The 72,089-nt window shown below is 36.0% G+C and overlaps 1 protein-coding gene across 1 annotated transcript; it reads right to left on the minus strand.

Annotated features, from left to right (window-relative positions):
- Window positions 1-24,812: 24,812 nt before the first annotated feature.
- LOC111895775 (uncharacterized) lies at window positions 24,813-25,403 on the minus strand. The gene is made up of 2 exons (XM_023891840.1): window positions 25,175-25,403; window positions 24,813-25,105 (listed from the first exon to the last, which is right to left on the minus strand). Exons 1-2 carry the CDS (start codon window positions 25,401-25,403, stop codon window positions 24,813-24,815), a joined length of 522 nt encoding a protein of 173 aa, XP_023747608.1.
- Between the last annotated feature and the right edge of the window lie 46,686 nt (window positions 25,404-72,089).

Below are 72,089 nucleotides of genomic sequence, written 5' to 3' on the forward strand. Positions count from 1 at the left end.
GGGGAGAATGTTGGGGTTCAAAGCTCTCCATTGGATGGTGTCTTCGGCTTACCCTTTGTGATATGGGTTTTTTGGTAGGTCTTGCCTATATATACTTGTATAGTTTTCATGTATAGGTTTGAGAGAGCCCTCATTGTATAGATTTATAGTATAGTTATAGAGAGAGAGGGGGGGGGGGGAGAGAGAGAGAGAGAGAGAGAGAGAGAGAGAGAGAGAAATAGTAGTGTAGTAACCAAGTATATGCTTCTACATTTTTTGTGTTTTCCTCAATATCTATATAAATTGCGCTTAAACATAAAACTGGATCTTATCGATTATGCATTGATTCTTCAATTCCGCATTTGTCATCTTTATTGGGATCCTATAGTTGATTTAATCTTTCCATGATAGAAAAATACGCATTAGTGGGTTTAAATGGTTTTAAGTTTATTCAAATCTTAAAAATGCTTTCGTTGCTAATCACGTGGTTTTGACTCTATAATTAGAATATTTTTTGAAAAAAATCTAATATTTGGTATTTTGTAAAAATTGTCACCTACTAGTTGAAACTGAATACAAGGTATATTGGGCTTTAAAATCTTGTAATTTTGAAATTTCATAATTCCGTACTAACTGTTTTATGCAGATGAATGACATACTAACTCTTTGATATATTCAGAGAAAGCAAAGAAATGACATGAAGAAAGGTTAAGGGGATTGAGTGGGTCAAAAAGTTTTAATTTTCAATTCTTGGATGAAACTTTTTCTTGGAAAATTGAAGACCCGTTGGTATGGACCATTCATAATGAAAGAAGCATCCCCACATGGAGTTGTTGAGTTTATATAGGAAGATGACATGTGTTTTAAAGTAAATGGGCATGGAATGGAGCATTATGAAGATGGAGTGACGGAAAAAGAAGACGAAGGGGAGGATGTGATCTGTGAGACAACTGCCACAATATAGAGTGGAAATGAGTCGAACTCATGACTTTAACTAAAAAAGAAGCACTTCTAGGAAGCAATCCATGGTCTGGTTTATCGTTTTCCTTTAAATAGTTTTAGTCTTATTAATAGTTTTTTTTGGTTTTTCTATTTTTCTAATTATTTCACCCGTTGTATTTTTTTTTTTTTTTTGACATGTTTCATGTGAGGGCAAGGCTACACCAAGTGTAGATTATGGTTAAATATGTTTTCTTGATGAAATATTTTGGGGACTAAAAAACATCGGGGCTGCGACACGGTCGACTTATATCGGTGGTCTGGTTCAAATTCGAAAACGATGGAGTCTTGGTTAAAAATCCAAACATGGTGCGGTTACACATGAACCCGTGTATAGTTACTGAACCCTGATTCATTTTTAACTTTTTACTCTCATATCTCACAACCACAACATTGAAACTTGTTTCTTTGAGAAATATTTTCTTGGAGCTTCGATTTTCCCTTCACTTCTTGTCTTATCAACCCCAATTGCTAAATGGGATGCAGGAATCAACCTGAACAACAACCACATGAGAATCCCAATGAACCTCCACTTCATGCAATTTTGAGGTTTCTTAATTCTCTCTCGGTTGCCCAGTTAAATTGTTACAATAATAGGTTATGATGGATGCGAGGAATGGAGGTAGAAGTAGCACTCAAGATAGATTGGGAATTTATAGTTGGGGTTGGAATGACTGAGAGAACTGGACCATACTTAGAGAAAACTTATGTTAGGGACAAGTTCCTATTTCGATGTTGGGGTGGTGAAATGTATTCCATATTTCTGAACTGGTTTATAAAGAGCTTTTTTCTAATTCTTTGCCAAAGTGAATTTCCATGAAAACACTTCTTACATTGACACGTCATTATGTGCATAATCTTTAGTTTGTGCAACTAGAGACAATGAATACTATGGAGCTTGCCTTCGGGCACATGTTATTCCGGCTGACAATCTAATTGAGGCACCGATGGGAGTTGAGGAGGAGCCACTTCCGCATAGGAACGAAGAAGGATGAATGAACCACCCCAAGAGCCGCTTAGAAATTTCCCCAACATCTATAGTTCTTCCCAAGTCAAGCATCTATACCCAAGGGTAGAAGGGCTTGGCTTATATTTAGACGAAACTTGGGGTGGTAGCTAAACAAGTTGGTACCAACTATAATTGATATAGTAATAACAGCTAAATTTTTATACCGACTAGAATTGGTACGATAGGCTGTTTGGAGAAATAATGTTCGATACCATACCAAGTCCACTGTACTATAATGGATAACAAATAAAACATGTTATTATTGTTGATTAAAATGAAAATATGTTTCAATAATAAATTTACTATTGTGAATTAAACATACAATATTTTTCTATATAAAAATAAACAACATTGATATTATGGTTTAAAAATAAAAATATTTATTAACTATATATGGTTGTCTTATTATTGCTTAGATACATAAGTTTCAAGAAGTTCAAATCTTGAAAAGAAATCATCTAACAAACTCAACTCGAAATGGAAAATAATAGTGACGAAGATGTGACATCCCCAATTTTCATGGTCTGGGAAGACCTTTTTATTTATGCTTATTTTAAATCGGAGTGATATTCATAAATGCGGAATTTGTCTCATAAAAAGTATTTCCGAAGAAAATGTTTTTATTGATTATTAAAAACTTGGGATGTCATAACTAATATAGAACTTTAGCATAAACGTAATTATTACAGGCCTTATATTAACTTATTTTACTAATGCCCTAAACTCCTTTTGGTGACGCCACGTGTCTCATTCTCTTTGTTGGCCATGTGTCCCCTTTTTGCTCCATATACCTCATTCTCGTGGTGCCACGTCACTTTCTTTCGAGGGAGAGCCTGACTGCCTAACGAGCCACATGGCGCACTCTGGTTCTGCCACGTCACTACCCCAGTCTTTTTATCGTAGATCATCAGACAAACATAACTTCTGCATATGAGCTCTATTTTCGACATTCTTTATATCCCCAAAATCCTCTCGACAAGATCCAAAACTTTCATTAAGAAGTGCTAATTCTCACTCTAACTAAAGTTCATATTTAAACCGGTTTAGACTGTTAAAGTCTGTGCAAAATTCATAACTCCTTGACTATCTTTATATCGACAGGTTCATATTTACGAGATCTTCAACTCACATTTAGATTGTTTCGGCTAACAATCGACCGATTTTAATTTTGATTTATGTGTCCATATTGATGTGCCGAAACATCGAAAAATCATAACTTTCTCTCTTGAAGTCGGATTTGGACGCCCCTATATGCTGACTCTCGGTTTTACAAGTTTTATTTAGATTACTTAGGCTAATGAGAAATCTATTAAAAGTTCACTTTTTACAATACGCGGAGCCTTGTCGTTTAATCGCAAAACTTTGAAGAAGCATAACTTCTTCATAAAGAAGCCGGATTTCAGAGTTCTTTATATGTACGTAATCCTTGTCACATATACTATAACTTTGGTTAAGAGTATTTGTGCTAAATAATCTTCTACAAAAATTTTGTTTTTATAGTTTATTTTATTTTAATTGTCTAGCCAGGATATGCAGGCGTTACTATTATCTCCCCCGTAGGAAGATTACGTCCTGAAATTATTAGAAAACAGGGTTGGATGATGATCCTGCGAGTAAGTTTTTCATCCTAAGCAATAATTGTAACTCCTTAAGTCTTTCCAAACTAATATCAAACTCTTGGATAACATAGTCGTTGGTGGTGCTCTCCCTTGCACCCATTCTTCATTCTCTTTGTTAGACCTCCATTCCTAACCTTTCAATTTCATGCTTGATCTTTATCGAAGACTTATGTTCAAGCTCAAATGGACTAAATCCATGAATAGGTGTTTACTTCGACTATTCATACTTATCCCAAGAATTTTCTTGTAGTTATTAAGTTACCTCACATAAAATCACATAATACTTAACACATATGAATGTGTCCATTCAAGCACGTAAAGCAAAATTTATCTAGATTCTACTAGGATTTTCTATTCTCATGATTATCTTCACAATGATTTCACTTCAAAACCCATGGTACAAGTCTTCCTCTTTTAGTGTCTTGCCTACAAGGCACACTGTACCATAATTTATTCATAAGAAACACATTATGTTGAAATCATAATTTCTCATTGTCATACAGAAACTAATGTAACATAACTAGAAATTTTATAACTTCTGAAAATGATTACAACATTTATTGATTCTCGATGCCTCTTACATTAGGCTACAAATGTTTTTACTATCTATATATGATGACTACTTTGTGTCTTGAACTTTATAGAAGCGCCTTCCTTCTCCTGTCTTTCTTAGGCGTCATCTGCTTCTGCATCTAAGATCATGTGGAATGCCCTCGCTTTGGCGCATTCGGCTTTACAACTAATTTCTTCTTCTGGAAGTCATCCTTGAAATTCCCAAATTCTCTCACTCGAAACATAATGTATGGTCAAATGTAAATTTGCTAACATAGTGGCTAGTCTTTAGGGCTGATCCATCGATTTTAAAGACTTTATGTGATGAGTTAAAATGGGCCCCTAATAAGAATTTTTCTTTTGTTAAATTTTAGAAATTATATATATTTAACCCCATAATAATTATAAATTTGCATCATAAATAACACAATAACTTGAGTTAATGTTTCTACATACTGAAATATATTATGCTCAAAGTAACATCTTATCCTCTTATTTATGATTCAAGTTCTCTAGATTCTACTAGGATTTTATATTCCCATGATTATCTTCACAATGATTCCACTTCAAAATCACTTGTAAAATTCTTCCTTGTGTAGTGTCCTGCCTACAAGGCACACTATACCATATTTTATTCATAACCAACCCATTATGTTGAAATCATAATTTCATATTGTCATACAGCGGACAAAGTAACATAACTAGAAATGTTATAACTTCTAAAAATGATTACAACATTTATTCATATTTCATGCATCTAACATTAGGCTACCCTTCATGTTACTATCTATATAGGATGACTACTTTGTGTCTTGAACCTTGGAGAGTAGGCATCCTTCTCCTATATTCCATAGGCATTAACTTCTTCTATATCCAAGATCATGTGGAATTCCCTTGCCTTGGCGCATTCGGCATTGCAACTACTTTCTTCTTTTGGCAGTCATCCTTGGAATGTGTGGTTTTTCCACACTCGAAGCATAACGTATGGTCAACTATACATTTTCTAGCATAGTGGCCACTCTTCAGGGTCGGTCCATTGATTTTGAAGACCTTGTGCAATGAGTAAAAATAGGCACCCGATAATATATTTCTTTTGGAAAACTTGACTCATAACTAAGCAGATAGGATGTTACTTTGAGCATAATACATTTAAATACGTAGCGACATTAAATCAAGTTACTATGTTATTTATGATGAAAATTTATAAACATTAAGGGGTTAAATATATAATTTTTAAAATTTAATAAAATCAATTTGAAGATTTGGTAGATTATAAAGTACAAAGCATAAATAAGGGGATAAAATTGTAATAAGGAGTATAATCCGTTTAAATTAGTATAGTTTTAAATGAAGTATCTATTTAATTAAGAGGCATATTTATTTGTGAAGGATTTAATTAAATAAGAAGCAATCCTTATTATTAAAGGGGTAATTAAATAAGAAGCAACGTTACTAATGATGGGGTTATAAAAATGATTGGCATTGAGAGGGTTCGAAACAGGGTATCCTTTAAAACAATGGGCCCTTCAGCCAACTGCACTAAATGGTTTTTATATATAGAATCCAATTGAATTTTATATATGAAGTTCTTAACTAGTTAATTTGGCTAAAATTTGGGCCCATCTTTAACAAGGCTCTGTGCGGCCACACACTTTGCTCTCCTTTAGGGTCGACCTTACCAGTCTTACCACATCTGTAGCAAGTCACAACTTCTATGCATTGTCCTGTATGCTTCACTTTACAATTTTCACACCACCTTATTTCACTTCTTTCCCCAAATTTTCTATTAATGGGGTCAGATTTTGAGAATTTACCCTTCTTGTGGGAGTTTTGGAGTCCTTCATTCTTCCACTTCTTGCCAACTTCAGTCTTGTTTGCGGTTCTTTTCTTGATCATGTCTTCCACATACCTTGCAGTCCAGATGACTGCTTCGAATGTGTGTGCTTGTTTAACATGCACAGGGTAATCCCATTAAAGTCCCTTGGAATACCTATCGATCTCTGCTAGTTCGTCTAGACCAACACCTAGGACGAATTCAATTGTTTTAGAGAAAGCATTTCTATACTCATCAACATACATTCTTCCCCTCTTCAATGATATGAGTTGATTGTCTAACTCCAACATATTTTCTGCTAAGCAGAACTTGCACTTGTAGTGGGTAACGAATTCTTCCCATGTCAACTGCAGAGGCTTGTTAAGACTTAAAGTTTTTCCCAATTTCTTCCACTAATGGATTAATGCATCCTTGAATTGAATCACAACATAGGTGGTCTACAACTTTCCCATACAACCATAGGTTATGAAGGCTAGCTCCATTTCTGAAATCTAGTCCATGACTCCTACTAGATCATTTTTCCTACTAAACGATGACGGCTTGCAAGTTGTGAAATCCTACTTGCAGTAGCCTCTAGGCTCATTATTCCTATGGATCCTTGAGTCTTTCGAACAAGGGAGTGGTCCTTCATGACTTTCCAAGTCATCGTTCCCTTCCAAACCGTTGTTGGACAAAAGGGAACTAATCCATTATTGATTCGTTGAACGACTATCGGTTCATTGGTCACTGGCATTTCGCCTCTAGCATTCTCTATCCCCTGAGTTAGTAGATCTATAAACACATGCCTTTATTGATCTAGCATGTTCTGCATCATCTATCAAACTTCATTCATCAGGAAGTAAGCAGCTCGTGCTCTGACGTTTTGGGGTGTTGTACCTATTTCGTTATTGACGACTCTACCACTTCTTGTGACTGTCATAACGTTCTAAACCTATAGGTTTGAGTATCTTAATATAATAATACTTTACTTACTATATATTCATTTAACACATATTAGAAATTAAGGCATTTTCCCTATAGTATGCTAGTGATCATGACTATAGTAATTTAAGCATCTATCCTAAAGCATTATATTATATAAATTATTTAGCACATAATAACAATTAAGGCATATTCCCTAAAGTATTCTAGTGTTGTTGTCAATTAAGGTATACTACGTAAAATAAAATAGCCACTCACCTCACAATCATTTTTTAGCATTCTAAGTTTAAGTATATAAATCCTCAAAATTCCAAGTTCGCTTAAACTAAGGTTTTGATACCAACTGTGACATCCTTAATATGCATGGTTCGAAAAAGACCTTTTTATTTATGCTTATTTTAAATCAGAGTGATCTTTATAAATGCAGAATTTGTCCTATAAAAAGTATTTTCGAAGGCTTTATAAATATAAGTAACACTTAAAAATAATAAGTGTATTTTAACTTATATAGATTTAAGCAAACAATGAGAAATTGTATCAGAACCTCTGACGCACTAGAGCCTCGCTACTGACCAATGAAAACCCTATAATTTGGCCTAATGAAATATAGAGGTTTGAGAGTGTTTTGGATGATTTTGGATGAGAAATGAAGTTAAATCAAAAGGGTTTATATAACCTGCCAAGAGGCGCGTCACACATAGACAAGAAGCGTGCCGCGTCCTCTTGTCGTGCTGACCTCTCTCACAGATGCCACGTGTCGTGCCCAGATTTGCCTATGTCATCTCTTGTAAAAGGTGGATACGTGTCCCCATTTTGTGGCACCACGCGTCTCATTCTCATGGTGCAACGTCACCTTATCTGGAGGGAGAGCCCGCTGTCTAACGTGCCATGTGGCGCACTCAAGTGTTGCTACATCATCAGCCCAATGTTTTTCTCATAGATCTTTAGACGACCATAACTTCCGCATACATGCTCTGTTTTTGACGTTCTTTATATCTCTGGAATCATCTCAACGAGCTTTACAACTTTCATTAATGTCTTAACCGCTAATTCTCAATCTAACTAAAATTCATATTTAGACCGGTTTAAAATGTTAAAGTATATGCGAAATTCATAACTCTTTCATACGAACTTCATTCTTAACTGCCGTTATATCGACGAGTTCATATTTATGAGATCTTCAACTCTCATTTAGATTTTCTCGAATAAAAAATAACCAATTTGAATTTCGATTTTATGTCCACACTGTTGCGTTGAAACTTCAAAAAATCTTAACATCTTCTTCTAAAGTTAGATTTGGACGTCTCTATATGCGCGCTCTCGGTTTTACAATTACTGCAATGTTCGCTTAGATTACTTATACTAATGAACAATTTATCAAAAATTCACTTTTTACGATACGCAAAGTGGTGTTGATTTAATCACAAAACTTCAAAGAAGCATAACTTCTTCATACGAAATCGGATTTCAAAGTTCTTTATATGTAAGAAATCTTTGTCACGTATACTATTACTTTTGTTAAGATTATTTATCCTAAATAAATTTTTTATAAAAATGTTGTTTTTGCGACTTGTTATATTTTAATTGTTTAGTCTGGATATACGGGCGTTATAGAAAACAAATTCAACACAATGTGCAAATGCATCAAAGGTAACCTAGATATACGTCAGATTCAAATTGAAGAATAATTGACACGTTTTATTAGAAAATTCAACACATCTGATAATCTACCAACTAATACGTAGATTTCTGTTTTTACACACTTACTTAAGTATTTGTAACTACATTTGATACTTGTAATGTATTATCTTTTTTTTATTTTAATGGTTATTAGTTTGTGGTTGAATATGAATAGTACTATATGTTTAATATATCGGCATTTTTTTCGGAGTTTTGAATAGAAAATTATGATTTTTACTTTCTAAAGTTTTGCAATTCATTTTAGAAAAAAATCAATTAGTGACAGAAATCTCCATCACTAAAAACCAAAAAAATCAAAAATGGTCGACCTCGATTTCGATTTCGACAGAACAAGTCACATGTGGTCAAACCATATATGTCAGAAGTGGTCAAAGGTTCTCAAACCTAACCACTCGGAAAGCAGTCAAAGGGGGTCAATCTTGATGCAGAAATGATTAAAAATGTGGTCAAATCGGATTCGTCTGGAATGGTCAATCTGAATTCGTACATAATGTGTCAGTAATGGAACTACGGAAGTATATCAATAAAATTTCCTATTGTCTGTTGGATTGCTCTTATGAGTTTTTGAATTTTTCTTAGGGCTTGGCTAAAAAGATATATCTCATTTTATCAGTTAGACATCCTATATAACGTTAAAATATTTTATTCATAGAAATTGTATTGTTTTCTGAAAAAAAAAAAAAAAAGTTATAAATAGTTACTTATAAATACATTTCCATAAAAATATCTATTAGGATAATCGATTTCCATAAAAATATCTATAAGGATGTTTAACTGTTTTAATAGGAGGACCTCCTTATTATCCATTGGAATCTCCTCGTGAATGGTGACGCCCCATTTAAGGGCGGATGCTTTTAAGGAAGAGAAATTAAATTGATTCCTACCTTTTATGCCTACAGATATTCTTATTCCTAACATTATTACAAGTGTTAACATTCCATATTTTTTTAATCATCTCATTAAGAGTATATTAGGAATATATCAAATCAAATTAAATTGAATGGTGAAATAATGACACATGTTATCATATTAGTAGGTAGAAATATTTCTAGGCATAAAAAATATGAGGCAATTTAATTTCTCTTTAAGGAATCATTGTTTTTTTTTTTTTTTTTTTTTTTTTTTTTTTTTTTTTTTTTTTTTTTTTTTTTTTTTTCCTTTTTTTTGACAGAATAGGGAGAGTTTTTGGGGTGTGCATTTTCATTATATTTCAACGCGTTGTAGTTTTTATCTTTCTATTTCATCCATTTAAACGCCACATGCCCGTGATCGTCATAAACTTTTATGTGAGTTGGTGGAAATTTACATAGTGTGTTCCACTTGTCCTCATATCTAGTTTTTTTATGATAAAAAAGTTTCTCCTCGATTATATCAGTTTATCTAAATTTTATGGGAGTTGTGCTAGTGTTTTAAATGATCCAACATTTCTTTAGTGGTCAATAAAACCAAGATATTAAAGACATCAAAGATGATTTGTCCTAGTAGAGTTTGAAAATTGCCTCGACAAGCATGCCTAAATTTTTTTATTTTTTTTATTTTTTATTTTTTATTTTATTTAAGAGCCTCTATTAAAACTGTATTCAGTAGAAGACTCGTGATATTAGTTTGATATCATTCTATCTAGGTTTAATTACGATGGTTTGGTAACTTCCATTAAATCGATAAATTTGACTTAAAGACACTATTTTAAATCAAAAAACGCAGTTTATAAAGTGAATAGAGGTTTTGTGAAATATTTAAAAGGAAAATATCTTGTGTATTTGAAGGGTTTTATCAAAGTTTCTAAAATCCCTTGTTACAAAAAAAAAAAAAAAAAAAAAAAAAAAAAGCATTTCTTACAAAAAAAACACATATCTAAAAGCATCAAAAATTGAACAATCAGCTTAAGGTTTACTAGACCGTCATTTGGGTAAAAAAATTGGTTTGTGCCAAAGTCGGACATCCGACTTTAATTTCGGATTTGTAGAAAAGGGCTAGCTTAGTTACTTTTTTTTTTTCAAACTTATTTTTAGATAAAATTGCAAAAATGGTTCGTATGTATTTTTTGGGTTGTGGTCAAAATGCCAATTTTTTTGGCTTTGTGATATGTTTGTATGTAGATTTGGTCCTTCGTAAAATTGAAATAACTAAATTGCCTCATTAGATTTATTTTTCATTTTTTTATAAGTATTTTTATATGTTAAATAAAGATTCTCTCTCTCTCTCTCTCTCTCTATATATATATATATATATATATATATATATATATATATATATATATATATATATATATATATATATATATATATATATATATATATATATATATATATATATATATATATATATATATATATATATCAAATAAATAAATAAATAAACGGGTTAGGCCCTTAACCACCCAAAGCTTTATCATCTCCGTCACTCTCTTGAGAGTCACTACCATCATCATCCTTATGCTTTACTTCAACCTGCAAATCAAAAATCAAGGCAGAGAGAAACCCTATGATAGCACAAAAGTCCTTATAATCCAAGCTCCATTGTTATGACGGAGTACAAATGATGGGAAAATGACTTACGAACCCAACAAAGTTTTCAAACCGTTCAAAAAACCCCAATCATTTTTTGTCTTTTCAAAAAAACCCAACAAACTTAATATTTTATCTAAAAAGTCAAACTAAGTTACATTTTCCTAAAAGTCAAATAAGAGAAACAGATGACGTGACTTATTACTGTATCGGAAAAATGACTTGTTAGAACAACGAAGTTTCCAAAACGTTTAAAAAACTCCATTCATGTTTTGACTGTTCAAAAAAAACCAACTAACTTAAACAAAACAAAATTGGGATTTTTTGAACGGTTTGGAACTTTGTTGGACTTTTTAGACAAAATGTTAAGTTCGTTGGGTTTTTTTGAACAGACAAAACATGATTGGGGTTTTTTGAATGGTTTGGAAACTTCATTGGGCTTTTAAGTCATTTTCCCTACAAATGATCTGTAAAAATGTAGAAATGTAGAGGCGTTGATGATATTGTTATTGATCCAAAATTTCCGATTGTAGCACCTTTTACTATGTGTTTTACAAGAAAACCCACTGGACGAAATTGAAATTGGTTTACGACCATTAGAATCTATTAAATTAAGCACCATTGGAATCGCATCAGCATCTTAACCATCATCCTCGTTTGATAGATTAAGAGCACAGAGACCAGATATGAACGAAATATTTGGTGGGATAGGTCAAAAAAAAGTTGTATTCTCGAAACATATCCCACTGGCTAACCAGCAACAGAAATCTCATAATTCATCTGCTCTATTTTCTACCCAACCTCATTCCTTGATTTTATTGTTGATTTGACTTATCTATGTATTGCATTTGAGATCCTTTGAACCCATGGCTTACTTTGGCAATATATCGAACACTTGATAGGCATGTTTGAGGTAAGAAGCGGAAGATCCATCAGATCACGATGAGAAAGAAGAATCACAAAGCTATTTTTTTCTTTGTGTTTTGTCAAATTCGGAATGGATTAAAATAAAGAACAAAGGAAAACGGTGATGTACCGGTTGACTAACTTGCACCAGGTGCAGAAATGGAAAGATAATAGAAATTAGGTATCGTGATGAAACACATACATCAATAAAGAATTAAAGGAACACAGATTGAGGGATAAGATGTCGTTTCTAAAACGAGTCTTGGATGAGAAGAGGAAGAAGATATCACTTTCAGTTGCTGAGGAGAAGCCGAGCGACCACGTCCTTGGATGCCAATGACACTACTGATGAGTGAATTATCAGCAAACATTTGTTGAATCTGTTGTTTGTCGATAACAAAACATGAGAATCGTCGAAAAAGACGTGAATTTTCCTTTTTGATTTTGAGATGTAGGTGCTTTGAGTGGAAGAAAGTAATATATATATATATATATATATATATATATATATATATATATATATATATATATATATATATATATATATATATATATAGAGAGAGAGAGAGAGAGAGAGAGAGAGGTCCCATAATTTTTATTAATAAAACTTTATATTAAATTGAGAGAAATAGAAAATGTATCAAAAGGGTATTTTTTTTCTTTTTAATTTCACGAGGGACCAAAACTATAAACAAGTAGCTTAAAAGGACCACAAAGCCAAAAAAGTCAATGTTTGGAACAAAACTCCAAAAAATGCATACCACCGGGACCATTTTTTGTACTTTTGTCTTTTTTTATATACATTTTCAACCTAAAGTTTATATTATGCTTTTCGGGTCTCTCATGTCTTAGAATCAAATGTGGACAATGGCTTTCCATAGAAAAAAAATTAAAACACACTTCATAATCCTCCTGAATTTCATTGTCTTAATCTTGTTATTAGATTACTTGGAAGGTAATCATGCAAATGTATAGTGAAGAGTAAGTATTTACTTTTTTAAAACCGATGGGTGTGGTACCACACCTTATCATACTTTTGATCTGCCACGTCAATCACGTCAGGGCCACATCATTTTCCCCTCACCCTCCTTCACTCCACAAAACTAATAGGAATGGTATCACACCTCACTACACGTACATACACAAAAAAAGTTTGCTACTCTTTCCTCGTGTGGTAGCCTTAGCGTAGTTCAAAACACCAGACGATGTCGTATTTGCCACAACACCGAAGCGACACATTACTACAACTGGGTGTTGTACTCTCCCACTCCGACTGGTCTAAGTGTTTCGAGATCCATACAATGTGTCTTACAATAGAGTTAAGTGTACCTTTTTATAGTATTTACTATTTTGTAGTACTGCTTCAGTCTCACCTTTAATAATAGTCGGTTTTAGTTAGTCAAATTTGGAAAGGGATTCCAACTAGATAAAGTACTTATGTCGATAGAGTATCCTCTTAGTTGGAGTGTGAACTACTCAAATAACATGTTCTTTATTTTTGATTTTCATTATAAAATGATGTGTAGGAGATCAGATTGAAAAAAAAGGTACAACCAACAAGAACACAAAGAATGAAGATAACTCAAAAACTGGATTCTTCATTAACAATAAAAAAAAAGTTGTCTAACAAGCAATGAAAATGGATACTTATAAAGTGGAGAATATAGATCTCATTCCTTAACCTTAGGAGATCATAAATGATTTGTAAAAGATCATCAACAAATTATCTAAATCAAAACTCACAATAAAAAGTTGCTAAAAAACAGAAAAAGTGCATTTGAAGGCCCTAAATGATCCCGAATCGGCCAATTTTACATGTTGTTTTCTAATTTCGTCAAATTCCGAGTTGTTGGATCACTTTGGTAGATTTGCCATTGATGTAATCACACTTGCATTCCTACTAGTGTTGATATCATCAAGTTGTGCATCATCACTTGTACCACCTGCATCTTCCCCCCCCCCCCCCTTGAAAAGGACTCGACCTCGAGTCTGCTTCATCATCAAAATCCCTATCGGAAGGTGACAAATTCATAACGTTGAATATAACGAATAGATATAATTACCTAGTAACTCGATCTTATATGCATTATCATTGATTTTCTTCAAAATACAAAAAGGACCATCAACTCTTTACTGGAGCTTGCTAAAACACATGTTCGGAAACCTCTCTTTCCTTAAATGTATTCTCACAAGCTCACCCTCACGATAAACAACTCGCTTCCGATGTTTATTAATACGATCATCGTACTATTTATTATGCTTCTCAATCTACATACTAACATTGTTGGTGAATATCTTTAATCTGACTTGACTGCTCATCACCTTCAACACTAAACTGATAAAAAATAGCTAGAGGAGCTAAGTCAAGTCGAGTGGTTGGATTTCTACCATATACAATCCCAAAAGGACTCTTGCCCATAGTACAGTTAATTGATCTATTATAAGCAAATTTTGCTTGCGGAAGAGTAAGATCCCCTTGTTTCGGACTATCAATCAAACTTCTCAATAAGTATCCTAAGCTTCGATTTGCAACTTTAGTTTGTCCAATAGTTTGTGGATGGTGAGAACTACAAACTGAAACTTTGACCTCAACTATGTCCATAAAGTATGCCAAAAAAGGCTCACAATTTTGACATCTCGATTAGAAGAAAGCGTCTTTAGAATGCCATGCAACTTCACTATCTCATAAAAGCATAGATGAGCTACGTGACTTACATCGAACATCCTGAAGTAGGGAAAAAATGAGCAATTTTGGAAAATCGGTCAACCACCACCATAACTGAATCCTTCTGTCGCTAAGTACGAGGTAAACCTAGTGCAAAATCCAAACTCACATCTTCTAATGGAGTAATAAGGACAGGAAGAGGGGTATATAAATCAGCATTGCTTCCATGCATTTTGGCCAAATGACAAATCGGACACTTGGCAATTATCCTATTAGCATCCTTCTCCAAAGGAGGACCATAAAATAGGGCACATATCAATGCCAAAGTTCATCATATAAAAAATGTACAATGAGTACACCTACATGACTCTTAACAATAATGGCCTCGTAAAATGAGCTCATTGGAATACAAAGGCGATTCCATTTAAAAAAATACCCCTCATTGGTAGATAAGTCTTTATAGGAACCTGAAACACAATTTCTACACATGTCACAAAAATCAAGATTATCAGGATATTAACTACAAAATGCCTTGAATCCTTGTACATGTATCTTATTGGTTGTAACTACTAAATGACGTCGAATCAAGGCATTAGCAACCCAATTTTTTGAACCTGCTTATTACTTTATCATGAAGGGAAAAGGTTTGTAAGTATTCGACCGACTTAGCATGTCTTGCACTCAACTTGTGTTTCCCATTAATATAGTTCAATGCTTCATGATCATAAAACAATACAAACTCGTTTGGTAGTAAATAATGGCACCAAGTATCCAAACTTCAAACAATAACATAAAACTCTTTGTTATATATAGAATGCTTCTTCTTTGCACCAATCATTTTTTAAATAAATAAGGCTATTGGTCATTAATTTTGTCTATTAACTTCACTAAGTCCAACACCATATGCGTCACATTAAATCTGAAAAATGTCAGTAAAATTTAGTAATCCTAAAACGGGAGCTTGGGTTACCGTGGTATTCAAAACAAAAAAACACCATTTTAGCTTTGGGAGTCCACAAGAATTGACAAACCTTTAGATACTCGGTGATCAGGGAAATAAAACTGCTAAAGTTTCAATTGAAAGGATGATATAGCAATGCTAAACCATGGAAGCATTGAATGTCATGGAAAGTCTTTGGAGTAGGCCAATTAACGATAACCACAATCTTTTACTTGTCCATCTTCCTTACCCTGATATTCTAAGGAAGTAACTTCATGAACAGAAAATGACATTTCTTCCATTGGCATATAACTTTTGCTCACATAAAACTGAGAAAACCTATCAAATGTGAGAGAGATGCTCTTCAAAATTTTTACTAAAAATCAAAATATCATCAAAGTAAACTATTAAAATCACATAATAAATTATTTAAAAAACTAGTTTATGAGGTGCATAAATTTTCTTGGGGAAATTGATAATCCAAATACCATGACCATCCACTCGTATAACCTATCACGAGTCTTAAAAAGTTGTATTCCATTCGTCACATGGTCTCATTCAAATCTAGTGGTATCGACTTATTAAATCGATCATTGAGAACACTGGCGCAACATGTAATTGGTCTAACAGATCATCTAACTGAGGAGTAGGAAAACGATATTCGATCGTTTTCTTATTAACAACTTGAAAATCGATACACATATGAAACGCCCCGCTATGCTTTGGAACCAATAAAGTTGGAACAACACAGAGACTCATAATTTTCGGAATCAAGCCATTCTCTAATCATTATGAAACTTGTCGTTGAAGTTCTAGATACTCTTTTGAGTTAATTCGATAGGTTGCCTTGTTTAAAATGGGAGACCCTGAGATAATGCCAATATAATGTTGGATATCTCTTAAGAGTGGTAATCCAGGTGGGATCCCTTCTTGCAAAATATCCGTAAATTTATCGACCAAAGGTTGGACTGCAGCCAGATTTCGCCTGCCCAATTCCTTCTCTTCTGCCACCACCAAAACAACATAAATGAACTATTAGTCGCTACCACCTTAAAATCAGCGTGCTTCAGAAACAACATAGTCTCTTTTTCTTGAACCCCACGTGTTTCCAGTGGAACCCACGTGATGTTCACCCTATCCTTTCGAAACCCTTCATGTATTGTACGCCTATTAAACTGTCATGGTCTTCATTACAAAATGTGGCATGCATCCATAGGAATAACTTCATTGTAACGTCCCAAATTTAAAAAAAAAAATCATTTTTAATAATAAGAAGATCATCCAAATTTAAATCAAGATAGATAAAAATCGAAAGTAAAAGTTAGACAATTCCAAAATCCGAATATCAGAGTAACAAAGATATAAAGTTATAAGGTAAGGAAATCTTCAATGGATGTTGTAACATCATTGAATTTGCAAGGTATTTTCGAATCCTCCCATTTATTTTTAATTTTCATTTTAGCCCTTGGGTTTGGAAGGATAGAGCCATGAGTTTCCCTAATGGATAACATTGCAATTTTGGACCAAGATAGAGTACGTTGTGCGTACATAAGCGTACACTGAGCATACTAGGCGTGCCCTAGTATGCTGGGTGTACTTGTGTCAGATGAAAACCCTAATATATAGGGTTTGAATGCTATATAAATGTCCTTATGAGCTCATAACCCTCTATCATTTCAACCTCCATAGCTTTGAGTCGTTTTACCCAAACCCTAACCCCTCTCTTGAGTGTGTGAGCTAAAAGTGTGTGTTTTGAGTAGTTGAAGAAGAAGGTATTGCATCAAGGAGTTGGAAAAGTGAGACAATCTTGTAGATCGGAGGTTATTTTGTACTATAGAAGCTTCGGGAGGTAAAAAGATCCTTCCTTTATATTTACATGATATAGATCTTGCCTTAATAGCTTTATGATACCTTTCTTGTCCTAAAAAGTCCCAAGTTTGTGCATGATGTATTTTGGACGTGTTAAACTCTCCTTTTAGAACCTCGAAAGGGTTCTATATGATAAAAATGATGTGCCAATGGCTAAAAGTGTTCCATGCATGTAGTAGAAAGGTCTTAATGGGTTAAGAACATGTATTAAGGGCTTTTTGGACGCCCAAACTCTTAAAGTTTGAGACTTTATGGTTATGAGGTTCGTTTTGTTCATGGATCTAGAATTTGGGCTCAAGTGCTTAAGCCATTAAGCACTTATTAAGGTTTTGGAAAACTTGTGTACGCCCCACATAAGTTTTGTACAGCCAGCGTACTAAGTCAACCACCCCAATGGTAGTCAACGCAAGACGGAGTACGCCCAACGTACGCCCTCTGATGGGCTTTTGACGATTTGGGCTTCGGGATTGGACCAGTTTGACTTGGGCCTTGCTGGAATTTTTGAATAGGTGTGTTTTGGGCTAGTTTTGGTAATAGATCTTAAGATGAGGCCCAATTAGGGAGTTGGGCCCAACTTGGAAAATTAGGCCAATTATGGGCCGTGTATATTAGGCTTTTGGATTAAGAAATTGGAATTGGGCCTTGGCCCAACTTAAGGAAAGGATAAAATGTACTATTACTCTATGTTTGGGCCCTTAGTCAAGGTTGATATTCCAATTGTTGATCGGTGTTCATTTTATTGTAATAGTTTGAGATTTTTGATGAGTCAGTAACCGAGGGTATTCACCTCAGTTCATCATTGTGATGTGAGTCTTCTCACTATACGAACATGGTCGAAGGCACCAATGCCGACCCTTTTAGGGTTGTTATCCTGGTTATTGCATGATGCTGCGTTGGTATTTTGGGGGAACTCAGTAGGCTTCGGGCTTACAGTTTTGAATTTTGTTTTAGGTACTTCGGATGATCGCAGGAAGGCGAAGGCTTGATCGTGCACATCCTCGCATTTTATTATTTTGATTTTTGGGATACTCTGATATGAAACGATTTTGAAAACAATTTGTAATTAAATGGTGTTTTTGAATGTTTGAAAAAGTTTTAAGTTTTCATGAATTTTATGGATGTTACAAGTTGGTATCAAAGCCATGGTTTGACTGAATTGGAGGAACACTCATGTAAATCCAGTCTCACACTAAGGAAAAGATTTTAAAAATGATTTTCAAATGGTTTTCAAAATATTAAAGGAGGATGCGATGTGTACAATCAATCAGAGCCAGTAAGTAGACCTCAAAATACCATACGGATATTTGATATTGTGATATGTTAGAACATCATGATAGTGATAGGCTATGGATCTTCAGGGATTGCATGATAGAATTGCCTGATTATATGATGCCTGACAGCCTAGGGTTTTCCTTATATGAAATTGACATCATTATTGTAGTTGCTTAGTGTATGCATCATAGTTGTACATAATTAACATCTTATAGCCTGAGAATGTTTGGTTTGGCCTTATTTCATGTTCTTGTTTGATGAAGGCTCAAAGTCCAAGCATCGAAGTTATGCTTGCAATCTTTCAGATTTCGTTAGTCGAGTAAGTTATAGTTACTCTTAACTATATATTTGTATACATTCATAATGGTTGTTATGAACTCAGTAAGTATAAGAATAATCATCAATTCCAATTAAAGGGATGGACTAACTGATGATATCCTTCAAAAAATGAGTTAGGGGAAGATAATCATGACACAATGTGTGATTAAATTTTTTCATAGATAGGTATAATTATAAGGGATAAGCTAATTGAGGATATCCTTCATAGAATCAGTTAGAGGTAAGGCCATCGTGACAGTGTTGTGATTAGGCTTCCCTTGATCATGACATGATGTGTGATCATTCGTCCTTAGTATATATTACGATTCATGTGATTATGTGAATTTATATACTATTTGGAGGTATAAGATTAATATAATGGGCAAGTGATGTGGAGGCTTACTAAGCATTTTTGCTTACCGATTGTTTATTAATATTATCTAGAATTATCAATGAAGAAGACAAAATGAACGCAATAGTATCTACATAACAAGTTTAAATTACTTTGAAAATTCAAAGTCTTCTGCTATAACTTTGGAATGAATGATTCTCATGACTTAACGTTTTATTATTTGATTTAAATTAGGACCAAAGAGAAGTTTTATTTTTTTTTTTCTATAAAAGAATTAGGGTCTTACAAGTTGGTATCAAATCCTTAGTTTAAGATATTTGGACATACACTAGTCTGTATCTGAACTGAAACCGAGGTTCGGAATTTTCTAAGTTGTTGAAATTTTCAAGCATTCAAACCTTTCAAAATTTCCAAGGTTTTCAAAATTTTCAATTTCTTCAAAATTTCCAAGGTTTTCAAAATTTTCAATTTCTTCAAAATTTTCAAAGTCTTTAATTTTTACGGAATTTTCCAGTTTTTTAGAAGATTCGAAAATTTTCAAAGAAAATTAACTAGGTTAAGAATATTCTCCTATAACCTAATTTATTTAAAAAAAATGCAGGATGAGCAGTTAGCCAGAGTTCTTTAACAATTCAAAAACCATGATAAAGTTTTTCATTTTTAAACAAGAGTTACAGCCAACAAATTGTTCCAAAAACCATCACATAGTAACAATGTCAAATCATCATAGTACAATATCAAAAAGTGCAAAAAATAGTGAGAGGAGAATGTTGTGCCATCATGTCGGACCCTTCCCTTAGTACCAGAAGTACCTGAAACCATAATATAAATTGTAAGCAAAAGCTTAGTGTGCTTCCCAAAAGTACTACATACCAAACATAAATAAGTTAGTGTTATGGGACAGGGGCTAGATCCTGGCCTTTCATACAAATGTCACCAGCCACATCCTGGTCTATCAGACAATTTCCAGGGGCCAAATCTTAGTCTTTCATACACATATAAAAAATATAGCTAGAATCCTATATCACAAATAATGGGCCAGCCTTAGTGCCTTCGACTCATCGATACATTGAGAAAACTCACGTCAGTCCGCTGATAAATAACTACATTATCGGATATAGAACCAGAAGATCCCACACTAAGCATAAACAAATAACCCTAATCAAAGTTAGGTCATAAACCATAACCGTGATTCTAAATCCTAAACCCAAACTCCTAGGATAAAAGGCCATTTTACACATCCCATAATGGGCCTAACCAAACTTGGCCCGATACACCACAATGGCCTACAAGACCCATAAATTCCCAACTTATACAACTTATGGTCCGATAAAAAAATTATGAGCCCCATTTATACTTTAACCATTCCCAAGCCCAAAAACTAACTAAGGGTCGAAAGTCCAAAGCCCAACCGATGACCAAAATCCACTGTGAGGCGTACACTCTACATATGCATTGTACGCTTGGCGTACGCAACCGTTCGCCAGTACGTGCAACGTACCACTTTGTATGCCAAGTGTACTAGGTTGCTTTCCACCATATGACATTTAGTGCTTAATCCATTCAGCCATTCAGTCAAACTTTTAGATCATGTCCATTTTAGGGTTCTAATGTGTAAAGTTGGCAACTTTAACCGTTAACATGTCTTAATGGAACCCAACATCCAATATTTGTCCAACAATGCTCATAATAAGGCCTCAATCTCATGCATGGACCTATCATAACCATCAAGATGACATTTTTATGCATCAAGATCAACTAAAATGCTGAAACCTAACATATCTAACTCCTGGAGTTGCTCAAACTCACAAGGAGAACCCATGGGACCAAATAAAACTCACTAACAACCCTAAAATCAAACTATCATAAGGAATCATCAAGGTAAGAATTTATACCTTCTCTAGCTCCTAAAGTTGATGAAGACTCTAGATCTAAAAGCTCAAGCTCAAAAAAATGCTTGGTCTCCACGCTCCTTCTTCTTGTTACACAAAAAATGCCCAAAAATCACTTCCAAAGCTCAAGAACTCTCAAAGCATGAATTAGGGTTTCAATGGGACGAAATGAACATCAGAGGCTAATGAGGGTAGGTGTCCAAAGTCCATAATGATGTTTAAATAGGGTTCAAACCCTAAAAATTTGGGTTTAAACCAGGCAGACGTACACCCTGCGTAAACCACGTACGCCCAATGTGTGTGGTTAACCCACTTCAACCAAAGCGATCTCGTACACTAAGCATACCCAACTGTACGCCCAACGTACGAGGGACCAAATTTTCCAAAAAATCTCAAACTTAAGGGACCAAATAGTAGAAAATGGAATCGGATGTTACGAGTCTCCCCCACTTGAATTACACTTCGTCCTCAAAGTCTTCAGGTGCAAACAAGTCTGGATAGTGCTCCCTCATCTTGCCCTCCGGCTCCCACGTGCACTCGAAGCCCTTCCAGTGCTACCATTGCACCTTCACCAGATTCACCACCTTATTGCACAGAGTCTTAGTTTTCCTATCGAGAATCGCAGTTGGCCTCTCCATATAATTCCGACACTTATCCACCTAGATATCATCCAACGAAATCACTGTTGAATCATCGGCTACACACTTCTGCAATTGAGACATGTTGAAAGAGTTATGGATCTGACTGAGCTCATCTGGAAAATCCAGCCGGTATGCAAACCTGCCTACCCAGGCAATAACCTTGAAAGGACTAATAAACTAGGGGGCTTAACTTTCCCCACTTTCGAAACCGGATGATACCTTTCCAAGGTGATACCTTCAGCAACACTAGGTCCCCTACCTGAAACTCGAGATCCGAACATCGTCGATGAGAATAACTCTTATGTCGGCTCTACACGACCCGTAACCTGTCGCGCACCTGCTGAATCAACCTTTTGGTCTTAAGTACCACCTCGGTTCTTCCCTTGACCCGATGACCAACCTCGCCCCAACAAACCAGGGTCTTGCACCTCCTCCAATACAATATCTCAAATGGTGGTCGATCAATACTGGCATGATAACTGTTGTTGTATGAGAACTTGGCCAATGGAATGTAATTATCCCAACTCCCACTAAAATCCAACACACAAGACCGAAGCATATCCTCAAGCGTCTGGATCATCCGCTCACTCTGGCCATCGGTCTGAGAGTGGTATATTGTACTAAAGTGCAACTAAGTACCTAGCTCCTCATCAAACTTCCTCTAAAACCTAGAAGTGAAACAAACATACAGATTTGAGACCACCAAGACTGGCACCCCGTGCCGAACTACCACCTTCCGGACATAAATATCACCTAGATTCTCTGTGGATATGCTCTCGACAATCGGAATAAAATGCGCACTATTGCTCAATCTACCCATGATGACCCAAATAGAATCAACACCATGTGTCGTTCTTGGCAATTTTGTGCTGAAGTCCATAATGATCTCTTCCCGCTTCCATATGGGAATGGGTAAAGGCTGCATCTTGATGGTTTTCTGATGCTTGACCTTCATTTTCCTACAAGTCAGACATCGCTCAACAAACCAAGCTATTTCCCTTTTCATACAGTGCCACCAATAACTCAACCTCAAATATTTGTACATCTTTGTGGCCCCCGTAAAAATAGAAAATTTTGACGTGTGCACCTCCTCCATAATCGCGTGTCTCACCCCACCTGATGTCGGAACTCAAACTCTACCACACTGAGTCAACAATGCATGTCTTTCCCTAGCAAAAAAAGGAATTTTCCCCTGATCCACTCGATCTTCTAATTCTCCTTTTTCAAACCCTTCACCTAAGCTTCCTTGATCAAATGTAACTGAGCCGAGGTGACAACCATCCTCAAGAAAACATCTCTGATAGGAGTATTTTCCGCCTTGCAGCTCAAAGCATCGCCCATGACATTGGCCTTCCCAAGGTGGGCTAGGATCTTACGATCGTAATCCTTTACCACATCCAGGCATCTTCGTTGTCTCATATTTAAATTTTGTTGGTCCATCAAATACCTCAAACTATTATGGTCAGTGTAGATAGTACACTGTACCCCATACAGATAGTGCCTGCAGATCTTGAAGGCAAAGACCATAGTCCCTAACTCTAAATCATGTGTAGGGTAGTTCGCTTCATCAGGCTTCAGTTGCACCAAAGCATAAGCAATCACGTGACCCTTATTTAGAAGAACAACTCCAAAACCAAAAATAGAGGCATCGCAGTAAACCACGAACTCATCAAAACCCTCAGACAATGCAAGAATTGAGGCCTTACACATTCTTTGATTTAGAGTCTCAAAAGCCAACTGCTGATCAGTCCCCCATCAAAAGGTCACATTCTTCTTTGTCAAATGGATCAAAGGCACAACAATCTTGGAGAAATCGTGAATAAATCTTCGATTATACCCCGTGAGACCTAAGAAACTCCGAATATCATATGTAGTCCTAGGAACCTCCCAATGTATCACAGCCTCGATCTTGTCCGGGTCAAACAAGATTCCCTTCTGGTTGACAATGTGCCCCAGAAACTACACCACGCGCAACCAAAACTTACATTTCGAGAATTTGGCATATAGCCTTTCCCTCCTCAGGGTCTCCGACACCTCTTGCAAATTTTGCTCGTGCTACTCCTTGGTCTTGGAGTAGACCAGAATATCATCAATGAAAATAATCACATACTGATTCATCATCGGCCTACAGACCCGGTTCATGAGATATAAGAACGCTTCTTGTGCATTGGTGATCCCGGAAGGCATCGCCATGAATTCGTAATGACCCTAACGAGTCCTAAAGGTTATTTTCTGCCCATCCTCATCCCAGACTCTCATCTAGTGGTATCATGAACGCAAATCAATAAACAAAGATGCACCCTAAAGCTGGTCAAACAAATAGGAAGTGGGTAATGGTTCTTCACCCTTAGCTTATTCAACTCCTGATAGTCAATGCACATTCTATGCAAACTGTCTTTCTTCTTCACAAATAGGATATGTGCTCCGCACGGAGAACTACTCGGATGAATAAAACCCTTTTCTAGCAGCTCCAACAACTGCATAGACAACCGCTGCATCTCAGGTGGTGCCAGACGATACGACACCTTGGCTATCAGATCTGCGCCATGTACCAAATCAATTCGAAACTTAACCTACCTCTCAGGTAGCACTCGATTCAAATCCTCGGGGAAAACATCAGGAAAATCTCGAACAATAGGTACCCTGATCAACTCGGCAGTTTTCTTAACCCACGTGTCATAAACATAAGAGAAGAACCTAGAACAACCCTGTTGCAGATATCTCCTGGACCTCGCAGCTGAATAGAGAGCTGGACCATGCAAAGCTCTCTTACCAGTAATAACTAGTTCTCCCCAACTTGGGGTTTGAACTCCCACCAGCTATAGCTCGCAATCAATCACGGCCGAATTAGGGCCCAACCAATCCCTCCCAATGATAACCTTTTCATTCCTCTGAAGGTAACCGGAACCAAATCAATAGAGAACCTCTCGCTAAACACGCTCATGACACACCCATGGAAAACCCTCGAAGAACTCTCGGTACGATCATCTACAATCTCCACCTCTAAAGGGGAACTTAAAGTCCACGGAGTGTCTCGAAACCTCTTGTTGAGCACAAGAGATACAAAGGATTGGGTAGCCCCTGAATCGAATAGAACATGAGCATACACACCATTGACCAAAAAGTTCCCTATACAAGACCATAATAAACATAAGCATAAACAAATAAAGAAATAAAAGATAGGGTTTAAACATATACCTGTAACTACATTCGGTGCTGCACGGGCCTCATCGATGGTCAACTGAAAAGCCCTGCTCTTCACCACAGGAGCCTCCGCCTTGCCCTGGTGGCCATTGGTAATCCTCAAGGTGGTGGGTGCAGGCGCCACCATTGGTCCCCCAGACAACCTCGATAAATCAGCCTTTTTATGGCCGATCTGATTGCAATGAAAGCAAATCAAAGCCCTGTTAGGGCAATCCCTGCTCATGTTGCTCAATTGGCTACAGTTAAAACATTATGAACCTACTGATCTACAAGGTGCAATATGTAGCTTGTGGTAATTGGTACAACGGCCCCGGCCCTGCTGGCATCTGGAGTGGGTATCGGAGGCCTTGGTTCTTTGATCTTGACCCATAGCTATCTACATCTGCTCTAGATTCCACTTAGTCCAGAGCTCCAACTCAATCTCCCAATCGCGGGCCTTCTCAATCATATCATTTGGGTTTTTGCACCCCAAGAAGCCCACGACCTCTCTGATATCACCCCTCAGTGTATCATGATGTCTCGTGTTCCTCATCTCCTCACCCGCAGCGTACTATGGGACCTACAATTATCTCTCTCTGAATTTGGCGGTAATCTCCGCCACAGTCTCTGTTAGGGATGAGAATTTGGCCCGAAAACCCGAACCGAATCGATTCGAACCGAATTAGACCCGAATAAGCAATTCGATTCAGTTTTCGGGTAATTAAATAAGGCTTATTCGATTTTCGGGTTATTCGGTCCGGGTTACCCGAATAAGGGCTTATTCGGTCCAAATGGACCGAACCGAATATGAAAAGTTATATATTTTTTTCCATCTGCACGACTGCTTATTCGGTCTTATGTTCTATCAATCGTTACCCAAAATACCCACGTAATGTTTAATGTTTAACTTATATACTTATAGATAGTTTTTTAGGTGTTTTGGATGTTTAATGTTTAGTGTTTAATATGTTGCTTAATAACTATATTTTAAGATTGTGGTGGTTGGATTTTATATTTTATATATCAAGAATAGTTAATCCGTGTTGTTCGTGTTTATCATAAGCTACAAAAGTCATACAAAATACAATATTTTTAATCACATTGTAAATGTTATTTGGGTTATTCAGGTTATTCGGCTCCTTAATCATCTTGTAAATGTTATTTGGGTTATTCGGGTCGGAACCGAACCGAACCCGTATTGCTTATTTGGTTCGGTTTTCGGTTCATACAATTACCCTTATTCGGTTTTTGGTTTATTCGGGTTCGGGTCGGTTCGGTTCGGTTCCGACCCGAATAACATCCCTAATCTCTGTAGTTTGGTGAGGGTCCTGAAACTCCTTCGCCAGCTGCTGCACCTCGATAGTTGGTGCAAACTCCCTTCCTTGATTGTACCGAAAATCACAGGGGTAACTTCATGAATTCCACGAGTAACCTCGGCTGCAACAACCTCTCACCAATCGGTTCTGAGCCAAAGCCACAACATGGAGCAGATCAAGAACCAGTACCTCCCAATACCAAACGAGTGATCACTATCCTCAATCTGAAACACAAAAATATAAACAATCAACAAACACTTAAGGGAAACTCGCAACACAAAGGTACCCTTAGAGTCCATAGGTCTATTCTTGTCTCACGTATAGGTCCTGCGCTTCCAGTAGTACGGGCCTAATACTACCTTCCACACCTACCTGTACCTTCCTCATGGTCAATCCAAATTCCTCTAATTTACTACACTACAACCATAAACAAAGCTTATGCTACAAAACATACACATCCTAGACACTTCCATGAACTCTCAACTCTCACCCCTCGCACTAGCAAGAACTTGAATCCACCCTGCCGGTTGCCTTATGCATACAAGTTGTACACAAAGTTTGATCACATACACTGTCGAATGAAGATTCTACCCAAAGTCCACAACCAAACTAGGAATAGGAAATGAGACTAAATCGATCATTCTAGGGTTATACAATCCTAATCATATACAACTTTAAAAGCATACACTTAGCAAATAATTGAGCTGATATTAATTCAAAGTAATACATGACATCAAGTTCTATTGAGCTGTAAGGCATCACACAAATTTGGAAATTCTATCATATGATTCCTGAAGGTATCCTTAGCCCTAATCTACAATGCAGTTCACATATCAAGCATACTAATCACAATACATAAGTATGGGCAACTTGAGAAACACTTACTTGAGCTTGGCTGATTGCATGCATTGGACTCCTCTTTTTACTTAAAAAAAAATCTTTTTCAAAAATTCAATTTCTATTTCTTTTGAACAGATTATCATTTCCTTAGTTTGAGTTATGACACACCTGAGAGTGTGTCTGAATCCCTCAAACCAAGGCTCTGATACCAACTTGTAACAACCCAAAAACCATAATAATTTTTTTTAATTTTAAACAAGAGTTACAACCATCAAATTGTTCCGAAAAATATCACATAGGAACAATTTCAAATCATTAGAGTACAATATAAAAAAGTATAGAAAATAGTGAGGGGAGAATGTTGTGTCATCATGTTGGGCCCTTCCCCTTAGTACCGGAAGTACCTGAAACCATAATATAAACTATATGCAAAATCTTAGTGAGTTTCCCCAAAGTACCAAATACCAAACATAAATAAGTTAACGTTGTGGTCCAAATCATAGTCTTACAAGTAATTTACTGCCGAGGGCCAAATCTCGGTCCTCCATACGGGTGCCAGGGGCCAGATCCTGGTCTTTCATACATATGCTAGGGACCATATCCTGGTCTTTCATATAGTTTCCAGGGGCTAAATCTTGGTACTTCATACACATATCACAAATATAGCTAGCATCCTATATCACAAATAATGGGCCGACCTCGTTGCGTTTAACCCATCAATACAGTGAGAAAACTGTTGGATTAGTGTCTAAGTCCATAACTATTTTGGTATGTACTTGACCCGATGGTGCATGGTCCTTTTGGGTTGCCTTCACCAAAGCAACTTGAGTGGAGAAATAATAGAGAATGAGGTTATTATGATTTATTAATATGTTATAAGAATAATATATTAAAGGAGAAATCATATTTGTTTAATTAATATTGGTCAATAATTAATTAAGAATTAATTTTGTGATCAAATGTAATTAATTAAACTAGAGGGGCTGAATTGTAATTATGTGATAGTTGCAATATAGGGCAATGGTTATCCTTGTTGAAGGATGGACGAATTCAAGGATAAGGATATCCTTAAAATCGTTCAAGGTCCAAGAGATAGGGATTTTCAAGGCTTATCTTATGGTTGCTTGATGGGCAAGTAACTAGATAAGGATAAGGACTGAAACCCTAATCCCAACCCTATATAAAGACCCCTAAGGCCTTAGGATTTCGTGCACTTGATCCCTAGAGCATCTAGAGACGAATTCTTATACCTCTCCTATTTCATTATACCTTCTCCATTTGCTCTTGGTGTTTGTAAGCCATTAGAGGAGTGACACTTGTGACTCTAAGCCTTCCAAAGTCAATTCAAAGGATGAATTGGGATTGTTATTGCTACATAACAATCAAAGTAATATCTTAAACCTAATTATATGTTAATATTGATTTCCATATGCTAGAATTAGGGTTTATAGTCTTGGATTCAAAGCATGTACAATAGAGAAACCTAGATCCAAACATTAGGGTTTGTATGAGCACATAGGATGTCTTATGACCAAAACCCATCAGTGGTATCAGAGCCTAGACTGGTTTCTATTGTATTGATGCATTATATGTTTGAAAAATTCGATTTTTTGGTTTCTGGAGGCTGGACTCGCCGAGTCCATAGCTGAACTCGCCGAGTCCATGCTGACTCGACAAGTCCATGCTTGACTCGACGAGTCAACTCGTCAGACAGGCGGATTTTCGGGATTTTTACCTATTATGACGTAGGATAATTGCCATAATTGTTTAAACTTAATAAAATTCGAATTTTGTTAATCCCTTATGATTATCCTTGTCAAAATAAAAGATTTTGGTCATCTAATTAGATAATTGTTACCTTATTTGATATATGTTAAGTTATGTAAATTATTTGATCATTATCTTGCAAGAATTTGAACTAGATCTAATTAGATAACCACCAATTATAGTTAATTGCCTTATTTGAATTATGTGATCTAGAATATTCTTGAAAAAGTTTGGAATAGTTTCAAATTAATCCCTTTAGGTTTTATAGTTTAAATTTGAACCCCAAAAGTTTTGTTGTTTTGAAATTTAAATAGTTGAAACCCTAATGTTTTGAAAAAGGTTTCAAAACTTGCCCTCAAGTTTTGGAATTTAAATTTTGATTAAATAGTTTAATTTTGATGCATATTTAAATTCTAAACCCTAATGTGTTGAAATGTTTCAAAACTTGCCCTCAAGTTTTGGAATTTAAAAGTTGATTAAAAGTTTAATTAGGAATGTTAAATTCTAAAACTCTAGTATTGTTTTGAAAAAGTTCACATCACACCCTTATGGTTTTATTAATTAATTAAGGTGTATAATTAAAAGAGTTTTAATAAATCCATAAAAGTTTAGGTTTACAATTTAATTGAATTAAAAGTATAATTGTTAAATTAGACCACCTAGTATTTTAAAAGTGTAAAATACACCCTATACTATATATAACATTAAAAGTCTAACATTATATATATGTATGAGTAAAAGTCAGTCTTACCGTTAGTAGGCCTCATTCACGAAGCAAGTCTATAGGGGGTGTTTAAGGAAATTGCCTATAAAATGGCGATTGAATGGGTATCCACTCTTACCCACCGCACTCTTGACTAGTGGAGGGTCGTTAGCCGAACGGGTAGGATAGGACGAAACCTTCCATTATAATTATAATGAATTATTAAAGTAACTAAATGTTTTCATAAAATTCCCAATCTTAGTTACTTAGGCAAAAGTGAATTGATGCAATTCCATGAAATTACACTTTGTGCCCTTGTGAAGACGTTAGTGGAGCGTGTGTGGTTTACCGGCACACAAAATGGTTCTAAGCAAAGGTAGCAAAGGGTGACTCAATGTTTGTCATAGTTCGGTGGAGTGTGTGTGGTTTACCGGCACATCGAATAGGTGACTGTAACATGTAAGGGCACCATGTAAATTTGCATGGTTATTCGCACCCGCTTTGTGATCCTCGGCATCCCAGTCACAAACAAGAGGGGCATATCGAGATTAAAACATGCCATTGAAATGTTCAATGAATCTCAAAGGATCTAGGAGTTTTCATAGATTTAAAACTTAAATTTATTTTTCGTTTTTCGTGGTGGAAATTAGTGAATCGTCATTCACTTACCTTCAAATGTTCTGCAATTAGGGTTACGACATCCCTCTCCCGAGTTGTAGAATATTGTGTTGGGTCCTAGCCTTAGTATTTCAATTGGGTGATTTACTAAGGACTCAATTTATCAACTAACTTGAATTTGTTTTTTCTCCCGTTTTGTAGATGTCAAAGTTCGACAAATATGGTCTTTCCAAATCCCGTGGAACAAGCATTCCACATGTAGATGGTATTCCACGATTCAATCGAGGAACGAGAAATCATGCTTCACTTCCTCCTCCTCCTCCTATTGTTCTCCCCAACCCACAAGATCGAAGAATTGAAAGGTTCAATATCACTAAAGCCCTATTGGAAATGAAACATGAAGATGGTAAACCCGTGTGTGCCTATGTTCTAGGAATGAAATCACACATTGATAGGTTGATAATATTGGGTGTGTCATTCCCGGATGAGTTGGCTGTGAATTGGGTTTTGTAGTCACTTCCTGAATCATATAATGAGTTAAAAGAAAGTATTATATGATGAATCATGACGACAACCTCATTGACCTAACTTACATGCTCATTGCTGCTGAATCAGAAATGATTTGGCGAAGCAATGGAGCGTATTTGTTGGAAAAGTCAACCGACCATGCTTCTGAGGACGTTCTAGGAGAACCAACCTGTGTTTACTGCCACAAGAAAATGCATTGGATACAAGTCTGCCCAAAGAGCCTGAAGAGTCCAGAAGATGGGAGAGTCAAAGAGTATGGCTGCGCTTCAGGTAAAATCCACTATCTAACTCCATTAAGTTCCTATTCATTAATTCTTAATACATAATGTAATAAGATTGCATTTGAATGTTTTACAGGATCGGTGAAAAGAAAGAAAGCTTGGTGAAAGAGCAAGATGAATCTAATCATAAGGAATGGATCTTGATCGCATGGACTTGAAGATTAGATTTTGATCTTAGATAGTTATGATAGAGTTGTTAGAAAATTTTCTTTTGAAATACATAGTTTTCAATGGATTTTGCATTGTAAGGACATATGTTTTCCGCTACTTTTATAAATAAAATAAATTTTCGTTTGACTTATTTATTTATTTGTTTATTTCCTTGCAATGAAATCGTTATGAAAATTGGTGTTTGCATATTTCTACAACAAATGGATATGATTCTTATGGAAAAGTCGAGAATTTACCAAATAGGGAGAGTTTTCTCATCGCCCAAGTTTCAATTGGACGGAAATTTGGAATCATGCAACTTGGTTGCACGATGAATGAGAAATTTCATATTTGGAAATTAGACTAATTCATTGACAAAGTGTCAAGTGAAGGACTAAGAGATCGAGCACACAATGTTGCGTGTTGATCAAGTCCACCATAAGAGTAACAATGATATTCGTCATGATTTACTAAAGGCTTAGTAAATATGATTATACTTACAAGATTAAGTGTAATTCTGAATTGATTAAAGGGTTTAGATCAATAGCAGAACGAATAAGAAGAATCAAGTAGGCAGAAAGATAAAAGTTTCTCCATTCTAAGAAGATGGGAGAGTACCTTTTATGCTTTATGATAGGTCTTAATGATTAAGAACTATATCTCAATTCATCCTCTAAGTGAGTCTTAGTACAATTGTATGTCTAAGAAGAGGAATCAAGAATTGAAGAAATGGTTAAATCAATAAGTCAATCATACTTCATTCCAATAACAAGTCTTAAAGTTAAGATTGTGATATTGAGTGAAAGGTATTAAGAAGGTTTGTAACTTTCATTAAATGTGGAAAGTTGTGATGTCTTGGATAAGACAAAGACCAACTAGGACCAATTTATGAAGTGTTTTGATAAAAGCTACACTAACTCCTGAATATTTGTTTGTCAAGAAATGGTTTTTGACAAGAGAATCTTATATGTCAAGGAGTCAGTGGGAGTCTTAATGGTCTTGAAAGGTTTCAAGAACAAATCAAATAAACCTTATCGATCATCACTAGCACACGAGTTGAGGTTTTGCAACCTATCGTGTTGACATTATTTTGATTCTGTGCCAATCCAATCGAGTTAATTATGCATGTGAGTTCTATGAGTTCTCATTTTGAACGCATAAAAGGCAAAGCACCTTAATCAATGAAAGGTACATTGATAGGAAAGGGTGAGCTGCTTAACTACTTGGAAGACATGGTGGGAGTTGTGCTACCATAAAGTCAAGAAATCGAGATCAAGAAAGCTCGGTCCATATGAGTTTGAATTTGTCGTAAACTTTAGTTTTAACAAATTCACATGGATAAGAACACATACACCGCTCAAATCTAAGTGTCATAAGATTTCCTCCTTCATGAAAATGATTGTGAAGAAATGCTTTCACTATGAGAGATTTTAAGAAGATAGTGATTGTAAAATTGCATTCTCAAATTCAATCATGGTTACGACATCCCTTTCCATAATTTGAATTGTGAGGTTTGGCAATTAGTCTTAATTGTTTAGACACACATATGAACTATCGAAGGAAAAGGTGTATAAGTTCAAGAAGCATTGATAAAGGATTATCAAAGCACTAAGTTTTAGAAACATGAACTTAAGAAATTCAATAAGTATTGTTTTCTGAAAGTTAAGATGTTTATGAATACATGTCGAAGCTAGTGGGAGAATAAGTGTTATGTTTTATAATAATCATCATGATAGTGGGAGCATAAATGTTATGATTGTATGATTATTAAGGAAAGTATTGCAAGGTTAGCAATATTAAGTATAGAAAAGAAGAGTCATACTTTGCAAAGTTGTAAGAGTTGAAAGGTTGTTTTGCTATAATTAAGGGAGAGAATATTATGCTTCATTTCAAATCTAAAGGATTAGGTTGAGAAATGTTAATAAATTTAGTCAAAGGTACATAGTGTGTTCTTAAAATTTCGATTATGATTACGGCATCCCTCTTCACAACTCGAATTTTGAGAACATAGCAAATAAAACATTATACGTCGTGTCCCATACGCTTCGGGTATAGGATCGATTGCAAATGCTTTAATGTTTGACCATTCTAAAATTTTCCAAATGTCAAGCGCATTTAGAGGGAAAAGGGACTAGAATTGGTTTTGACTAAAACAATTAAACAACTATTAAAGGACAACCCAAAGTTCGACGAGGATTGGTCGCTTGTGAGTAGTTGGAAGTATAGTATTGGAAAATATGGAAATTTTTCCATATTGGATGGACCGTATGGACATGATTACGAATAGATAAGATTATATTAAGAATGAGTTGTCATATGGAACATATGGAAGTGTGTCCATATTGGGAATTGAATATTGAGAAATCTATGACTAGATTAGAAACTTCTATGCAAAAGGATGTTCAAAGAATGTACTTTGAGTGAGAGACATCACGTCTATGGAATTGTCTTGTAACAATCTCCGATAGAGGACTTTGTAATATCATTGGCAATAGTCTTTGTGACTTTTGTGCAGTGACATTACGAAAGGATAGTTGCATAGAATGTTAGAATCTAGCATATTCTATAAGTAGCAAGAATTTGATATTCTTTGACTTATGAAAAACGGATTTGGAGTTGTGAAATGAGAAGGATTGGAAATGTGTTCAATGTGATCTATTTCACAAAGTAAGAACCATAGGTAAACATTGTGTGCATGCTAGGAGCATGGGACAAGTGTTGAAATTCAAGTAAGAAGTTGATTAACCGAAACGACAAATAATGAGTAATCGATATGGTGATAAATAAAAAGTGTTTTATTTATACTCAAAGGTTTGAGGCCATATGGGATTAGTATTATTCTTGTGTTTCACTTTGCATGTTTTGACTTCCAGAATAATTGAGTTTATTAAGAATAATCGAATTATTCGAACGGGCCGCAGTCGTTCATATGTTGGAAGTAGATATGAATGAAGACTGTCGTGAATTGGTGTATGGATTGTCTAAAGAGCATTAGACATAAGCAAATGTTTGCTGCAACGTTCATGAGTGCTTATGAATGTGATTTGAGCATTGGATTAGACCCACACTCACTTGGATCACTCCATGGATTGTATTACGAGTGATTGGTGAGACGATAACATCTTATATTCTTGAAACCGAGATGTGTGCGTTGTATCTTGCGAATCGGTTGCACATTGATAATATGTAAACGCACTAGTAACTTGGTGTTATAAAACATATTGTTGTGTGTGATTCGGTGCGTGAGTACAAGAAAGCATTGTATCAAAGTTTATCCGTTCCTTTTATCCAAAGTGGGATAAAAGCGATATCTTTGGGCCCCTCGATGGTTTAGTGATAACAAACGTAAATGCTCGGCCGGGCTAGGGCTAATTTGATTTGTTCAATTAGTCAGTCGTCATAAATCGGAAATCGAGATATAGTACAAAGAGAATGATTTGAAATCATATCTCATATGATATCTAGAATGGAGGAATATATGATCCCTTATCTAAGGACACGCGTATCTGATAGGATCAGAGTTGACAGCGGTTTTGGAAAGCTACGATTGCAGATCAGGATCTGAAGTCATACGCAAAATAGTTGTTAGACTTATCCAAGTGGGAGACTGTTGGATTAGTGTCTAAGTCCATAACTACTTTGGTATGTACTTGACTTGATGGTGCATGGTCCTTTTGGGTTGCCTTCACCAAAGCAACTTGAGTGGAGAAATAATAGAGAATGAGGTTATTATGATTTATTAATATGTTATAAGAATAATATATTAAAGGAGAAATCATATTTGTTTAATTAATATTGGTCAATAATTAATTAAGAATTAATTTTGTGATCAAATGTAATTAATTAAACTAGAGGGGCTGAATTGTAATTATGTGATAGTTGCAATATAGGGCAATGGCTATCCTTGTTGAAGGATGGACGAATTCAAGGATAAGGATATCCTTAAAATCGTTCAAGGTCCAAGAGATAGGGATTTTCAAGGCTTATCTTATGGTTGCTTGATGGGCAAGTAACTAGATAAGGATAAGGACTGAAACCCTAATCCCAACCCTATATAAAGACCCCTAAGGGCTTAGGATTTTGTGCACTTGATCCCTAGAGCATCTAGAGACGAATTCTTATACCTCTCCTATTTCTTTATACCTTCTCCATTTGCTCTTGGTGTTTGTAAGCCATTAGAGGAGTGACACTTGTGACTCTAAGCCTTCCAAAGTCAATTCAAAGGAGGAATTGGGATTGTTATTGCTACATAACAATCAAGGTAATATCTTAAACCTAATTATACGTTAATATTGATTTCCATATGCTAGAATTAGGGTTTATAGTCTTGGATTCAAAGCATGTACAATAGAGAAACCTAGATCCAAGCATTAGGGTTTGTATGAGCACATAGGATGTCTTATGACCAAAGACCATCAAAAACTTACCTCAGTCCACTGATAAATAACTAGATGCTCGGCTACAGAACCGGAAGATCCCAAACTAAACACAAACAAATAACCCAAATCAAAATTAGGTCATAAAACATAATCGTGGGTCTAAATACCAAACCCAAACTCTTAGGATAAAAGGCCATTTTACCCTTCCCATAATGGGCCTAACCAAACATAGCCCAATGCACAATAAGGGTCCAGAAGGCCCATAGAGGCCTGAATCATACAACTCAAGGTCCACTAAGAAAATTCGGAGGCGCATTCATACGTTAACCATTCCAAAGCCCAAAACGTAACTGAGTGTTGAAACATAAAAGTGACCCTCTTAAACTTGAAGAGATCCGAAGCCATCACAAGACCCACAATCAAGATCCCTACCGTAATCTAGAACCGCATTCGCAGTCGAAGTCATCAATCTTAGTTTTTAGTTTTATCTGTTATCTTATGTCTTTACACTTCTTTGTCCAGTGTACCTTGCATGGCCACATTAGAACAGATAGAACCTGTAACCTTCGAGACTCTATAAATACAGTTATCTTTCTGAATGAAAAACACATCTCTTGAATCTCATATCTTATCTGACTATCTTCTTGCTATCTCTTCTTCAAAATTTATGATCATAATCTCTCTTCGGAGTCTTAACTTAATCACTAAGTCTGATCTCTCTCACTAACTTGGTTTGATTGCAATCCTCGTTAAGAATCAACTTAAGTGTATACTTGATATAATACTTGTTGTCATTTATATTTCCTTATATTTCCATACTTAACTATCTAATTATCTAACTATATAACCTTTTAACTTATTATTGTTGAGCTTTATGATCCTTTGAGTTAAACTTTATTCCGTAATACTACTTGTACTAACGTTTGTTCAAGTGTGCTTTTCATGTTTTTCTCTAACTAATTGGTATCAGAGCCAAAGTGGTTGCTTTTTAAACAAAAACCCTGATTTTAAAAGGCCTTCTATATCAGTGAAGCTCATTTCTTAAAAAAAAAACAAAAAACTTTACAAAACAAGGAAATATGGCACAAGCATTATCTCTCAATGTTTACAACAGTGTTGGAGGTTCGAATAGAGCCCCAATATTAGTGGAAAACGATTATCATAACTGGTCTCAAAGAATGTAAAGATATCTAAGGAGACTTAGAAGAAATGTATGGAGATCTGTAGAAGAAGGACCTCATGTTCCAGTTCTTACCCCATTTGAAACCGACGACGCTCAAGTCAGACTAGGAGGAGGTCAACCAGCTATGAATCGTCCCACCAAAGATGATCTTGATAAGATGGAAAATGATGTTGTTGCATTTTATGAGATATCCTGTGGAGTAGCTCCTGACAACTTTGACATCATCATAAATTGCAAGTCAGCCAAAGAAATATGGGATGTTCTGAAGAACCTGTATGAAGGCTCAGAATAGGCTCAAGATGAGAAGCTCACAACTGTACTCAATTAATTCAACAACATCAAATCTCATGCTGGCAAAAGTTTGGAAGACTCCTTCAAAAGGTTCAACCTGATTTTCACAAAGTTATCAAATGATGGCACCATTCGAAGTAACCATGAGATAAATCTTCAATTTCTCAATGGTTTGGATAGACATTGTACTACGACTAAGATGATAGCCCAAGGAGATAGAAAAATTCACTCTTTATCTCTATACAAGCTCTATGGTGAATTACAAGCACAAGAATCAACCGTACTCAAAGAATGTGCTGACTTCGGAGGACCACTCACTCTTGTAGCACAAGCACCACATACTCAATCCTACTCTCCTGCGTATGAAAACCCTCCGCAGTCATACGAAGCTGACTCATAATACGATGATGAAGAGGAATTCCAAAAAGCCATTGCTCTAGTTATCCAACAATTCAACAGGCTACCACCCTCATCTTTTCGCAAAAATCAACAATTTAATAACATTCCCTTTAACCGCAACTTCAATCCTCAAAATAATCACTCTCGATATCCAAATAACCCTCACCCATCACCGCAACCTCAAAAAATTCAATCCAAAGAGGCACCGCAACCCGTCAAGAATAACTTTGGTACTTCAAATGAAGACAAATCTGATGTCATAATTTGTCACAAGTGCAACAAGGATAACCATTTTGCTAAAGATTGCAAATCCAATGTGGCGAAAGACAGAGCATTCTACCTTAGAATGGCTCAAGAAATGGAAGAAACGGAGAAAGCAAGGTCATACGTAGCCCAAGTCAAGAGAGACCATCAGGTGTGGTCATCCAGAGATGAGGATAAAGATGTCAAAAACATCAAGAGAAAAGGAAAGATCTGCATGATGGAAACTGCGGATGAGGTTGGGTCAACCAAGCTGGAAAATAACTACTGCTACATGGCTAAGGATTGAACTCTAAGCATCGTTGAACAAGTGTTATGGAAGGACCCGAGGTTCTTTTAAATTTTCCATCTTTTCCTTCGGATCGCAGTTCATCTCAATGTAGTCTGTCCCATTGCTTCTCATCAAATGTCCTTTGACTCAGACCTACTCTGCAGTAGTCCAATTGTCCATACCACAGACCACAGTTATGAGTTCAATAAACATTCAGCAAATCCATCATGAACCACCTATAGGAATCTTCGAGTATGGTCAATATTCCCAGAAACCTGAATCATCTAGTTCAGATGAGTCAAGCCCTCGTTTTCAAAAACAATCTAAGGACTCTAAGAAACCGCAATTGAATCTCACTGACTGCGGTTCTCCAAAAGCTCTAGAAAAATGACTTTCAAAGAGGAATATAAATCTCGTTATAAAAAATTGAAAACGTTTTCGAAAAAAAAAGAGAAGTCAAAATCTCAAATCACAAAAGTCCAGAAAAGCCTTTTTTTTTTTCAAATTATCTTTCTAAAATCACGGCAGATAAGAAATCAAGCAAAAAGGAATGTACAGTTCCTAAAACCTTTTTAAAGTTTTATGAGAAAACCCAAAAGCATGTAAAATATGTTTGAAGCATTGGTTTTTTAATCTATTCCTTAGATCACCAAAAATGGAGGGGGGTTTTGCCAATACCAACACTTTTCAAGACACCTCAAACTTTTGCAAAACCACATCCTAAGAGATTCGCACGTATAAATTGTATGGTTTCAAAACCAAAAAGCACTCAGACTAGTCACATGACTAATCTCACACCCTTCGGACCGCTGACCAAAAGTAATGTCAGGGTAAATGTCAAAAACTCATCATCTGGATTCCACCGTCAAAAGGGGTTATCTCGAGCCCCACCTCGTTCTTTTCAAAAGAATCATACTTTTCAAAAACCATATACTTGTCAGAAATCTCATACTTTTCAGAAACCTCGCACTTTTTAGATTTATCAAAACTCTTCAAAATATCACAACACCCCAAAAGCTCATAAGTACCCAGGTCTAGGATTAAATGTTAACGTGAAATCTGTCCCTGAAACCTCGGTTCATGCATCCATAAAAAATCTACCTGTAGCCTCGGGCTTCAAACTTGTTTGGGTGCTCAAACTAACCGTGTAAATTTCAGGCAATGTGCAAGGGGGAACAAGAAGAGGAGTGGTCAATTGACAATGCCTGCTCCTTGCACATGACCAGAAGGTTAGAGTACCCTTCAGGATTTCAGGTCAATCTGCAATGGTGGAAATGTAACCTTCGGCAACAACGTGAACAGGATAATCCGAGGTTATGGTGTTCTTACTACTAGAAATTTCTCTATCCAAAAGGTTTCTTATGTGGAAGGTCTCAAACACAATCTCATCAGTGTAGGCTAACTACGTAAAGTAGGCCATAGGGTTGAATTTGACAACGATTACTGCTACTTAATGATGAATGATAGAAATACATGCTTGATCAAATCCAAGTATGAAGGGACCATGTACCCTTTAGACGTTTCTATGATAATTGGAAAAGCGCAGCTGTGCTTTCTGTCAAAAGCAGTATCAGATGTCAGCTGGCTATGGCACCTCAAACTAGCTCATCTTAACTTCCTATATATCAGCAACTTGGTCACCGGAGAACTCGTCCGAGGTCTCCCAATTCTCAAATTCAACAATGATACTCTGTGCTCTGCCCGTGAATGTGGCAAGCAGTCCAAAGTACGTCATCCTATGGTGATTGGTTCTTCAATTTTTGAACCTTTAGAGCTCTTACATATTGATCTCTGCGGTCCATCTACTGTAGCTAGTCTCCATCACAAGAAATACATACTGGTTATAGTGGATGGATTTACTCATTTCACATGGGTCTTTTTCTTGAGACTCAAGTCTGAAACACTGCAGGTCCTGATCAATTTAATCAAGGATATTAAACTGCAGATCAAATTACCAGTACGACGCATACGAAGTGATAATGGAACCGAGTTCACAAATCATCTCCTGAACAGTTACATGGTTTCAAAGGGAATTAGCCACAATTTCTCAGCTCCTTACACACCACAACAGAATGGAGTAGTAGAGCGAAGAAATCACACTCTGGTAGAAGCAGCCAGATCTCCGTATGAGGGCCTTAACAACCGTAAACCAAATGTCAGATTCTTTCACATTTTTGGGTGTAGATGTTTTGTGATCAATAACAAGGATCATCTGAACAAGTTTGCACCAAAGTCAGATGAAGGCATTTACCTTGGCTACTCAACAAAGAAAGTAGCCTATAAGGTTCTCATAAGACGAACAAGATTAATAGTCAAAAGTTTCAATGTCAAATTCGATGACTATTACGTCTGCAACACTACTCCGTCAAATAAACTAAAGTAATACTTGAAAGTGATATCCCATTCTCTTCAGGTCCCCTTAGCAGAGTGGTAATAAACTATGATGATCATTTTGACCCAATAGAGACTGCTCAACTGTCTGAAGTTCTTATGTCTCCGGAAGCTCAACAACAGCATGCCGAAGTTTCTCGTCCTACTCTATGTGATGATGTGTCACTCAATGCTTCCACCTCTCTAGTTGAGGGGGAAAGCTCCACTCCGGATCAAGTGATAATCATCGAGGTTCCAATACCTGAGGAAGCAGCTCTACTCTCTATCCGTATAATTACTCTCCCATCAAATGTCTCCTCAGACTTAGATGATGAAGATGTAGAGAACACTGACACAAAAACCGGTCCAAGGGTTATCACTCTCTCAACATTCCAGGGGGAAACATGCCAAGTTCAAGGGGAACTCCCATCCGCAATTCAGGGGGAACCTCTCTCAACTACTGAAGAAAATGCTGACCCAACTCTGTTAGTTCAAGACAATTCAATTGGCTACACTCAAGTCCAGGGAGAACTGCAGTCTCCAACCGAGGAATCCTCTGATATAGAAGACATTTCCTCAAACGTAGTCACTGATCATCTGTAACCTCATCTTCATGTATGGACAAAGGATCACCAATTGGGTCAAATCATCAGAAACACATCCACAGGTATCCAAAATTGATCCTCAAAGGATTTATCTAACCACTGTCACTATGCAACGTTCATGTCCTCGGTCGAGCCCCGAACCATCAAAGAAGCATTAATGGAACTTGACTGGATACCCACAATACAAGAGGAATTGGCAGAATTTGAATGAAACAAAGTTTGGCAACTCGTTCCAAAGCCAAAAGGTCACACTATTTTCGGTATAATATAGGTATACAAGAATAAATTGGATGAATCCGGTGCGGTCGTCAGAAACAAAGTGAGACTAGTCGATAAAGGGTATAGTCAACTAGAAGGTGTTGATTATGATGAAACAGACGCCCCTGTAGCCAGGATGGAAGCCATACGCATCTTCTTAGAGTATGTAGCTTACAAGAATATCAAGGTACATCAAATGGATGTAAAGATTGCCTTTTTAAATGGTGAGCTGAAAGAGTAGGTTTATCTTCAACAACCTCCGGGCTTCAAAAGTGTTGAATTCCCAGATCACTGCTACAAGCTTAAGAAAGCGGTTTATGGTCTAAAGCAAGCTCCAAGGGCTTGGTACGGACTCTTTCAGAATTTCTTGTCTCGTTCGGATACAAAATAGGAGTGATTGATCCCACTTTATTTAGAAAAGCAAACGATAATCACCTTATGCTTATACAAATATATGTTGATGATATCATCTACGGATCAACTTATCAGGGGATGGTGGTTGAATTTGCAAAGCTCATGACCAACAAGTATCAAATGAGCATGAACAGAGAGATTAATTTCTTTCTAGGACTTCAATTAAAATAAGTTCCTCAAGGTATATTCATCCATCAAGAGAAATACACCTTTGAACTACTAAAGAAATACTCAATGGACAACTGTTCCTCTGCTAAGGTTCCTATGGCCTTCGGATATAATATTTCTGCTGATCCTTCTGGAGAATCAGTAGACCACAAAACTTATAGAGGAATGATTGGCTCATTAATGTACCTCACCACAAGCAGACCAGACATTGTCTTCGCAACAGGCATATGCGCAAGATACCAGTCCGATCCAAAAGTATCACATATGACCGTAGTTAAGCAAATTCTTAGATACTTGTAGGGAAGTAAAGCTCTAGGCCTTTGGTATCCCGCAGGGAACGACTTCAGCATACAAGAATTCACAGATACAGATCATGTTGGCTATAGATTGGACAAAAAAAGCACTTCTGATGGATGTCAATTTCTCGGTAGAAGACTCATCAGTTGGTCATCAAGGAAACAAAGTTGTGTCTCTTTGTCCACCGCAAAAGAAAAATATGTGGCCGTAACGAGTTGTTGTTCACAAGTATTATGGATGAAAACTCAACTTATGAACTAAGGATACATGATGCTGCGGATACCAATTTTATTGTGACTCTGAAAGTGATATAACGATTTCTCACAATCCTATTCATCACTTGAATACAAAGCATATTGAACTACGGTATCACTTTATCAAAGACCACATCTTGAAAGGTAGCATTGAACTATTTTTTGTTAACACTCATGAAGAGATTGCTGATATATTCACAAAGGCACTTGACTCTACAAAGCTCAACAGTTTCTTAAAAATATTAGGAATGATGAATCCGGACCCGCAATTCTTTATGAATTGATAGGTACCACATACCACTCTAGTCTCTGTTGCGGTCCTAGCTAAATATATCTATCATACATGGTTTCAGTATACCTTGTGTACCGCAACCATATATCATACCTATATTTCTTGGGTTCTTCTTTTTTTTATGTCTGATTTTGTTCAAGTGTTTTCTCAATTCCTTCTACTGCATTCTTCGAACCATTCACCGCGGTAATGAAGCTATCTGCAATGGCTGTTCAATCCTCAATTGTATTAAATGCACCTTCAACCACTTCATAAATTTAAGGAACTTCATGTGCTATTAAATGATTCTCATTAAATATAAAACATTCTCAAAAACATTCGTTTGTAAAATATAACGTTTCAGTTCCTTTTCAAATAGTCTTTTAGGGTCAGACCTATTTTAGCTATCATGAACAATAAAACAGTTTTCCATAAAAGAAATCTTTTCCTTAAACTGTCAACTCCCCTCATCCAAAATTTTAAATCCATTCCAAATTCTTACTTTATTCAACGTACTCTTACCCCTCACCACACGTTCTCCAAACGTGCATTTATGGGCCTGCCATTTTTTTAAAAAATTTAAACTTTTAAAATAAAGTTTCTTGTATTTACTTTATTCATGGCTACAACTGGTTAAAACCCAAAAGTTTTTACGATTCACAGTTGTAAATAGGGTAAATCCAATAAATGTTTCAGATCCAGCGGTATATAAGTTCTTCTCCCCCCCTAAGAAAGCTTTACGCTTTCTGCACTCTTAAACGACGATCTTCATCTTCTTTACCTTCTTGCAATCAAACTCTTTTCCCGCAAGTTCTTAAAATCTTTATCAACAATGGTGAAGTCTGGCATTTTAAAGAAGCAATCCAAGTTTTCTGGTTCTGCTCAACCCGCTGGTTCTGAATCTGCTGCAAGAAATCAATCACATTCAATTGCATCTAGCAATTTTAGGGCAATCTTCGAAGATCATCACTCTTACACTGAATCCATCCATCTGGTGATCAAGTAGATCTCAAATCATCCCCTGTTTGGAGCCTTTGAGTCCTTCATTGATGTTGTCCTTCTGTCGACTCTCTTCAAGGGTGCAGTCTCTGCATAACGACCCCTTAATAACCTTAATGAAGTTCATCTGAATCTAATTGATGATTCTTTGGTCATCCTGACCAAAGAGAAATTCCCGAATGTAATCAACTTGCGTGTTCTTCCTACCAATAAATTCATCACTCCCAGCGTGAATGACATCATCACTTCACTCTACGAGATGGTATAGCAAAAGAAACTCAAGGGAATTGGAGAGTTCAATAAGAATCAGTTGCTTGTTGTTTGGCAATTTGTGTGCCATTTTATCATCTGAAGTCTCTCGAGGAGAACTGGAGGCACTTATAATATGGGCTTGAAGCTACTAGAATTGGTTTGGAGCTTATTCACTAACAACGGTGTCAACTATAGGAAAATCTTGTGGGATGACTTCCTTCAGTACATCCCCAAAGAGAATCCGAAGACAGCCCGAACAGAGCTCACTTTTGATCGATTTTGGTCCTTATGTATTTCTGATCTCCACCGTGATGCACAACTGAGCATGCGAAAGGACATAAACTTCTTCATCACCAGAGATCTAAAAAGGTACCCCACTTCTAAGGATCAATCTTTATTTGGAGCATTTAGACGTCTTCCAGTTCATATTTTGTTCTCCGTTGGACATGAAACTCAAGAAGTCAGGAACCATTTTGAGGCTACGGAAGGTATTGACCCATACCTTCCTACCCCGCCTCCTCCAAGTCAGTCTATAATGGCCTTGAGAGAACCCCACCATGCGGTGAGTACCGCAACCCCCACTTCTACTCAATCTCAGCTTCCGCTAGCATGGCGTCTGAAACAACTCATGTCATCAAAGAAAGCCCCCTGTGGAAAAGAAAAGAAAGGAGAAACCTTGAAAAAATGCAAGTCCAGGATCGTTACGTCCTTGGATGATGATTTTGATCATATGCCCCTATCAATGTTGAAGAGTCTGATAGTGACTCAGGTCCTGTTCTAGCTCCCAAAAACAAAGTACCAATCCAAGTTATAGCCAAATACATATCCAGACTGATACTGCAGCCTCTCAAAAGGCTCCGGTAGTCCTTGGGGTCCCCACAGACCCATTCACATCAACCCTTCTCATCCACTCAGACACAGTAAATGTGTTTGCTTCATCAAAATGTGGAGACTCTCCCCCAGCTAAATCCTAAGAGTATTTAATTGGTTCTTCTCACCCTAAGGTCTCCAGGGCTCCCTGACTTCATTTCTTTTAGGAACAGGATTTGTGCTCCATACTTGACTTTGTAATCCAAAAATCTGATACACCTTCTCAACTGCAGGACAATTCTTTAGTCCTTGCCAGAATTGAGCCGAGGCCAAACTTGACTACGGTTCAAGGAGACCGAGGAAGCTCATGAAATCCTACTCTACTTACCTTACATACAGGTGGTTTAGGAACGGTGAGCACAAATGTGCAAGGATCCATGAACCCGAGGGACACCTCGGTGCGACTTCAAGGAATTGGCGAATATGAGTTTGACGACTCTTGGATTTAGTATAAACCATCTACCGAATTCAAATTCAAGAAGTATGAAGCTTTTTGCAGGGCATTTCAGGCTAAAAAAGATAGGCAAACACATCAGCTTCAGCAAAAGGAGAAAGAAATTCAAACGATGGCTTAGTACTGGGCAGATATAATCAAAAATGCCAACATCGTAGCCAATATTCTCAAAGTTCAAGAATAGATGACTGCAATGGATGAGACCATCCACAAAGATCAGTCTATTCCAGATAGAGTAGGTCCATCCCAGCCCCCTCCAACACAAGTTCGACACTCTCAAAATGATGGCCCCGTAATCGAAGTTAGCTCTACACCTACATTTGGATTTGATGATTTAGACGTGACCGAAGTCAATCAACCTCCAGGTTCAAATGGCTTTATGATGATTATTGATGAAGATTATTCCAGTGGTTCACAGAAATCCACCTCCAAACCTAAACAAAAGAAGAAAAAGAAAATGGATGAATCTCGCAAAGAGTTTCTAAGACTACAAGCAAAGGTTGATCAAATTTTGGCTGCTGTGAAGTCTACCCAACCGCAAGACATTCATGGTCCAAAAACGCTCATCAAACGCAGTGAACTTCTTGAAGAAAAAGATAGGCTAGTTGCTGAGAGAATCTCTCTCACGGTCGAGATGGGTATCCGAGCCGTAGATACAAACATAAAGGTTGATCATGCACAGTTCATCACCACTGCGGAGAAACTCATCACTGTGGTATCTACTATCAAGAATGAACTTCTATCGGCCATCACAGACCTAAAGGCTTATTATACAAAGCTTGTTGAGGAAACTCACAATAGTTATGAGTCTGGTATTTCTGTTCTTCAATCAACTATCAACAGCCTCCGACGATCCTTTTCTTCCAAAGATCATGGCCAAGAGATTCTGAAGTTAATAGAGGAGATCCACAGTCTGCTCTTTAATACCGCAATCCCCAACGACCAACAACTTGGTGATACAATCCGAGCCCACTTCAATGATTTCATTGCCAATATTGACGGTCTTAAACAATGGTTTAAGGAAGAAATAGGTGTTCATTCCTCAAGAGGGGGAAGTGAAGACCGTGGCTCGGACCGCATCTCACCTAAACATTTACATCCGCATCAACATTTACAATCTCCCATCCGAATCGGTACCGGTCATCAGCAAACAATCATCCCTAAACTCATCATTCATCAAAATGTTCCTACTCCGTAATCTTCCCCGCAACCATCTCCCAAAACGAAGACTCTTGTGCCTTCTCCTCAACAAAGTCAAATTCTCTCCACTCATCAGTCTCCTCCAAAACATCAAGAAGTTCAAGTTGTTCAACACCCTTCTTCCCCACATCCGGAGACTCCCCCTCATTTTAGAAATTTAGCCCCAACGATCATCCGAAAACTCCTATGACTCTCCCAAAACCAAACAAAGGAAAGTTGACTGGAAAGCAACTAAGTTAGCAGAACTGATATGGAGAGATCACGGATTCGACATCACTATGGATGAATCTCTCATCAATTCCTGGGTTAATCCCATCCGAAGATTACTTGATGACGACTACAAGCCCTATCTCACCTTTGCGGAACCTCCATATGACGGTTATTGGGACATTCCTATTTCTCCCAATGCAAAATTTTTCACCTTCTTTGAATTGTTTGACCGCAACCTCTCGGATGATCAGAGGTTGCCACTGGAGTTTGAAAGACTTAACAGATTCCATGCCAAGCATGGATCTGCCATTGAGAAAATTTGGTCGGACGAAAAACCCACTACATTCAAGAACTACAAGCCCATAAAGTTTATGAAAGCATAATTCATCCAGTATACTCTCACAAGAAGAAATTCAGAGTACATCCGAACCCAAGCTGATTTTCCTTGCATGAACCCGAAGGAAATCTTCCTGATTGTGAAGGTATTTCAGAACAAGTGTGAGAAGCAGCCAAAGATGAAGACTGCATATGAAAGGGCATGTACATTTCTAAAAGAGATTGCTTGTGATTTTGCAAAGATTGACGCAAACATCCACCCAACACTTGCTCAGAAGTTGAACCTTCCTCCTCTTGAACCAGCTCTGGTGCTGATTGAAGGTTTTCAAGAGCGATACCTTGGAGCAACCAACTTCCCTAATCTTGGATTCATTTTCAAGCGCAATAATGATGAAACCAAGTACTTCATTCTAATGATTGCCATGAACCGCTTGAACCCGAGGTAACTTGATTTCACTTAAACTGCAGTGGACAAGTCAAAACACATAATTGTTGAAGTTTAGTTTGAAATCTCCAGGAGAATTGTATGGCTTAGTAAGTCAGGAATTTCTGGTGGATTCTCATCAAATTCCTTAAACTCGACAAATGAAAGTAAAGTTTAAGAGGTCACTTAGGGGGAAATTGATGAAACATAAAAGTGACCATCTTAAACTTGAAGAGATTCGAAGCCATCATAAGACTCGCAATCAACATCCCCACTACAATCTACAACCGCATGCACAGTCGAAGTCATCAATCGTAGTTTTTAGTTTTATCTGTTATCTTATGTCTTTAAACTTCTTTGTCCAGTGTGCCTTGCATGGCCACATTAGAACAGATAGAACTTGTAACCTTCGAGACTCTATAAATAGAGTTCCCTTTCTGAATGAAAAACACATCTCTTGAATCTCATATCTTATCTTACTATCTTCTTACTATCTCATCTTCAAAATTTCTAATAGTAATCTGTGACAACCCGAAATTTCCATTATGTAAAAACTATATCACTTCAATAGGAGTTATAGCAGTCACAGTTAATTTTCAGACTTTTTCGCGTAAGTTTGAGTAATTCAGGGTTTACACTTCAGGAGATATAAGGAAAGTGGATGCACTAGGGTTTAGTGAAACACTGTATTCCAACACTCTGTTATAGGAGAAATCATTTCAGGAATAAAAATATCTTTTGCCAAAAATATCTCAGGACTATAAATAGAATTCTGAACCAAATTCATTCATTATTCGCATTTCCAACTAGAGACAAGCCATTTTCTCTCTCACGGATCTTCGGGTTTTTATCCCAAATCGTGAGTACCTTTTTCTAGTAGTGTTAGTAAGCTTAATATGTGTGTATAACATGATTTATAAGGCTAAATCACTAGATTTATGAGTTTACTCCCCAAGGTGTTCTTGGGCGGTAAACTCCCGAAACAAAGCCTAGACCTTCCCTTGTGTTATGCTACTACCTTAGACTCATTTATATGTGTATTAGGGACAAGAAAACAACCAAGAAACACAAACACATGGGTGTTCACGGCCCAAGATGATCTTGGACCGTGAACTCCAAAATCTTGGATCAAAGGGTGCTTTTAAGGCCCCTAAAGCCTTAGACAATTACTAGGAATTGTTCCCACTTAAATGAAGGACTAAAACACATCAAAATCACCCCTTCAAGTGAGTTCACGGCCCTAATAAGGTTCTTGGGCCTTGAAAATCAAACAAAGGCACCAAAGTGTGCCTAAGGCCTTAATATGCTTGGAATAAAAGTCTAGAACCTATACCACTTATGCAAGAGACTTGAAAGCATCAAAAACACCCATCCTTAAGAGTTTACGGCCGCAAACTATAAAGGAAATGGCCTTAAGGCCGTAAACTCTTCAAAGGAGTGTTTCTATGCCTTAAACCCTTCCAAGAATTGAACCACCAAGTTGGAATAATTCTAGGGATCATTTAGAACTTCAAAACACAAAATACCACCAAGCTTGGGAGTTTACGGCCGTAAACTCAAGAGTTTACAACCATAAACTCCATGTATGATGCTATATGGAGAGTAAACTCATTTATGGGGTCCTTTGGAACCCTAAACCTAACTACCTTGTCCCACAATAGCTTAGATACAATCCTTAGGGCTTAAAACACTTACATAAAGTGTTTATTTTGTTCTAGGATGTCTTAACATTATCAATTAGTAATTTAAGACTAATTGAGTGCATATATGTGTGATTATATGTTCATTAGGATCATAGTGTGTGTACACATTTTCACTTAACACCTAGCAGTCCTACCTCTTCAGTTCATCCGTGTCACCCACAACAGGTGAGTTCATACCCCTAATCAATGTTTAAATGATTTTAAATGCTTTAATTGGGGGGGGGGGGGAATACAAGTAGAAAACAACATGTTATTAAATCCTCTATATATATTTTATAACTGTGTTTTCATCAACAGATTTCACATACTACAAAATGTGATGCATGAAATGGTTTTCTAGCTTTAAAATACTTTGTTATCAAATGTATTACTTTTGAAATGTTTATCAAAATGACATCAAGTCACTTTTATATTTGTTCAAAACCCTTAGGTGTCTTACAAAACCATTTTTCATTCTTCAACTAAACTATGCATATACACTTATATTCTTATATATGTATTGATGATATAGTTTACAGCTTTCATTTTGTTTCTCACACCCTTGAGTAGTAAGAGTGTATAAACCTACTTAAACAACCAATTACCTTTCAGTAAATTATCATAGGGATAATTTGAAGATATCAAACATTATTCCTATTACAAGGAATCATACAAGAGTCAGTTCCTTCATGAGTCTATACCAGTACATTACCTGATACATGAGTACATTTACATATGCTTACATGATACATGAATACGCTTACATGAACACATTACATGAGTACCTTGACGTAGATACACTTACCTGTGCATATTAACATGAATACTTGTATCTCGAATTGCGAGGATGATTTATTAGTACCTTCTGTGTAAATCTTCCTGCATATCCCTAGTACGTCGGGATATCTATATAGGACCCTATCCCTAGTACCTCGGGATATCTAGACGGGACCCTATCCCTAGTACCTCGGGATATATGGACGGGACTAACCATTCCGGAACCCATCTGTTAGCAACAGTGGGTGATGAACATCTACGGATGCCTAAGGTTACCACTTATATTAGGAGTCGGCTACGGGACTAACCCTTCCTCCAACCTGCTGCTGCTACATTGGACAATTGGACCATCTTCAGAGGTTCATTAGGTTATATATGTCGTGTTAGCCCCAGTACCTCGGGATGACATTTACATACGTCGTGTTAGCCCTAGTACCTCGGGATAACACTTACTTTAGTATATTTTCCTATTTACTTTAGTTTGTGATATATTCATATAAACGATGAGTTAGACTAATTACTGTTCGTAGTAGTCGAAAAGAAGGAAAAACTATCATTTTACTTACACAACATTCGGGTCTTGGTAGAAGACTACATTGTCATAACAAAACATTTGGGTCTTTGTAAAAGACTACATTGTCGTAACAAAACATTCGGGTCTTGGTAGAAGACTACATCTCAAACTGATAGAAAATAAAGGATTTTCTAGGGCTTTTCATACTTACATCAACATTTTCATTTAAAGGTTTACATGACTTTTAAAACAACTTTTAGTAAGCAAGACAATGAAACTTAAATACTTATGAATTCACCAGCTTTAAAGCTGATACTCTCTTTCAAAATAACTTGTATTCTCAGGACATCAGTAGACAGGTACGGTGGCCAGGTTTTGAGAAGACGGAGCAGACAAGTCTCGTCTTTTATTTTGATTGTATATTTTTGGTGTCTTATTACAATGAAAGAACACACATGTATTAAAACTTTACTTATAATGCAATGGATGATATTGTTGCTTGTTTACTATTTTACACTGTTGTGATATTGTACATGAAGTCCTCCACCCCTGAATGTTTCCTCCATTCGTGGTTTTGGGGTGTGACATAATCTCTCTTCGGAGCAAGTCAGTCTTGACTTAATCACTAAGTCTAATCTCACTCACTAACTTGGTTTGATTGCAATCCTTGTTAAGAATCAACTTAAGTGAATAGTTGATATAAGACTTGTTGTCATTTATATTTCCTTATATTTCTGCTCCTAACTATCTAATTATCTAACTATCTAAACTTTTAACTTATTATTGTTGAGCTTTATGATCATTTGAGTTAAACTTTATTCTGCAATACTACTTGTACTAACTTTTGTTTAAGTGTGTTTCTCAAGTTTTCCTCTCAACACTGAGGCCCAAAAAGTCTAAAGCCCAACCAAAGACCAAAAGCCCACAAAAGCCATTGCAAGGCATAAATTCATCTTATGCTTGGCATAAGTAACTGATCGCCAGTATGCACAGTGGTGCGCCCATTGTACAAGGCTGCTTTCCACCCTAAGCCATTTAGTTCTTAATCCATCCAACCATTAGGTCCAACTTTTAGATGTTGTCCATTTTAGTGTTCTAATGCATAAACTGTCAACTTTAACCCTTAGCATGTCTTAATGGAACCCAACATCCAATTTTTGTCCAACAATGCTCATAATAAGGCCTCAGTCTCATGCATGGACCAATAACAACCATCAAGATGACATTTTTATGGATCATGGTCAACAAAGCGGCCGAGATCTAACATATCTAACTCCTAGAGTTGTTCAAACTCACAAAGAGAACCCATTAGACCAAATAAAGCTCACAAACAACCCTAAACTCAAACTATCATAAGGAATAACCAATTTAAGAACTTTATACCTTCTCTAGTTCCCAAAGTTGATGAAGACTCTGAATCTAAAAACTCAACCTCAACAAATTCTTGGTCTCCAAGCTCCTTCATCTTGAATACACACAAAAATGCCCCAAAATCACATCCAAAGCTCAAGAACTCTCAAAGGATCAATTTGGGATTCAATGGGATGAAATGAATAGTGGAGGCTGATGAGGGTAGGTGTACAAAGGCTATAATGATGTTTAAGTAGGGTTCAAACCCTAAAAATTAGGGTTTATTAAGGACATATGCCCCACGTACACCATGTACGCCCAATATACATCGTTAACCCTCTGTGACCAAAGTGATCTCATACGCCAAGCATACCCAAACTTACGCCAAATGTACGAGGGACCAAATTTACCAAAAAGTCTCAAACTTATGGGAACAAAAAGTAGAACCTGGAATCAGATGCTACAAGTTCAACAAAGATAAGTCTCACGTATTATGCTTTTGTTTATGTAAAACAAACTATATTATGCGTTTAATATATTATATTGTTAATATATTAGCTAAAAGATAGTGTAAACTGATATAGTTGCAATTATAGATATAGATAGTAGAAATTAATATAATAATTATGTGCATGTAGGCTAAAGATCTTTTTAGGAATTGCATGTTTAAATTTCCTGATGTTTAAAATACCTTAATGCCCTAGGAATTGCTAGTTCTATCGCATTTGAAATTTATTTTAATATTAAATAACTATTAAATAAATACGTTATGATTACATGTTTTTAATATTGGATAGTTTTACGTTGCCTGATTTAGCTCTATTGCATAGCTCTTGTTTAAGTCTAACTGATTTAGTGCATAATTTTTCAGTCGAAGGACTGTTTTAATTTAGTTTCATGTAGTTAAGTATTCGTAAGGTAGTTAGTGGATATTGATAGAATTTTATTCTTTATCATGATTAAAATTCTAAGGGAAAATACTCGGGATACCTAAGAAGATTGATAGTAAGTGCACATACACACATGAATCTTGAAAAGGGAATCTAGGAAAAAAATTATAATATGTGTTAGTATAGACACATACATGAGTAATAAAATGCTATCAGTTATAGGTATGACTGTACAAATAGGATATGTGTCAGATCGTAACCTGTCCAAACTCGTGAATTAAGAAACTAAGTTGTGAAGTCAAAATTATGTGTGTATAGTGGGTTAGTAGTTTTATAACATGTATAACACTACTGTAACATGGTATGTACATGTGACTTGACATAATGATGAGGTTTTTCACGAATCTAGTTAGGGATAATAAGTATATGTATTACATTCTATGAAAGAGAAGATGTTTAATAAGGCACTATTATGTCCTACCATAATAAAGCGCTAGCATATATTAAAGCTTTTGATTCCATGGAGGATGATTTAGTTAAGTGTAGTGGATATTAGCCAGAAGTGAAGTCTCGTTATTCTCAACACTCCACTAAAAAATAAGTTGTAGAAAATCAACATAGTTAGATTAGTGGTGGCATGATTTTCCTGACACAAGAAGATCAAAAGTATAGAAGAAAAGAGATGCATGAAAGAAATAATAACTGGAACAACAAATCAAGCAAGAAGGAACAGTAGTGGGAGCATGAAATGAAGGAAAAAAAATAAGAGATAACTACTTTCCTTGTGTAGATATGATTAAGTGAAGCTCAGCCAATTAGATCTTAAGTTTTAAGGAAGAATCTAAGGAAAGAAGAGGAGTTCTAGTCAATGACAACTCCAAATATGTATCTATAGAAATATCACACCATGTCAACACAAGTTGAATGTCAAGAAGAAATAGATAGTAAGCACTCATGGGATAGATAAGGTAGAAGGTGTCTTCTACATCAAAATTTTATCCATTAGTGAAAAAGATACGGTGTCACACCCTCAAACCGAATTGGCAGAAACATTTGGGGGGTGTAAGACGTCATGTCAAGTATCACAACACATGTAGTATAGTAAGCAAAGTACAACAATCATTGTATTAATAATGTATAAGTTTTTACATAAGTTAAAACATTAAGTATTTAACATCAACATAAGATAAAGAAAGAGACAAAGGATGCAGCTCGGTACTAGGCTATCTTTGCAAAAGCTCCTGGAGTGTACCTGTCTACTGGATTCCTTCGAATACAAGTTATTTTGAAAGAGAGGATCAAAATTTAATGTTGGTGAGTTCATAAATATTTAATTATTGTTGTTTAGTTTTTAACAAAATGACTGTATTTACTCCAGAAAGTCCTATACTTCTTGCTTTTACAACTGAAAAGTAGCTTTACTCCATAAAACCGTTTTGATTAAGCGTTAAACAAAATTTTAATCTTTCATAAAATTATAGGGTGCAAAAATCCCCGTTTAGTTTTAAAAGTAGTTTTAAATCCCCATAAAACCGTTCCTTTGTTTGTAGTTTTAAATCCCCATAAAACCGTTCCTTTGTTTGTGGAAATGATTAATGCAGTAGTATTTATTAAGCATGCACTAGCATGTACTACAGATGCCATCACAACCCTAATAATAAGATTATTAGTTTGGGTTACCGCGTGATAAGTTTATAAACCATAAATTTACACTACTGGTGTAAAGACAACCATGCAATTAAGATTATTAATTAGGGTTAAAATGTGATAAGGTTGTAACCATGCTCATTGACGGCTGAAAACATGACGACCTTCTAGCATTGAAACTGTAGATGTGACATTTGTCACCCTTTAGCCTTGCCGGCTGGGACTATAGCTAGTAGTCGGGGTGTGGGATTGTCTGTCCTGTATAGATCCATACACACGATGCGCGCTCTCCCTCCAGGAGACTTTGGTTACCGAAAGGGATACATCAAATGAACGGCTGTATCCTGAAGTAGGATTTCACATTTTTGGTTTATTTGTTTTAAGTAAGGATTGAATGTTATCCCTTTTCTTAATAAAGTGACTTTAAACCTGGTGAACTTATCTTGTAAAATAGGTATTTCATTTGTGTCATAAATTATAACTATTATAATCTATAGGTTTTATCTAATTAGAATGATAATTCATGAAAGTACCCCTCTGCTTAACATGGAGCAAAGGTGACTATATTGGATTGAGGTAACTTTTCCTTTCCTATATATACACTAAAAATAACTAAGAAGGAAACGACTTTCGGACAGATAACTTCGCCATAAATCCACATCCAAACAAGGAAAAGGAGGTAAGGCAACCCATCAGTCCTAAGTCCTTTAAGTCTTATTTATATATCTATATATATATATATATATATATATATATATATATATATATATATATATATATATATATATATATATATATATATATATATATATATATATATATAAGCCTAATTTCTAACCGTTATGTGGTTAACATTCATATATTTATCTAACATGTATAACTAAGGTTTACCTGACAGTCAGATGATTGATCCTACCCTAAGCCCATAACCAAACAAGGAACATGAGTTAAGGCGATATCAATGATCCTAAGTATGTTAAAGCTTATTTATAACTAAATAACTATATGAGCGTGATTTAATCAACTAAAGTTTTGAGGAATTTAAAAGACAGCTCAACGATGAATCTAAGCTTTTTAATAGGGTTTACGTGACTCTTAAAGAGTTACAAGACTTAAGGTCATTTGGAGACGTTTTGAAATCTACTGTTATTATCATAATCTTTAAAACATAAATAAAGTCTTTTCGGTGTGATTTGTATTCCCCCCTTAAAAGCGTTTAAAATCATTTAAAAGGTATATTATAGGGGTATGAACTCACGTTTGGTGGATGTTTTGTTTGAAGACTTGAATAAGAGTGCTTTACACACGAATGAAGTCTTGAAGCACAAACGGATCCAAATCATCATATAATGATACATATAAGCATGATATTAGTGTATAAAACAACTAACATTCTAGAATAGACTACCCTTGGACTAGGAAACACTTGAAAGCAAGTGCTACAATCACATGTGATTGCATCAAAGGTGTGTACGGCCAAAAGGAAGGGTGTTTACAACCATACTAGGTGTGTACGGCCAGTATGTGTACGACCCTTGTGGTATACGGTCATGGTGTGTACGGCCATGGAGTGTACGACCGTACACCTATAAAAAACTTTGCAAAACAGGGTGTTTCATGGCTTTAACTAGCATCCACTTAGTGTTCAAGGTCTTCTGTTGGGACATGGGGTGTGTTTGAGGCCTGAACATGCACTAAACAAGGGTTTACGACCATATGATGAGTGTACGACCGTACACCCTTGGTGTTCATGCATTTGATGATGATCTAAGGCTAGAAATTGAGTGGTTCTTAATCCTAACTAGAAGATAGAAGAGGTACTTACACTTTTGAGGGTCCTTGTGGGGTTCACGGCCAGCAAGAACTAGTGTGTGTTCGAAGTGTTCTTGGTGAAAGATGAAGAACTAGCCAAAGATGAAATTTATGGAATGAAAACATGGATTCATCACTAGTTAAATCAATGTAGCGACAAATCAAGTTAGGAAACACTTACTTCTTTGAAGATCAAAGTGAAGAACTTGATGATAGTTGAGAGAAAAATCAGGTTTTCTTGGCTTGGAAGTGTGAAAAATGAAGGAAGGAGAAGGGTAGGCTTATTTAAGGGCATGAGTTCACGACCATGAGGGGGTGTATGGCTGTACAATCCTCTCGAAGGAGTGATTGGCCCTAATGCGACCCTATGAATTGAGATAACTCATCCCTAAACTCTAATCTTGATTATACTAAGCTTAGTACACTCACACAGACTCTAAACAATGCTAAAAGATAGCAGAAATGAGTCTGACATTGATTGAGTTGAATGTTGCACAAGATAGAAATGTTGGGTTGTCACATATGGTATGTCACAAACCTTATATACATTTCTGTAAAGTATCGATAAAGGATGATGACCAAGTCTCAAGTTCCAGACTGAAGACAAAGGAAAAGAAGGCATTCTTCCATAAGTAATGGATGATAACAAGTTGGAATAGGGAAATTGTTAAGAAGTTCATGTTTATGGAACAAGAGCAATCAAATTAGTCAATGAAACTATTCATAGGTAACTGGAAAAGTCATGGTTCAACCTAAAAATGTTATCACTAGAAAAATAAAGTTTGTAGTAGTTGCAAAGTGTAAAAACCCTATTGAAGTAGTGGTTATGACCCAAATTACAAAACCATGAATTGAAGAATTAAGTTGGAGAAGTCCAAACATCATGCTTCATATACATGCTAGAGCGCAGTAGAAGAAGGATGATAAATGTCCAAGGACTCAAGGAAAGGCGGTTTAAGTAAGATTACAAGATGAAGATTCAATAAATATCCTTTATTTTCTAATATCAAGGATTGATGTAGTTTTCAACGTCGTCTGGATAAAGAGACAAAGCATTAAGATGTGATTAAGAATGATCAATCATAGGATCGTGTTCGAACCCAAGTGGGAGAGAACTAATCGTACGTGAAGAAGGAAGGAAAATGTGAATTGATACTTTGTACGTTTCAAAGAGTTTAGAAATACATACAAAACAAAACTACTAAGTATTTTTCATTTACATAAAGGAAGAAAACACCAGTTGAAGATGTTTGAGTAAGGAAAAGGATTTATGATGCTTTAGTTGATCAATTTCAGAGGGAAATATCCAATACAGATGAAGTTATCATAGGGAAGTAATTAGACATAACAAGAAGAAAGAAGCAGTAGAAGACACTTAGAGGTAATTCTTAGTATTACGTAAAGGAAGAAATACTCGAGAAAGGAGTATGCATTTAGAAAGATTAGAAATTTGAATGTTGTGATCATAGCACAAATGAAAAATGTGAGTTATCATGATAAATTTAGAAGGACATTGGATTCCAAGAACCAAAAATAAAATGAGATTCATAAAGTGCATTCGAGCGATTCTATTAACTATTATAAATATGATTTGTTCTAGATATTGTATAAAAGGGTGAGGAAAGACCCTAATCTATTGCCAAATGATAGAAGTATAGAATTGGAAGTTACACTATGGCTAGAATCGTTGAACTGGGAAAGATTCCTAAACTTTAAGATAGACAGTTGTTAGGTTTGACTAGGAATATTCAAATCCATGTAGAAAATAGTATTAATAATATAAATTGAAGCCTGAAGATAGTAATACCATGTAATACATCATAATGTTTTGGTTTTAGTCAGGTATTATAATAAATAATACACAAAGTGGTCTCGAATATCATTCCTTACAGATCTTAAAGGAATTTCATAAGGGTCGGAATGATAGTTTTTCAGTTTAGTGTAGAATGTCATCTTAAATAAATAATAGTATGTGATAGCTCTTTGAGGACATGTTACCAATCAAGATCATTGACCTTGAGGTAGCATGGTTCATGTAGAATTTGGTATGATGATTAGTATCATGATATTGTTAGTAAATATTTTTAAGAATAATTTGGTTGATGGATAGACTTTTTATCTTAGTTTCTAAGAGGTTATTAATGTTTTCAGGGAAATTATTGAAGTGGTGTTGCTATAAATGTGATGTTTAAGTTATAACATTGAAAAATTGTGTATAGAAATGATAGTATTTCATGAAGGAAACATGAATCAAACAAATGTATGGTAAGAAAGAATTCATGAAAAAAGTGAGATCTTAGGAGAAGTGGTTTTATAAAATTAGTTGTTAGGATTGGGAATATAACTTATGAATTATATTAATGGAAATAAAGGTTGAAATAGAACAGTTGTTAAGATTGGGAATAATAACCTATGAATTACATTAATGTCAATAAAGGTTGAAATAAAAGATTAATAGGCAAGATTTGAATGTTTAAGCATCAAATGTGTATATGTGATTTTGAGGACATGATTATTATGAAAAGGCTAAGTATGGATAACAAGTGTTAAGTGTTAATTGAAAATTTATTTGCTAAAGATCTAGGATAATAATATTAAGTATGACTAAATCAAAACTTGGCCTTAGTAGGAAGTCGGGATTTTGTAAGCCTTAGGTACTCGATATTAAATACTTCATAGAAAAATTATGATTTAGATTCAGTCCTAATGTCATGAGATACACTTATAATTTGAGATTCAAGTAATTAGTTTGAGTAATATCTCAATATAAAGGAATAATATGGACCACAAAAAGATATATCCTACAGACCTAGTATGTGTCAGAAGCGATGTAGAGGCCAAAATCATTATAAGTGGGGAGAGTTTTAACGCTCAATTTTCAAATATTTAGGATAATATAGTATAAACCTTTTTTATAAAGTTAAAAGTGAAAATATATTACCTAATAGCTAAGACTTATTGGGTAAGAAAACTTAATGGCTAAGAAAACTTAGTGGCTAAGAAAACTAAGTGGCTGACTATGTAAACTTAATGGCTAAGAAAACTTAGTGGAGAAACTTAATGGCTAAGAAAACTTAGGGGATAAGAAAACATAATGGCTAAGAAACCTAATGGCTAAGTAAAATTAATGGCTAATAAAACTTAGTGGCTAAGAAATCCTAATACTATAAATTGAGTCTCAAGACTCTTAATTTCGTCACACCATTCTCTCTTAAAACTCTATCTCAACCCCTAAGATTTCAAACCCTTGTGATTTGATTTCTTTATTCTTAAAATATTGCTAGTGAAGCACTAGAGCATAAGGGAATTTTTTTAGAAAAATTCTAAGTGTCAAAGTTACGCTCGCAATCTTTTAGATTTCATTATTCGATCAAGTTACAATTACACTTAACCATATATGAATATTTTCATAATCATTTTTATGAACCCAATAATTATAATATTATTCATCAATTACATTTATAATTCTTATTGATCTACATACGAGAGTGGTTTCTAGGGTGGACATGTTGCCTTGATCCTTGGATTTTAGAAAGGCTATATGCTCAAATGGTCCTACCTACTGATTGTCTTGACTTGCCAATCTATACTTGATAGTCAATTAGTATTAATGGGATTAATGAAGAATATAGGCATTAGATACTATGATCAAGTAGAAACTAACTAGAAAAAGTATTATTGGTTGATACAAGCTTAATATGTATATTTGTAAATCAATCTACTTAGTTGAATCAAGACTATTCAGGTGAGTTTGTAGTAACTATCTTATTATGTTGACATTGCTTTTTTGTGTGCGAAGATCATGAGCGACCCTATAAATGGAAGATTTCAAGTGAGTAACACTAACTCATTTTGTTATGTTAATTTTGCCTATTTATGTATAATATTGTTTATGGATACCATCTTTCGTATAATAGAATAAGTTAGAGGAACGGACTAACTAAGGATACCCTTCACAAAATCAGTTAGGGAGGAAGACGATCATGACATGATGTATGATGTGTGATCAATCGTCCTTAGTGTATCCGGTGTATATTAGAATTCATATGATTATGTAAATTGATATGTTATTTGGAGGTATATGATTAATATAATGGGTGTGTGTTTTGTAGGATTACTAAGCTTTTTCACTTACCAATTGTTTATTAATATTATTCAGCAGTATCATAGAAGAACCCTGCTTGACTACAACAACATCCACATTACAACTTTGAAACTACTTTGAAAATACAAAGTCTTTCACTATTTACTCTCAATGACAATGATTTACTTAAAACTAGAAGGAATGGTTTTATTAATAAATGTTTTATTATTAGATTTTAATTGGGACAAAACAAAAATTTTAACTTTTGCTATAAAAGAATCACAATGTTATAGATCAACCTGTCAAGATAGTCAGGAGATAGAAACATTTTATCATATAGCTTTTATAAAATCCAACAACTAGGCAAATGTGTCCATCCTATACACATCCTGTAAGTAGACCAATTAGTACATAACTAGAATCAATTATAGTCTAACTCTTATAGGGTTCATAATAACAACTTTGACTATAACCAACAATAGATAAGGGTAACTGTAACTTACTCAAATCGATAGAATCTGAACAGCCGCAAGAAAAACTTCAACGCCTTCTTTCTTATATCCTTACGAATCTTCTATTGCTTCTCTAACAAGACTACAGAATGAGAAGTTGAATCACGATGGACTGGAATGCTCGAGAGTGTGTGAGAGAGAGAGAGAGAGATAGAAAGACTATTTTGCAAGGGAGGACAACCAAATAATTATGCGTGAACCTCTTTTAATATTTACGAAAAACCTTTCATCGTGTTGAGCCATCATGTTGTTTGTGGTGCACTTTCTGATCTGACTAATTCTATATTGCTTGGATGCACTGTTTTGTTGGAGGATGGGTGCATTTCATGCTATATGTCGTGGCACCGAAGAAACCATGTTCTAGTGATTTATTTTTATAAATTTGGGCACCTAAGAAACCATGTTCTGGTGATTTATATTTATATATTTGGGCACCTAAGAACCGTGTTCTAGTAATTTATTTTTATAAATTTGCTAAAACTTATAAAAATCATAACTTCCTCATATAAACTCTATTGGGGCAGACAATTAGAATGTTTAGGGTCTATGGCTTATTTGGAATTGTTTTTGGTTTTTTTTTTTAAATTCAACCACTAAATCATTTTCTTTTACAAGATAACGATTAAGTGAGCCTAACTTTCCAGGTGTGACCTAAATATTGATTTTAGTGCCATCTTTGTATTAACCTCAATTTAGTTTTTCTGTTACCTCATTTACCAGAGTCGTCCTTCCCATAATGCTTCGTTCGTACTCCATTATCTTTTTCTCCAATGTTCCTCTGACCTTCTTAACAAATATTGGCATCGATGGTAGCAACGATGGTGGTGGCTGCGACATCGATGGCGGAGGTGGTCACATTTTTCGGTCCCAACATTCGGTCTTTTAGTTTTGTTCCATTAAACATGGGAAAGTTGTACTTCTTATGAAAATTCTTATGCAATTCTCTTTGATTTGAAGTTTTTCTCATTGTTTCTTCATTCTTTGCTTCTTGTTCCAACAGAGGTGGTGGTGGAGACAAGTAGTCTAAATAGCCAGAATCTTATGATACTTCTTCTTCCTCATCATAGACTAGTTTCTCCTTCTCTTTCAAGCTAGATTAATAAATATTTATCCATTTACCCCTCTCATTCTCGACTGCATCCAATGAGTATTAAAACTTTCTCCATTTACTCATGTTAGCCTCTCTCTCTCTCTCTCTCTTTCTCTCTCTCTATCTATCTTTCTCTTCATCTCTTAATGTAGGGTCGATCCTTAAATCTGCCAGTGCCCTTGATTGTTTTTGGTTCCATAGAGATTGTTCTTGTTGTTCATCTTGCATTTTTCTCATAGCTACTACTATGTTGTCTAACTATTTTGTTGTCATTTCTAATAACATAAGAATGATTTTGCATTTTCTATTGATGATATTCAATAAAATTTGTGTGGATTAAAATCTAACCTAAAACTATATTTGGTAAATATTTTCCCTTTGAATATTTTACATATATATACACACACTATATATTGCGAATACACCATGGTAGTCGAAATAGGAGGTGGTCGGATGTTGAGACTAGATTCGAAAATCTTCAAACAAAACTCGTGGAAGGCCTTTAGTTAAGATATGAGCAATCTAAAAACATAAAGGAATATACATAACTCTAACTTGACTATGAGCCACCTTCTCCCTTACAAAGTTGATGTCAAGTTCAATGTGCACCATCCATTGGTGTTGAACCAGTTTGTAGACAAATAAACCGCATTGATGTAATTGTGATACAGTGACGTTGCTTTCATGGATGGAAGTTGTAGTTCATATAGTAGGTTTCGAACCCAAAAAGTTTCAGAAACTATGTTGGCAACAACGCGATACTCAACCTCGGCATTAGACATAGACAATGTTGGTTGTCTTTTCGAAGACCACTCTAACATCCCAAAAACCATAGTAAATTTTTTGATTTTTAAACCCATTTTCATAAAGCCACAAGCCAATCAAACATTATATTCAAAACATGGTAATAAAATCAGAGTATCAAATAACATCTCTCAACATAAAAATCCACTAGATGATGTGTATGATCAAGTCTTCGACTTCACCTATTGTCTGAAGTACCTGAAACATTTGAAATCCGCATTTGTAAGCCAAAGCTTAGCGAGTTCCCTAAAATACCCCACATTACAATACACATACAATGCATGCACACATGAGCCTACAGTCTGCCTAGACCACCTCAGAAGGCCTGCAAGACACCTAGACCACTCTACTGAGAATACAGTCTACTGGACTACCTTGCAAGCCCTATAATAGTTGGACCACTCCCTTGGGCCTACAGTCTCACTGGACCGCTCCGCAAGGCCTGTAGTACACTGGACCACCCGGGTATCTTGGGTTACAACACAAAGCAAGACTGCCTCTATCTAAGCATGGTATATCATCATAAGAAAACAAACAATCACCAATGATACAGGTAATCATAACAGATAGCCTATACACAAGGATACAACTGACAGTACAAAGTATCATGAGAAAACTCACATCTCAATCTAGTAGATAACAACAATAAACCAAAAACTGGCATTACATGTCACCTATACAACAACCAGGGATCAATCCTTAAACCACAATCCAAAACATTGAATTTGACCTAAAGTGAAACATGGTCAAAAGTATACGGTCAAAACCAAAGTCAACAGTCAAAAGTCTCCCAGATGGCTGCCACACTATTGTCGAGGTTCTGCCACATCATGGTGGCTTCAAGAAGAAATAGTCATACATAATTTCTATCCTCACCTCGGTGGGGGCCAATCCTCCATGTCGTGGAAACTGTTATGTCCATCTTAAAGCATTAAGCTCTTAACCACCAACACCACCCATCCATACTTTCTTGAAGGCTTTCCTACAACTAGTGCGTCATAAAAATTGGTACTTTATGAACATGCTTGTCCAATGCATATCTCTTCCACACTAGGTCAAAAACATGAATGAAATGAACTCAAACTTGTATATGAGACCAAAAACACCATAGAACTCTAGATCTTGAACATATAACCCCAAAGGGACCTCAAGAATCCATAAAGTTGTCAACTTTTAGGAGTCCAACCACTCTAACAATACCAAACTTGAAGAACAATGCACAAAAACCTAGATCCAGAAGCATGAACCATAAAGGTTGGAACATGAAGACTCACAATGGTCTAGAAGATGAGCTAGAGTGTAGTGGAGGGTTTGCTTGCTGGATCTTCACACAATAGATGCCTTATTCTTCTTTTTCTCACCAAAAATCACCACAAAACTTCAAAAACTCAACAGTGGTGGCTATGGGTGCTTCTAATTCGAAAGGGAGTACATGGAGGTTGAGGCTGTGCAAACCATAGCTATCATATCCCTTAAATAGGGATTAGAGCCCAAAAAATACAGTTTGCGACCTAGCCTAACATCATGCCACGTCGTGGGGACCAAAATCATAGCCATAGCCTAACATCATGCCACGTCGTGGGGACCAAAATCAATGTGTGTTTCATCTGGCCTTGACCTCTTCATGGTGCATCGTTTTCCACGTCGTGTGCACAATAAAACACATTATTGAAAACTTGAATTGCCAAAACTCAAAGGTGGTATTTACCTAAAACTTTGCATTAAAATTGTCTCTCAGTTGAACTAGATTTCATCCTCGAAATCCTAAGTTGTAAACAGTTGTAGGTAATGCTCACATGTCTCCGTATCAGGCTCCAAAGTCCACTCTAAGACGATTGGATGCCGCCACTACACCTTGACCAAAGTCACCACCTGCTTATGTAAGGTATTCATATTCCTATCAAGAATTTCCACTGGTCTCTCCACATAGTTTAGGCGCTTATCGACCTGGACGTCATCCAATGGAACTACTGCTACATCTTCCACCCAGCATTTCTGAAGCTAGGAATCAAGGAAGGTTCCATGAATTTGGCTCAGCTCCTCAGGTAGATCTAGCCGGTAGACCACCTTGCTCACCTGGGCCATTAGTCGAAAGGGTCCGATGAACCTATCATACAACTTGCCCTTCTTCCTGAAATGTATAAAACATTTCCAGGGTGACACCTTTAGTAGAAACATATCCCCAATCTAAAACTCCAACTTGGATCGTCGTCTACCAGCATAACTCTTCTATCAGCTCTATGAAGAGAAACGATCTCATGTAAATAAACATCTTCTAATTTCTCAGCCAAAGAACTCTCCTGAATAGCAAGGAAATGGATACTCTTGGTCAGTCGGTCGACAATCACCCAAATGACATCAAATCCCTCGGCAACCCTTGGCAAAATTGTGAAAAAATCCATGGTGATATGTTCCCATATCCACTTGGGAATCTTAAGATGCTGTAACATATCATGTCGTCTCTGGTGCTCAACTTTGACCTTCCAACACGTCAAACATCTCTTTACATACCAAGATATCTCTCTCTTCATTCAAGGACACTAATAGCAAAGTCTTAAGTCTCGATACATCTTCTTGGCTCCAGGTTGAATCATGAACCTAGACTTATACGCCTCCTCTAGCAATAGACGCGACCGGAAACCAGAACCTAAGCTCGTCTACACTGGGTCAATAACCCTCGACTATCGGTGGTGAATCTATCAATCTGGCCCATGATCTTCTCTTTCTTCCATTTCTGCCTTTTGATTCCCTCATCCCAACCCTCCCTGATCAAATCCTGTAATGGTGAAATGATGGTCATCATAAAATTAATCCTAGAATAAGGCACAAACCTCCTTGCGGCTCCAGGCATCAAAGACCAGATTGGCTTTCCATAGAATGTAAAGGATCTTGTAATCATAATCATTAACCAAGCTAAGCCATCTATGTTGCCTTACATTCATATTCCGATGGTCCATAAGATGTATCAGACTCTTGTGATCCATGTAGATGGTACAACAAACCCCATACTGATAATGTTGCCAAATCTTGAGGTCAAACACCACTTCCTGAAACTCCCAGTCGTGTGTCAGATACCTAGCCTCATGAGGCTTCAACTATCTCAAAGCATATGTAATAACTCTACCTCCTTGTGGCAACTGGCAAGCTAGAGTCAAACCAAGTCAAAAGACGTACCATGTATAAGTGCAAACCACATTGTATCCTTGTTACATTAAATCGCCATTAGCCATGACGACATGTTTGTATATATTAATATAAAAATATAAATTACAAAAAACCATGTTAGAATGAACCTTTAAAATCAATACAAGTTAACAAGACATTAAGGAGTCAAAGAGGTTAACAAAAGTTAAATGAATTGCATTGTTTTAGTGATTCCGACTTCTAGGCTCCATACCAATGAGTTTTTGGTCGCATAGGATAGAAATCATCCTCATGGAAGTACACCATGACCAAAAACACTAGCTTAAGGGCTATTAACGCTGAAATCCCTTCAACATGGATCAGAATCTCATTCTTGGATGAAGCTAGGATCGAAATCAACATCATTGGGTGTATGCAAGGAGATTTCGCTCATGCTAGACCGAAATCACTCCCACTTTGGCCGAAAACCCCATAGGATTAAGATATTTTATGTAACTTCATTGGTATATTTGTTTTCCCAAGAAGATTAATTACATTTACCAAAACAAACCTCACATCACCTTATCCTTCCCCTATCATATATATATATATATATATATATATATATATATATATATATATATATATATATATATATATATATATATATATATATATATGTATACACACACAAACACAAATTAGGATCCATCCAGCCTCATTTACAGTAACATTTCAACACAAATTCTCTCTCAAATATCAAACCCCATTTCTTTCCAAACTCAAAGATCAAACATCCCCTGGAACATTATACTTTAATCTATTTCCATAGGATGCATTGTAAGTTCTTATTATCTAGTGTTTTACAAACCCTTTCTTGTTAATTCATATATTCACACATTATTATGTGTTACAAACTATTAGGATCTCGACTACCTTTAAGTTCTAACTTAAAGATTGTCACCGTCACCCCGTTATCAAATCGCAACTACACATAAGGTGAGTTCATACCCCAACATTTTTCACATATTTTTCTATATTTTGGGGGGGGGGGGGGGGGGGAATACAAGTTTAACAAAAGAAAACTTGTGTTAAAATACAAACCATTTCTTATGTTTTCTTATATTTTATAAACGTTTTACGTGAAAATACTAGTTACGTGAAACAACGTTACTACCAAACATATAAATTTTACACGCAAGTTATTAAAACACAAAGGCTTTCATTTCAAAGAAACATACATTTTAAACTATAGTACGTATAGTTTGCGGAAGATTACACTATTTTTCCCTTTCGGGATTTAGAAATAAATATACAAAAGTATAATTATTTTCATACTATACACACACTATGAAAGGGTAATACTTACATATACAACAAAAAGGGTTTTTATTTCATTTGACGTAAACCTGTTAATGAATAAACTTGTGAGACATTCGAATTCACAGTGCTTTTTAAAGTACTGCGTTAAAGTCCTGTAATTGTAACCACGATCTCTTGTAGGGAGAGCTTGATACTTGTGTATAGATCTATACGAGACTGACAGTCCCGCACCTAAACTGTTAGCTACAGTTAGACCGGCAGGTCTAGGGTGACAAATGTCATAGCATTCTGATGCCTGAAGAACGTCGTTACAGGCCGAATGGGGCACTAGAATGGTTTTGATAACTCACATGGGGTATTAACAATATGTCACACCCCAAAACCACGAACGGCGGAAACGTTCAGGAGTGGAGGACGTCATGTACAATATCACAATAGTGTAATATAATAAACAAGCAACAACATCATCCATTGCATTATAAGTAAAGTTTTAATACATGTGTGTTCTTTCAGTGTAGTAAGACACCAAAAATATACAATCAAAAATAAAAGATGAGACTTGTCTGCTCCGTCTTCTCAAAACCTGGCCTCCGTACCTGTCTACTGGTGACCTAAGAATACAAGTTATTTTGAAAGCGAGTATCAGCTTTAAAGCTGGTGAATTCATAAGTATATAAGTGGCATTGCCTTGTTTGTGAAAATCTGTTATGAAGGCCATGTAAATCGTTTAAATGAAAATGTTGTTGTAAGTATGAAATCCCTAGAAAAACCCTTATTTTCTATAAGTATGAAATGTAGTCTTCTACCAAGACCCGAATGTTCTGTACGTATGAAGTGTAGTCTTCTACCAAGACCCGAATGTTCTGTTTGAAAAATGATAGTTTTTCCTTTGTGTAGACTAGTACTAAAAGTGCTTAGTCTAACTCATCGTTTATGTGAATGTGTCACAAAATAAAGTAAACAGGAAAAATATAATATTGTAAGTGTTGTCACTGGGTACTAGGACCAACACTACATCGCATGAAGCGAAATGTATAACCTAATGAACATCCGAAGATTGTCCAATTATCTTCTGTAGCAGCAGCAGGTGGGTGGAAGGGTTAGTCCCAAATCGATTTCCTAATATAAGTAGTAACCTTAGACCTCCGAAGATGGTCATCGACCACTGGTGCTAAACAGTGGGGTTCGGAATGGTAAGTCTCGTCTAGTTATTCCCATTGAACCGGGATAAGAAAGACAATTTACACAGTAAGTACTACTAAATCATCCTCATAGTTCTAAGTAGAAGTATCCAGGTAAGTGAATACAGGATAATGCACCTATGTAAAAGTGTTCCTGTATGGTGTTCATGTGTGTGTGTCCATGTAACAGGTAAGTATATGTAAACATATTCATGTATCAAGTAAACATCTGTTAGTACTCATGTATCAGGTAATGTACTAGTATAGACTCATGAATGAACTGACTCTTGTGTGACTCCTTGTAATAGAAGTAATGTTTGATATCTTCCCATTATCCCTATGATAATCTACTGTAATATAACTAGTTGATCATGTAAGTTTACACACTCTTACTACTCAAGGGTGTGAGAAACCAAATGAAAGATGCAAACTATAAAATCAATACATATATAAGAATATAAGTGTATATGCATAGTTTAGTTCAAGAATGAAAAATGGTTTTGTAAGAAATCGTATGGGTTTTGAACAATAAATAACAATGACTTGATGTCATTTGATTACACATTTCAAAAGTAAAACATTTGGTAACAATGTGCTTTTAGGATGTAAAACCATTTCATGCATCACATTTTGTAGCATGTGAAATCTGTTAAATGACGAACACAGTTATAAAATACATATCAATGATTTAATAACATGTTTGTTTCTACTTGTATCCCCCCTTAAAGCATTTAAAATCATTTAAAACATTGATTAGGGGTATGAACTCACCTGTAGTTGGTGATTGGGATGAATTGGACGGTATCGGATTGCTAGGTCTCAAGCGAGGACTTGTGCACACACTACGATCCTAATGAACATATAATCACACATATATGCACTCAATTAGACACAAAAGACTAATTGATAATGTTTAAGACATCCTAGACATAGTTAACACTTTATATAAGTGTTTTAAGCCGTAAGGACTTCATCTAAGCTATTGTGGGACAGGGTACTTGTGTTTAGGGTTTCCAAGGGACCCTATATGAGAGCTTACTCTCCATAAACCATCACACATGGAGTTTACGGTTGTAAACTCTTGATTTTACGGCCGTAAACTCCCAAACATGTGTGTTTGGTGTGTTTTGAAGTCCCATTTGCTTTCTAGAATTATTCTAACCTAGTGGCTATGTCCTTGGAAGGGTTTAAGGTCTAGAAGTACTCCAAATAGGAGTTTACGGCCTCAAGGATATTTCCCCTTGGAGTTTACGGCCGTAAACTCCCTTGGGGTGTTTCCTTGGTTGCTTTCAAGCCTCTTGCACTTGTGGGATATATTCTAGACTTTTATTCCTAGCATATGAAGGCATTAGGCACCACTTAGTGCCCTTTTTAGGAGTTTACGGCCCAAGAACCATGTCTTGGCCGTAAACTCACTTGGTTAAGTGATTTTGGTGTGGTTTGGTCCTTCCATTTAGTGGGTACAATTTCTTGTAAAGGTCTAGGGCCTTAGGTGTCATGAAAACACCCTTTGTGATCATTTACATGGAGTTTACGGCCTAGGAGTGTTCTGGGCCGTAAACTCACTTTCATTTGTGTCATTTAATGTGTTTAAGACCTTATACTACTTGGGAAATTAGCCTAGATGCAAGCCTTAAAGTCCTAGTGTCCTCAAAACACCTTTTAGTGTTAGGAAATGGAGTTTACGGCCTAAGAGAGTTCTGGGCCGTAAACTCCCCATCTTGGGTGGATTTGTGTGTGTTTTCATGTCCCTAACATGTATACCTAATGTTCTAAGGCCTTATCCTAGCACCAATGTCAGTTTTGGCTTTGTTTCGGGAGTTTACCGCCCAAGAACACCTTGGGGAGTAAACTCCTAGATCTAATGATTTAGCCATCTAAATCATGTTTTAAGCATCTAATATGTATTCTAACACTACTAGAAAGAGTTACTCACAATCTGAGATAAAAAACCGAAGATCTGTCAGAGAGAAAATGACTTTTCTCTAGCTGGAATTGTGAATAATGAATTAATTTAATTCAGAAAACTATTTATAGTCCTGAAATATTTTGACAGAAAATATTTTTATTCTCGAACTTGGACTGTAACATTATGAAACTTGAAATGTTCAAATTTCACAAACCCAGGAGCATCCACTCTCCTGATATCTCCTAAAGTGTAAACCCTAATGTACACTAACTTGTTCGGAAAAGTCTGAAAATTACTGAAATTGGACTGACTTCTATTGAATAGATATTGTTCGTACAAATGGAAATTTCGGGTTGTCACACAATACATATGGTTTATAGGGCTAACAAACACTTAAATGGTTTTATATGTGTATAAAAACTACATGCAAAATTTTAATTATGGAAGAAGCTTATACATTTAAGTCTTCTCACATTTAAGACTACAGCTCATTTAAAGAAAATATTGGATTTTCTAAAACTAAAGATATCATTTTACGAACAATGGCTTACAACTCGTTTTATGGAAAATACCGGATTTTTTGGAAACAAACATGTTTACTTTACACGGAAGGGCATACATTTTCTCATACAAAATGTATATGAACTCACCAACTTAATTGTTGACACTCTTTCAAAAACAACTTGTATTCTCAGGGAATTAGTAATATAGGTAATCACTAGCTTATGAGGACGCGACGCTAAGGCGCCAGTTAAAAACTCATTTTGTCATCATATTGTAATTTATTTGGAAACATGTAACTCTTGCAACAATGTAACCTTTTAAATTATATTTATGATGGTTGTGTTTGCTTTCTTTACTATTACTCAATTGTTATGATACTGTACATGACGTCATCCGCCCCCGAACGTTTCCACCGTTCTGGTTTGGGAGTGTGACTGATTGGTATCAGAGCATTATTTATAGTGAAATAAGTAAATCAAACCGCGTAAAGATATACAAACTATAAATACAATTGGACTAAAACTCTCTGACGTAACATTCTCGTACAAGTATACTTTAAAATATTATGATATTTTTATAAAAGTATAAATACAATCATACTCACTAGTTTAGTGTCGTAACAGTAACAAAACAAAAAGTATTCAGATAAGTTGAACACGACGAGTAGGGCTCAGAGTATGTAATCAGATCAAGGATGAATATAGATTTCTCAACTATATTTATCCGGGATGTGATCAACGTATGCCGAGGAATGGTCGTAGTGAACAACAAGTCTAAAACTTACCAACCCCTCATACCAAGAAACTTTATAACCAAACATACATGTTTAAAATACCATAAGAGTAATTTATGATACTAGAAGAACCGTAACAAAAACATCTAAAACCTGATATTTATAAAACTAGTAATCATTAGGAACCTTCTCACAAAAATAAATAAAATCTTTCACATAAAAACTAAAGACCCTTATTGGTAGGTCTATAATTGCAAAGTGTATACGCTAAGGTTATATATGCTTAAGATTCTATAGACTTAGGATTCGTGATTACGCTTTAAATCATGTTGCTTGCTTGGTTATAGGTTTAGAGTGGAGCTACTTATCCGACGGTCTATTCGATCTTGAATATATACAGCTTGTATACACTAGGTAATTATAGAAGGACCCGGTATAGGCCACAATCTTATTAAAATTATTTCTATTAAAAAAATTCCCTAAAAAATATTACAGAATTATACACTTACGTTTCTCATATATTTTTCATATCCCTATTCTCGCACGTATGCAATGGCAGGATTTCACATACTAAGAGATCCCTATTTCCCTCACCATGGGAATGTTGGTTGAATCGTAGAGGATCC

Source organism: Lactuca sativa, chromosome 9 (genome assembly GCF_002870075.4).
Source record: "Lactuca sativa cultivar Salinas chromosome 9, Lsat_Salinas_v11, whole genome shotgun sequence".
Lineage (NCBI taxonomy): Eukaryota > Viridiplantae > Streptophyta > Magnoliopsida > Asterales > Asteraceae > Lactuca > Lactuca sativa.

Excerpts from the sequence above, each read along its gene's own strand:
- LOC111895775 (XM_023891840.1), bottom strand. The coding sequence starts at position 25,403 with ATGAGCAGGGATTGCCCTAACAGGGCTTTGATTTGCTTTCATTGCAAT. Across the intron at positions 25,106-25,174 it reads AGCACCGAATGTAGTTACAG|GGAACTTTTTGGTCAATGGT; the intron begins GTATATGTTTAA and ends GGTCTTGTATAG.